Source organism: Salmo salar, chromosome 10 (genome assembly GCF_965601325.2).
Source record: "Salmo salar chromosome 10, fSalSal1, whole genome shotgun sequence".
NCBI classification, from domain to species: domain Eukaryota; kingdom Metazoa; phylum Chordata; class Actinopteri; order Salmoniformes; family Salmonidae; genus Salmo; species Salmo salar.
This window is the reverse complement of record NC_138300.1, coordinates 122,770,001-122,839,691: the sequence shown is the minus strand read 5'-3', so window position 1 is coordinate 122,839,691 and position 69,691 is coordinate 122,770,001. Positions and strand designations below refer to the sequence as shown.

Genomic DNA, 69,691 nt, shown 5'->3' with positions numbered 1-69,691 from the left:
AATTTGAATGGACAGAGATACTGTGATGAGATCCTGAGGTCCATTGTCATGCCATTCATCTGCTGCCATCACCTTATGTTTCAGCATGATAATGTAGTTTACATTTCTCAAGGATTTGTACACAATTTCTGGAAGCTGAAAATGTCCCAGTTCTTCCATGGCCTGCATACTCACCAGACATGTCACCCGTTGAGCATGTTTGGGATGCTCTGGATTGACGTGTAGGACAGCGTGTTCCAGTTCCTGCCAATATCCAGAAACTTTGCACAGCCATTAAAGAAGAGTGGGACGACATTCCACAGGTCACAATCAACAGCCTTTAAATATAACCTTTATTTAACTAGTTAAGAACAAAAACAGTGGGTTAACTGCCTTGATCAGGGGAAGAACGACAGATTTTTACCTTGTCAGCTCGGAGATTTGATCCAGCAACCTTTCGGTCCAGCAACCTTACTGGCCCAACGCTCTAAAGGAGATGTGTCGAGCTGCAAGAGGCAAATGGTGGTCACACCAGATACTGACTGGTTTTCTGATCCACGCCCTTATTTTTATTTTTTTAAGGTATCTGTGACCAACAGATGCATATCTGTATTCCCAGTCATGTGAAATCCATAGATTTAGGGCCTAATGAATATATTTCAATTGACTGATTTCCTTATATGACATGTAACTCAGTAAAATCGTTGAAAATGTTGCACGCTGCGTTTATATATTTTTGTTCAGTGTATATGAAATGTTGGCCTAGATAAAATGCATCATTAAGGTTGCTTGTGAGCTTCAACTGTCAGTAAAGGAAAGTTTCAATATGGTCTTAAACACCCTGTCATAATGAGAGTGGAGTGTGCAGTGTAATTATATATTGATTAGAGAGATTGATTAGATTGATTTAATCATATCTGCCCCATTTCAGTCAAAGTTCAAGACCAATGGTCAGGATAACGCTAACGTCCGATAATCTCTTTAGTATTCATTCATTTACAAATATGCTCTGTTTCATTTAAAGGTTTCGTAATGCAGATGAAATCAGTACAGGCCATCTGTTATTGGTTATTGAATCAGAACCTCAACATCTCCCCTTTACTTGATGTTTTAATGCTGTGTAGAAACAGTTAAAGGGGTATTTTTTTTTTTTTTTCATATTCAAAAAGGAGTACCTGCCCTCTCCACCACCCTGTACGTGTGTGTGTTGTTAGACTACATCTGTTATCATGATCCTCATTTGTAGAGTACCTGCCCTCTCCACCAGCCTGTACAGTCCCTGGTAAAATCATATAGACCTAAAGGTGCTGTAACTCACACAGGCCCAATACTGAGCTGCTGTTTATATATCTGTTTATAGTATTGTATCATTCATTCCCTGTTCAAATCTGGCCACTTATGGCAGTGTTGGGGGTAAAACACTCTGAAAATATAGTTTACTACGTTACCCATTACCTCACACCAGAAGAATTTAAGCTACACTAAAGCTACCCTTAAGAAAAATATAGTTTACTTAACTAAAGTTACTTTGATAAAGTAGTTTACTAAATCCAAACTACTTTGTGAAAAAGTATCATATCTCAATCTGAAATGTCATAGAATACAAAATGCAAGAACAGATCTGGAGTCAGATGTTAACAGAATGTGTAATTTGTGAAAAAGTATCATATCTCAATCTGAAATGTCATAGAATACAAATTGCAAGAACAGATCTGGAGTCAGATGTTAACAGAATGTGTAATTTAGCCTATTAGAGAAAGGGAATGGAAAGGAGGATACCTAGTTAGTTGTCCAACTGAATGTATTCAGCTGAAATGTGTCTAACGCATTTAAACCCCTCTAAATCAGAGAGATGCGGGGGGGCTGCCATAATCTACATCCGCGTAGTTAGCTACACCGCTACATGGTAAAACAGTATAGTTCCAGTAGTTAGCTACACCGCTACATGGTAAAACAGTATAGTTCCAGTAGTTAGCTACACCGCTACATGGTAAAACAGTAGTGTGTAGTTCCAGTAGTTAGCTACACCGCTACATGGTAAAACAGTAGAGTGTAGTTCCAGTAGTTAGCTACACCGCTACATGGTAAAACAGTATAGTTCCAGTAGTTAGCTACAATGCTACATGGTAAAACAGTAGAGTGTAGTTCCAGTAGTTAGCTACACTACTACATGGTAAAACAGTATAGTTCCAGTAGTTAGCTACACCGCTACATGGTAAAACAGTAGTGTGTAGTTCCAGTAGTTAGTTACACCGCTACATGGTAAAACAGTAGCGTGTAGTTCCAGTAGTTAGTTACACCGCTACATGGTAAAACAGTGGTGTGTAGTTCCAGTAGTTAGCTACACCGCTACATGGTAAAACAGTATAGTTCCAGTAGTTAGCTACACCGCTACATGGTAAAACATTATAGTTCCAGTAGTTAGCTACACCGCTACATGGTAAAACAGTAGTGTGTAGTTCCAGTAGTTAGCTACACCGCTACATGGTAAAACAGTGGTGTGTAGTTCCAGTAGTTAGCTACACCGCTACATGGTAAAACAGTAGAGTGTAGTTCCAGTAGTTAGCTACACTGCTATATGGTAAAACAGTAGTGTGTAGTTCCAGTAGTTAGTTACACCGCTACATGGTAAAACAGTAGCGTGTAGTTCCAGTAGTTAGCTACACTGCTACATGGTAAAACAGTAGAGTGTAGTTCCAGTAGTTAGCTACACTGCTACATGGTAAAACAGTATAGTTCCAGTAGTTAGCTACACCGCTACATGGTAAAACAGTAGTGTGTAGATCCAGTAGTTAGCTACACCGCTACATGGTAAAACAGTAGTGTGTAGTTCCAGTAGTTAGTTACACCGCTACATGGTAAAACAGTAGAGTGTAGTTAAAGGAGTTAGCTACACCGCTACATGGTAAAACAGTAGTGTGTAGTTCCAGTAGTTAGCTACACCGCTACATGGTAAAACAGTAGTGTGTAGATCCAGTAGTTAGCTACACCGCTACATGGTAAAACAGTAGTGTGTAGTTACAGTAGTTAGCTACACCGCTACATGGTAAAACAGTAGTGTGTAGTTCCAGTAGTTAGCTACACCGCTACATGGTAAAAAAAATGTTTATTAACTACTGAAAACACGACCTAGATTTGAATTCAGTTCAACTACCACCAAGCTACATCAAAACATAGTTTAATTACTAGTTGAACTTTATGTAGTTCACTACTCCCCATCACTGCTAAATGGCTGTCGTAGGGTTTAGACCAAAACGCAGCGGGAAAATGTATACTCATCTTCTTTTATTTACGGACAAAGAAGGAAAACCAAAACACGTATACAAAAAACCACGCCGACAAGGAACAAGGCCGGCACAAAGCTATACACAGCAACAATCTCCCACAAAATCCCATGACAAAACACACTCCTAAATATAGGACCTTCAATCAGAGGCAACGATAGACAGCTGCCTCCAATTGAAGGCACCGATCCCCATTACCAAAACATAGAAATACAAACGCCTAGACAGAACATAGAAATAAACTAACATAGAACAACAACCAAAACCCTGGACTAATAAATGAAATACCCCTCTACATACATAACCACCCCGAACCATATAAACCAAATACCCCCTCTACATGAACACATACACAAACACACCCTGAACCACATAAAACAAATACCCCCTGCCACGTCCTGACCAAACTACAAGAACAAATAACCCCTTTACTGGTCAGGACGTGACAATGGCACTGTGTGGAATTCATATAGAATTGACCAATATCGAGAGCAAGGAGAGATGAGTGTGCAACTTTTTTCTTCATGTGTATAGTTTATTTTCCTTTAGTCAGCATCTCAGCTAAGGGCGTGTGTTCTATATTGCTCTATGTCATCGATTGGAATACATACTGCTTGAACAACACTGTCACTGTGTGGAGGCACAGCACAGTGACAAGGCTCCTAACTCTCCTCACTCTCAGGGTCAAGAGTCTCTCAGGGGTCAGGCTGGGCGAGGTCACAGTTACCCCAGGAACCATCCAATGGGCTGACTTGACCCTTGACCTCTCCCCCTTTTTAGGCGTAGGTGCTTGAGGTTGACCCCCAGCTCTGCCATATTGTCAACGCAAAAGAACATTCGGATAAAACATCTACAGTGCGTTCGGAAAGTACTCAGACCCCTTGATATTTTCCACATTTTGTTACGTTACAGCCTTATTCTAAAATTGATTAAATAATTTTTCCCCAGACAGAAGACATTCCTCAGTAAAAGGCACATGACAGCCCGCTTGGAGTCTCAGACCATGAGAAACAAGATTCTCTGGTCTGATGAAACCAAGATTGAACTATTTGACCTGAATGCCAAGCGTCACGTCTGGAGGAAACCTGGCACCATCCCTACGGTGAAGCATAGTGGTGGCAGCATCATGCTGTGGGGATGTTTTTCAGCGGCAGGGACTGGGAGACTGTTCAGGATCAAGGGAAAGATGGAAGGAGCAAAGTACAGAGAGATCCTTGATGAAAATCTGCTCCAGAGAGCTCAGGACCTCAGACTGGGGCGAAGGTTCACCTTCCAACAGGACAACGACCCTAAGCACACAGACAAGACAATGCAGGAGTGGCTTCGGGACAAGTCTCTGAATGTCCTTTAGTGGCCCAGCCAGAGCCCGGACTTGAACCCAACCGAACATCTCTGGAGACCTGAAAATAGCTGTGCAGCGACGCTCCCCATCCAACCTGACAGAGCATGAGAGGATCTGCAGAGAAGAATGGGAGAAACTCCCCAAATACAGATGTGCCAAGCTTGTAGCATCATACCCAAGAAGACTCAAGGCTGTAATCACTGCCAAAGGTGCTTCAACAAAGTACTGAGTAAAAGGTTTGAATACTTAAGTAAATGTGATAATTCATTTTTTTTTTTTTTTTTATAAATTTGCCCAAATTTCTAAAAATGTGTTTTTACTTTGTCATTATGGGGTAGTGTGTGTAGATTGATGAGGGGGGGGGGGAAACGATTTAATCAATTTCAAAATAAGTCTGTAACGTAACAAAATGTGGAAAACGCCAAGGGGTCTGAATACTTTACAAATACATTGTATAAAGAAAGTGGGAGAAATGTTTAAAACTTCGGATAAAACTCATTACAAAAAATATAAGGTATTTCTGTTAAGTTTCAGTTCATCATAGTGGACACATAGAACCTTCTCAGTAGGCGATCATCAATAGTGTTATCACTTGAGGCCGGTATTTCATCAGTACTATAACTATGCGTTTGAAATAGAATACAGTGGATCTGTGTACTTCAACGTTGTCACGCCCTGACCTAAGAGAGCTGTTTTTTTTTCTCTGTTTAGTTAGGTCAGAGTGTGATAGGTGGGAGGGCATTCTATGTTTTGTGTTTCTATGTTTTGGCCGGGTATGGTTTCCAATCAGAGGCAGCTGTCTATCGTTGTCTCTGATTGGAGGCCATACTTAGGCAGCCATTTTCCCACTTGGTTTTCGTGGGTATTTGTTTTCTGTTTCGTTTGTGTAACCTGACAGGACTGTTGGCTGTCGTTTTTTTTTGTTTATTTGTCTTAAGTGTTCGATTCCCATTAAAATACAATATGAGCACTCAACACGCTGTGCCTTGGTCCCCTCTATACGACGCCCGTTACAAACGTTGCCATTTTAAAAAATGAAGCAAACACGATGAAGAGCAACATTCTATAAAAAAAGTTTATTGGCTTTTAAAACCACTTTAAAAATTCTCAGCAGTGAGCACTTTCCATTGAAAAAGAAACATTAAACGCTTTTGTTTTGCCATATTAACAAGCTACTGTACATATGACACAGTACACCAGACAACAACAGAGGGAGGGAGCTTCTTCTACTTGTAGGAATGAACTGGATAGATAAGAGTCAAACTGAGTTGGTATTGGCTCAGGGTCAGTCGGAACTCACAACGAGTCACTGCTAGATGGAACCTTAGAATCATAACAATTCATTCTAATTCTAGAGTTGGAACTCGTGTACTTCATTCAAAGATTCAATTCAAATATCAGTGCCTTATCGTATAATGCCAAAAATCAATACATTTTTGTTAACAACTTCTTTCTTTACAAATGCAAAATTTAAAAAAAAAGTATGCAAAAATAACAGTCAGTCATTAATGAAACACAGAGAATTATCTTAACTTATATTAAGTAAACAGCCCACAATGTAAAGTAATGTAACTTACTTTAATTAAGTTAACTACAGTAGCATTGCCAGTCAGGTACACAGAACCTGCCCAACTTTACTGTAATTAACTACAGTAGCACTGCCAGTCAGGTACACAGAACCTGCCCAACTTTACTGTAATTAACTACAGTAGCACTGCCAGTCAGGTACACAGAACCTGCCCAACTTACTGTAATTAACTACAGTAGCACTGCCAGTCAGGTACACAGAACCTGCCCAACTTTACTGTAATTAACTACAGTAGCACTGCCAGTCAGGTACACAGAACCTGCCCAACTTTACTGTAATTAACTACAGTAGCACTGCCAGTCAGGTACACAGAACCTGCCCAACTTTACTGTAATTAACTACAGTAGCACTGCCAGTCAGGTACACAGAACCTGCCCAACTTTACTGTAATTAACTACAGTAGCACTGCCAGTCAGGTACACAGAACCTGCCCAACTTTACTGTAATTAACTACAGTAGCACTGCCAGTCAGGTACACAGAACCTGTCCAACTTTACTGTAATTAACTACAGTAGCACTGCCAGTCAGGTACACAGAACCTGCCCAACTTTACTGTAATTAACTACAGTAGCACTGCCAGTCAGGTACACAGAACCTGCCCAACTTTACTGTAATTAACTACAGTAGCACTGCCAGTCAGGTACACAGAAGCCGCCCTTACCATAACAGACAGTGGTTACCTTACTGAACGTGCGTCCGAAATGGCACCCTATTCCCTGTATAGTGCACTACTACTGATCTGGTCTGGTCAAAAGTAGTGCACTATAGAGAGAACAGGGTGCCATTTCAGTAAGCACTTAAGAATACGAAGTAGTAAAATGATCAACACATGTACGCCTACGCATTACAGTCATTCATCAGCATAACGAAGCATGTCGGTTTTTAAAAGGGTTTTAAGGACATTGAGGACATTTTCCCTCAAAACTTAGATGATATTCTCGTGGATGAGAATGATTAAATCTCACTGAGATTATTATTATTATTATTAATGCACATATTTGCTACAAGACAATTTTATAGTAGAGTCATTTTTTTACATGACAATTCTTAAAATGTTTACTTTCTTTCTTACCTTAGATCATGAAAAATATTTTTGTGTATTTTCTGTTTTTGTTGTTGTTGTTGCTACGGGCCTTCGTTCGTCATTCCATCGTTACATTTGTCCATTATAAGGTTTATGTGACAAAGCTATGTTTCATATCATAAACATGTAGTGAAATAAAAGAGAACCTACAAAGTTTGTCTGTTGAAAACAGGGAACCTCATCGACATCTTTCCTCACAGACATGTCTTTCCTTTCCTCATAGACATGTCTTTCCTTTCCTCATAGACATCTTTCCTCATAGACATGTCTTTCCTTTCCTCACAGACATGTCTTTCCTTTCCTCATTGACATGTCTTTCCTTTCCTCATAGACATGTCTTTCCTTTCCTCATAGACATGTCTTTCCTTTCCTCATAGACATGTCTTTCCTTTCCTCACAGACATGTCTTTCCTTTCCTCACAGACATGTCTTTCCTTTCCTCATAGACATGTCTTTCCTTTCCTCACAGACATGTCTTTCCTTTCCTCACAGACATGTCTTTCCTTTCCTCATAGACATGTCTTTCCTTTCCTCATAGACGTCTTTCCTTTCCTCATAGACATGTCTTTCCTTTCCTCATAGACATGTCTTTCCTTTCCTCATAGACATCTTTCCTTTCCTCATAGACATGTCTTTCCTTTCCTCATTGACATGTCTTTCCTTTCCTCATAGACATGTCTTTCCTTTCCTCATAGACGTCTTTCCTTTCCTCATAGACATGTCTTTCCTTTCCTCATTGACATGTCTTTCCTTTCCTCATAGACATGTCTTTCCTTTCCTCATAGACGTCTTTCCTTTCCTCATAGACATGTCTTTCCTTTCCTCACAGACATGTCTTTCCTTTCCTCACAGACATGTCTTTCCTTTCCTCATAGACATGTCTTTCCTTTCCTCATTGACATGTCTTTCCTTTCCTCATAGACATGTCTTTCCTTTCCTCATAGACGTCTTTCCTTTCCTCATAGACATGTCTTTCCTTTCCTCACAGACATGTCTTTCCTTTCCTCATAGACATGTCTTTCCTTTCCTCACAGACATGTCTTTCCTTTCCTCATAGACATGTCTTTCCTTTCCTCATAGACGTCTTTCCTTTCCTCATAGACATGTCTTTCCTTTCCTCATAGACGTGTCTTTCCTTTCCTCATAGACATCTTTCCTTTCCTCATAGACATGTCTTTCCTTTCCTCATTGACATGTCTTTCCTTTCCTCATAGACATGTCTTTCCTTTCCTCATAGACGTCTTTCCTTTCCTCATAGACATGTCTTTCCTTTCCTCATAGACATGTCTTTCCTTTCCTCATAGACATCTTTCCTTTCCTCATAGACATGTCTTTCCTTTCCTCACTGACATGTCTTTCCTTTCCTCACAGACATGTCTTTCCTTTCCTCATAGACATGTCTTTCCTTTCCTCATAGACATGTCTTTCCTTTCCTCATTGACATGTCTTTCCTTTCCTCACTGACATGTCTTTCCTTTCCTCATAGACATGTCTTTCCTTTCCTCACAGACATGTCTTTCCTTTCCTCATTGACATGTCTTTCCTTTCCTCATAGACATGTTTCCTCATTGACATGTCTTTCCTTTCCTCACAGACATGTCTTTCCTTTCCTCATTGACATGTCTTTCCTTTCCTCACAGACATGTCTTTCCTTTCCTCATTGACATGTCTTTCCTTTCCTCATAGACATGTTTCCTCACTGACATGTCTTTCCTTTCCTCATAGACATGTCTTTCCTTTCCTCACTGACATGTCTTTCCTTTCCTCATAGACATGTCTTTCCTTTCCTCACAGACATGTCTTTCCTTTCCTCATTGACATGTCTTTCCTTTCCTCATAGACATGTTTCCTCATTGACATGTCTTTCCTTTCCTCACAGACATGTCTTTCCTTTCCTCATTGACATGTCTTTCCTTTCCTCATTGACATGTCTTTCCAGTGTTTCCGCTTAAAAAAGGTTCTGAGCACAACGCCTATAGAATCGGATGACATCACAGAAATGTCTGCAACCGGGCAAATATTTCATGCCACCACTCTTCTGTTTCGTTCTTGTCAATAAAACCAATGCGATTGTTCTCTTTCAAAGCACACATCAGAGACCTATTATTATAATTATTATAATTAATTATTATAAAAATAAAAAAATCAAGTACACAGCAGCAAACCAAAGACCAAACGGACAGAATTACTTTTACAAATACATCGATGAGCCAGAAATTCCAACACACAACAGCTTGCCCATTATCTTCACAATTATAGATCTGTTTTTTTTAGAGCTTTCAAATTTTTTTTTCTCTCTCTCTCTCTCTCAAATGGAACATAGATTTTATTAACTAGAAATGATGGACATAATATAGTAGTGGTGCCCTTTTTCATCGTGATAAAACGCATTTCTATGTATCTATTTTATTTACAAATGAATGTGAAGCTTTAGTTTGATTAGGACTCTTTTTTTACAACAATAGCCAAAATTCAAGCAAATCATCCTACTGTTATAAATTGCATTCGGGAAAGTTTTCAGAAAACCTTGACTTTCTTTTTACATTTTGTTTTACGTTACAGATTTATTCAAAAATGTATTAAATTGTTTTTTTCCATCCCCCTCATCAATCTACACACAATACCCCATAATGACAAAGCAAAAACAAGTTTTTTGTTGTTGAAATGTTTGCTAATTTATACAAAATTAAAAAACTGAAATATCACATTTACATAAGTATTCAGACCCTTTACTCAGTACTTTGTTGAAGCACCTTTGGCAGCGATCACAGCCTCGAGTCTTCTTGGGTATGACGCTACAAGCTTAGCACACCTGTATTTGGGGATTTTCTCCCATTGTTCTCTGCAGAGTCTCTCAAGCTCTGTCAGGTTGGATGGGGAGCGTTGCTGCACAGCTATTTTCAGGTCTCTCCAGAGATGTTCGATCGGGTTCAAGTCCGGGCTCTGGATGGGTCACTCAAGGACATTGAGACTTGTCCCGAAGCCACTCCTGCGTTGTGTTGGAAGGTGAACCTTTTCCCCAGTCTGAGGTCTTGAGCGCTCTGGAGAAGGTTTCACCAATGATCTCTCTATACTTTTCTCCGTTCATCTTTCCCTCAATCCTGAATAGTCTCCCGGTTGTTGAGCAACTTCGAGGGTCTGAATACTTAGGTAAATACTTGCAAAAACATTTTTAAACCTGTTTTCGCGTTGCCATTATGTGGTATTGTGATGTCATTATGGGGCATTGTGATGTCATTATGGGGTATTGTGATGTCATTATGGAGTATTGTGATGACATTGTAATGTCATTATGGGGTATTGTGATGTCATTATGGAGTATTGTGATGTCATTATGGAGTATTGTGTGTAGATTGCTGTGGATGTGTTTTAAAAAAAAAATCAATTTTAGAATAAGGCTGTAATGTAACAAAATGTGGAAAAAGTAAAGAGGTCTGAATACATTCCGAAGGCACTGTAACTGGCTGGCTAGCAGTGAATGTTTCAACAACATGCTCTCTGGCCAAGCGTTGCCTAAGCAACAACAAGGACCTCAGCCATTTACATACTTTACATAGATTTTTTTTGCAGCTTTTCGTCTTTTACACGTGTGCGTCCCAAATGGCATTCTATAATCAGTGGTTCTCAACTGCGGTCCTCCAGTATCCCCGCCATTACATCTTTTTATTGTGGCCCCCGGACAAGCACACCTGATTCTACTTGTCAACTAATCATCAAGCCACTTGACAAGTAGAATTAGGTGATTTTTGTCCTGGGCTACAATAACAGTGTGTTGATGTTGGGAGTGCTGGAGGACCGGAGTTGGGTCACACTGGGCTATATAGTGCACTACTTTAGACCAGAGCCCTATAGAACCCTATTCCCTATATATAGTGCACTACTTTAGACCAGAGCGCTATAGAACCCTATTCCCTATATAGTGCACTACTTTAGACCAGAGCCCTATAGAACCCTATTCCCTATATAGTGCACTACTTTAGACCAGAGCCCTATAGAACCCTATTCCCTATATAGTGCACTACTTTAGACCAGAGCCCTATAGAACCCTATTCCCTATATAGTGCACTACTTTAGACCAGAGCCCTATAGAACCCTATTCCCTATATAGTGCACTACTTTAGACCAGAGCCCTATAGAACCCTATTCCCTATATAGTGTACTACTTTAGACCAGGGCCCTATAGAACCCTATTCCCTATATAGTGTACTACTTTAGACCAGAGCCCTATAGAACCCTATTCCCTATATAGTGTACTACTTTAGACCAGAGCCCTATAGAACCCTATTCCCTATATAGTGTACTACTTTAGACCAGAGCCCTATAGAACCCTATTCCCTATATAGTGCACTACTTTAGACCAGAGCCCTATAGAACCCTATTCCCTATATAGTGCACTACTTTAGACCAGAGCCCTATGGAACCCCCCACTATAAAGGGAATGGAGTGCCAATTGGGACGTAGACCCCAGTTATGTTTGTTTTCTCTTCACTGATAACATGGATGGTTTTAAATCCCATGTATAACAACGTCTTATACAACCTCATATAACTTCTTCTAACGTAAAAATTATGTTCATTTAAACAACAGCTCTTCTTTGGTATGGAAATAAGGCTGGATCTCCAGAAAGACAATAACCAAACCTCGTAACTACATCATCAAAATCAGAAAACCAAATCTTACAGCTACGGTATCTATGCAGCCTCTGTGTTGCCTTCATATTTAACCATCACCATACCATTTATATAGGATGCATCTCAGATGGTACCCTGTTCCCTATACAGAGCTCTATGGGCCCTGGTCTAAAGTAGTGCACTATAGAGGGAATAGGGTTCTATAGGGCTCTGGTCTAAAGTAGTGCACTATAGAGGGAATAGGGTTCTATAGGGCTCTGGTCTAAAGTAGTGCACTATAGAGGGAATAGGGTTCTATAGGGCCCTGGTCTAAAGTAGTGCACTATATAGGGAATAGGGTTCTATAGGGCTCTGGTCTAAAGTAGTGCACTATATATAGGGAATAGGGTTCTATAGGGCCCTGGTCTAAAGTAGTGCACTATAGAGGGAATAGGGTTCTATAGGGCCCTGGTCTAAAGTAGTGCACTATATGGGAATAGGGTTCTATAGGGCCCTGGTCTAAAGTAGTGCACTATATATAGGGAATAGGGTTCTATAGGGCTCTGGTCAAAAGTAGTACACTATATATAGGGAATAGGGTTCTATAGGGCTCTGGTCTAAAGTAGTGCACTATATATAGGGAATAGGGTTCTATAGGGCTCTGGTCTAAAGTAGTGCACTATATATAGGGAATAGGGTTCTATAGGGCTCTGGTCTAAAGTAGTGCACTATATATAGGGAATAGGGTTCTATAGGGCCCTGGTCTAAAGTAGTGCACTATAGAGGGAATAGGGTTCTATAGGGCTCTGGTCTAAAGTAGTGCACTATATATAGGGAATAGGGTTCTATAGGGCTCTGGTCTAAAGTAGTGCACTATATATCGGGAATAGGGTTCTATAGGGCTCTGGTCAAAAGTAGCGCACTACATAGGGAATAGGGTTCCATTTAGGACACAGTTGTAAAATATTTTGTTCAACCCTGGGAGTTACCCTCTGGCCACTGAAACGTATGCCTGTGTCAACATTATTCTCCATCTACAGCTGATGATAAGGGCACACAGCATGTGCTTTGTTTTTATACAGTATCGATGCCTCAAGTGACACTGCAAATAAAAAGAGAATCATAAGAAAAAGTATTGAAAACATTATCAGAGTTTAATCAGCTGCCTTGATATGAATGGTGAAGCTCTGGATGGTTCTGGAATAATAGAATCGGTTCTAGAATTATAGAATCGGTTCTAGATTCTATGTACTACTGAATAGTATTATATACAGTCTGTCTGTAGAGATGGCGTAATAAGGCAGCCATGTTTGTTGTTGCTTCCCTTCCTAGGAGTGTCATATTGGTTCTTCACCAGATAAGACTACCAGTACTAGCGAATCCAGCTCATCTTCCTCATCTTCAAAATTCCTCTCATCTCTTCCTAATTGAACAGTACAAGTAGTATAAATAGATTTTGACATTTAAACTGTTCAGATATGAACCAGTATGCCATTGATTTGGTATCAATATGATGCATGATAGAGATGTCTTAAATTCAGCACCTGGTAGCTTCTGGATGCTACCCGTTTAGTATTCGGACATGGTAGGCAAATTTACTGCTAAAATGTCATGTGCATGTTATTAAGTTGCCTTCTAATGTTGTATTTTTCTGTTTGGATTCACTTTTGAAACACACTAAAACAGGATACTACATCCTACAGCAAACATGTGTGATTGTGTGATTGTGCGATTTTGTGATTGTGTGATTTTGTGATTGTGTGATTTTGTGATTTTGTGATTGTGTGATTTTGTGATTGTGTAATTGTGTGATTTTGTGATTGTGTAATTGTGTGATTGTGTAATTGTGTGATTGTGTGATTGTGTAATTGTGTGATTGTGTGATTGTGTAATTGTGTGATTGTGTGATTGTGTGATTGTGCGATTGTGTGATTGTGTAATTGTGTGATTGTGTAATTGTGTGATTGTGTGATTGTGTGATTTTGTGATTGTGCGATTGTGTGATTTTGTGCCAGATGTCCTATTTGTTAGATGATTTCTGAATAAAACTATTGCATTATTGAATGAGTACACACAACATAGGAAGATATGTTTTAACTGTATGGTGTTCATTATACTGTACCTTGGGAAATCTACCCCATTATAACAAGTCTGCCACTGAAATGGACCCCTACTGCATATAGTGCAGAACTCTTAATCAGAGCACTAGGGTGGCATTCAGACACAGTCCACGTCTCACAGTCCACGTCTCAGAGTCCACGTCTCACAGTCCACGTCTCAGAGTCCACGTCTCACAGTCCGCGTCTCAGAGTCCACGTCTCACAGTCCGCGTCTCAGAGTCCACGTCTCACAGTCCACGTCTCACAGTCCACGTCTCAGAGTCCACGTCTCACTGACCTCGTCTCACAGTCCGCGTCTCACAGTCCGCGTCTCAGAGTCCACGTCTCAGAGTCCACGTCTCACTGACCTCGTCTCACAGTCCGCGTCTCACAGTCCGCGTCTCAGAGTCCACGTCTCAGAGACCACGTCTCACAGTCCACGTCTCACAGTCCGCGTCTCACAGTCCGCGTCTCACAGTCCACGTCTCAGAGACCACGTCTCACAGTCCACGTCTCACAGTCCACGTCTCAGAGTCCACGTCTCACAGTCCACGTCTCACAGTCCACGTCTCAGAGACCACGTCTCACAGTCCACGTCTCACGTCTCACAGTCCGCGTCTCACAGTCCACGTCTCACAGTCCACGTCTCAGAGACCACGTCTCACAGTCCGCGTCTCACAGACCGCGTCTCACAGTCCGCGTCTCACAGTCCGCGTCTCACAGTCCGCGTCTCACGTCCACGTCTCAGAGACGTCTCACAGTCCACGTCTCACTGTCCACGTCTCAGAGACCACGTCTCACAGTCCACGTCTCAGAGTCCACGTCTCACAGTCCACGTCTCACAGTCCACGTCTCAGAGACCACGTCTCACTGACCTCGTCTCACTGACCTCGTCTCACAGTCCACGTCTCACAGTCCACGTCTCACAGTCCACGTCTCACAGACCACGTCTCACTGACCTCGTCTCACAGTCCGCGTCTCACAGTCCGCGTCTCAGAGTCCACGTCTCAGAGACCACGTCTCACAGTCCACGTCTCACAGTCCACGTCTCACAGTCCACGTCTCAGAGACCGCGTCTCACAGTCCGCGTCTCACTGACCTCGTCTCACTGACCTCGTCTCACAGTCCGCGTCTCACAGTCCGCGTCTCACAGTCCGCGTCTTCACTCACTTGAAATGTACTCATTGATGATTTCATAGGAAGGTGAAATGAAGTGGTAATGTATTGTGATTCAGATATCTTAACAATAAAAGTGATATAAAAACAAGAAAAATTAGGAGAGATTTCCAGGCCGGCACTTTTCACTGGACAAACGGCCGAGTGGTCCAGAAGTTTTTTTCTCTCCTGACAAAACAATACAAAAACAAAAAACATAAAAATACATTTTTTTTTTTTTAAGCCAGTCTGTATCTGAATTGACACCCTAGTCCCTATATTGTACACCGCTTCTGACTAGGGCCAATAGACAAAGACCCATAGTGAACTATATTAGGGAATAAGCTTCCATTCGTTCACACACAATAGCAACATTAGCCCAACATCTCTACGGTAGTAGGCTGGTCTTTGCTCTCCAGCCAGTCGAACGAGGAGTTCACAGTATCACTACATATCTGCTGAAACAGAGGATCGTTCTTCAGCTCTTCCAGTGTGGCGTCTTCGTACTGTTCTTGCTGCTGATTGGACGGATCGAACAGCAGGTTGGCGTCCAACGTGTTCAGGTCTGCGATGCTACTGGAGAGGTCGGAGGTCAGCCCGATGTCGTTGGTGAAGTCGGACGCCACAGCGGCGTCGAGTTCCGAGGCCACCTGACCAACCAGCTGAGAGCTAGGGTTGAGGCCTTCAGCGTGGACGTTGAGACCGTCGTCACCTAACAGGTCTTTAACAGTGTTGTTGAAGTCTAGCTGTTGTTGCGCATCGTCTTCTTCATCCTGTTGTTGCTGCTGCTGGGTGGTGATGGGCTGGAGGAGTTGGAACCCGGCCTGGGCCTGGGGACTCTGGAGCTGGGCCTGGGGACTCTGGAGCTGGGCCTGGGGAATCTGGAGCTGGGCCTGGGGACTCTGGAGCTGGGCCTGGGGAATCTGGAGCTGGGCCTGGGGAATCTGGAGCTGGGCCTGGGGAATCTGGAGCTGGGCCTGGGGAATCTGGAGCTGGGGGTGGGGACTCTGGAGCTGGGCCTGGGGACTCTGGAGCTGGGGGTGGGGACTCTGGAGCTGGGGGTGGGGACTCTGGAGCTGGGCCTGGGGACTCTGGAGCTGGGGGTGGGGACTCTGGAGCTGGGGACTCTGGAGCTGGGCCTGGGGACTCTGGAGCTGGGCATGGGGACTCTGGAGCTGGGCCTGGGGACTCTGGAGCTGGGCCTGGGGACTCTGGAGCTGGGCATGGGGACTCTGGAGCTGGGCCTGGGGAATCTGGAGCTGGGCATGGGGACTCTGGAGCTGGGCCTGGGGAATCTGGAGCTGGGCCTGGGGAATCTGGAGCTGGGCCTGGGGACTCTGGAGCTGGGGGTGGGGACTCTGGAGCTGGGGACTCTGGAGCTGGGCCTGGGGACTCTGGAGCTGGGGGTGGGGACTCTGGAGCTGGGGGTGGGGACTCTGGAGCTGGGCATGGGGACTCTGGAGCTGGGGACTCTGGAGCTGGGCCTGGGGAATCTGGAGCTGGGGACTCTGGAGCTGGGCATGGGGACTCTGGAGCTGGGCCTGGGGACTCTGGAGCTGGGGGTGGGGACTCTGGAGCTGGGCCTGGGGACTCTGGAGCTGGGGGTGGGGACTCTGGAGCTGGGCCTGGGGACTCTGGGCCTGGGGACTCTGGAGCTGGGGGTGGGGACTCTGGAGCTGGGCATGGGGACTCTGGAGCTGGGGACTCTGGAGCTGGGCATGGGGACTCTGGAGCTGGGGCCTCTGGAGCTGGGCCTGGGGAATCTGGAGCTGGGGATTCTGGAGCTGGGGGTGGGGACTCTGGAACTGGGTGTTGGGACCCTGGAGCTGGGGGTGGGGACTCTGGAGCTGGGCCTGGGGAATCTGGAGCTGGGGTCTCTGGAGCTGGGTGTGGGGACTCTGGAGCTGGGGTTGGGGACTCTGGAGCTGGGTGTGGGGACTCTGGAGCTGGGTGTGGGGACTCTGGAGCTGGGTGTGGGGACTCTGGAGCTGGGTATGGGGACTCTGGAGCTGGGTGTGGGGACTCTGGAGCTGGGGACTCTGGAGCTGGGGATGGGGACTCTGGAGCTGGGGGTGGGGACTCTGGAGCTGGGATCTCTGGAGCTGGGCCCTCTGGAGCTGGGCCTGGGGAATGTGGAGCTGGGGACTCTGGAGCTGGGGTCTCTGGAGCTGGGGTCTCTGGAGCTGGGGACTCTGGAGCTGGGGAATCTGGAGCTGGGCACTCTGGAGCTGGGGACTCTGGAGCTGGGGGTGGGGACTCTGGAGCTGGGGACTCTGGAGCTGGGCACTCTGGAGCTGGGGACTCTGGAGCTGGGGACTCTGGAGCTGGGCACTCTGGAGCTGGGCACTCTGGAGCTGGGGACTCTGGAGCTGGGGGTGGGGACTCTGGAGCTGGGGACTCTGGAGCTGGGCACTCTGGAGCTGGGCCCTCTGGAGCTGGGCCTGGGGAATGTGGAGCTGGGGATGGGGACTCTGGAGCAGCCTAGCCTGGGTTTGTAGTAGCTGGGGATGGAGCTGTCCTGAGGCCTCCTGAAGCTCCTGGATCTGCTGTAGCTCCAGGTCCACATCCTCACCACCAGGGCCTGATTGTGATTGGTTGAAGCTCATCTCCCCCCCGCCTCCTCCGGTACTGGTGAGGTAGCCCCCGTGCTGCTGGAGCTCGAAAGAGGCAGGGCTGGAGCTGACAGCCTGCAGCTGAGACTGATGGGCGTTCCCTCCTCTTCCTCCTCCATCTCCTCCAGCGGTGAAGCCCCCAGGGGCAGTCTGACTCTGAGACTGGGTCTCCAGCATCTGGGTGAGGTTCATGCGGGCGGTATAGTTGGAAGGGAGGTTGTTGATGCCCAGGCCCCTCACAGTGTCGTTCACGTCAGAGTCCATCTTACTCAAGAGGACATTGGTGATCTTAGTGGCATTACTCTGGTTCTGTCCCTGGATGCCTTGCATCTCCACAACGCTCTGCATCATGATGTTTAAGGGCACCGATTGGCTGCGCTGGGCCACGCTGTGGAGGTTGCCGCCCACCGATTGGCTGTTGGACAGGATGCTGAGTATTTCCTGTGAGGTCATGGGGGAACTAAACTGCGAGACAACCAATCGAGTGGTAGTGCCGGTGCTTGTGTCGGTACCGCTGAAGTTCATCTGACGCACGGCGGGGCTGACGCTACGGCAACGGAACGTCCCGCCCCCTGATGACAGGGCTCCACCCTTGCCGTCAAGAGGGGCGGGCACAGCGAAGCTCTCGTCCTGTTTGGTTGCCGTGTTGGTGGGTGTGGTCGATACGCTGGTCAACTGCTGTTGCACCGGAGAGATGGGGGCGAGATGTCCAAAATGGCTGCCGTCCTGATGTCTGGACTGGACCCGGAAAGACTGGCCACTTTGACCCGGGACAGCGAAGGCGTGAGGCTTACGGAAGTGATCGTCCACTAGATCCTGGTAACTAGGCAGGAGTCCACCAAGGCTGTGGTTACAGATGGATAACCCAGACCCTGGCCCTGCTCCGACTCCTCCAATAGCTTCAGTACCACTACTGTTGTAACGGTTGTTGATCCACTCCAGTTTAGCCTTATCTGGGTGAGTGGCCATGGGTCTCTGCATGGGCTTGATGGGACTGGAGGAGACAGACACCACGGAGGCATCATGGTAACCCCCTGCCATGCTGGAGTTGATAGGTGTGAAGGCAAACGGGTTCCTGCACTCCACCGGGCTGGGCGGGATGCCGCTAGAACAGTTAGACAGAGAGCTTATAGGGGTGTGTCGGCCTCCTAGAGGAACCTCCACGGGCGTGATAGGGGCCATGCTGTGATGGCAGTAGGGGCTCTCTCTGGTCAGCCTGTGCCCGCCGAGAGTCATCTCCGTGGGGGTAGGGGTTGGAGTCAGGGTGGGGGTTGGGGTGGGGGTCTGGATGGGGGTAATACTGCTATGGGCAGACTGGTAGAAAGAAGAGCTATCCCCCTGGTGGTGAGTGTTGAGGATGGGCCCCTGGGGGCCCCCAGGCTGGCCCTGGAGAGAGATATTATCCACACAGCTACTGAACAGCGGCTGGAGGCCCTTCAGCTTCATCTGTTCTTCCATCTGAACCAGTTCCTCTACTATGCTGTCCTGGGTCATATCATCATCGTTAAAGGAGAAGTAGTCCATGGTGGAGCCGTGCTGGGAGGATGAGGAGGCAAAGTCCAGCATCTCCTGATGAAGACCAGATAACTGATCAGAGGAGTCTGAGGTCTGGGACATGACGTTGGAGAGTTGGTGTTGGTCGGTGGAATCCAGGGCCTGATGCTCGGTGTGGTCTGCTGCTATCTAGAATAGAATGAAATAGAACAGAACTTTATTGACAATCAGAGGAGGAGGGACAATGTTTTATTGGTTATCACCCTACAAGGATGATTTCAAAAACATCAAATGTCATTTTAATAAGTAATGTGTCCGGTCAATTGTTATAATATTGTGGAATGACGCTTTAACCTGTCTGGGATAGGGGGCAGTATTTGCACGGCCGGATAAAAAACGTACCCGATTTAAACTGGTTACTACTCTTGCCCAGAAACGTGAATATGCATATAATTAGTAGATTTGGATATAAAACACTCTAAAGTTTCTAAAACTGTTTGAATGGTGTCTGTGAGTATAACAGAACTCATATGGCAGGCCAAAACCTGAGAAGATTCCATACAGGAAGTGCCCTGTCTGACAATTTCTTGTCCTTCTGTTGCATCTCTATTGAAAATACAGCATCTGTGCTGTAATGTGACACTTTCTAAGGCTTCCATTGGCTCTCTAAAGCAGCCAGAAAGTGGAATGGGGTGTCTGCTGTCTCTGGGCAAAGAACAGCAGCAGAATTTGTAAGTGGTCAGCCTGGGGACAGTGAGACTGAGATGCGCGTTCACGAGACTTCTCAATTTTTTTCTTTCAGCCTTTGAATGAATACAACGTTGCCCGGTTGGAATATTATCGCTATTTTACGAAAAAAAAAATAGCATAAAAATGGATTTTAAACAGCGTTTGACATGCTTCTAAGTACAGTAATGGAATATTTAGATTTTTTTTGTCACGAAATGCGCTCGCGCGTCACCCTTCGGATAGTGACCTGAACGCACAAACAAAACGGAGCTATTTGAACATAACTATGGATTATTTGGAACCAAAACAAAATTTTTGTTGAAGTAGAAGTCCTGGGAGTGCATTCTGACGAAGAACAGCAAAGGTAAGCCAATTTTTCTAATAGTAATTCTGAGTTTAGTGAGCCCCAAACTTGGTGGGTGTCAAAATAGCTAGCCATGATGGCCGAGCTATGTACTCAGAATATTGCAAAATGTGCTTTCGCCGAAAAGCTATTTTAAAATCTGACACCGCGATTGCATAAAGGAGTTCTGTATCTATAAAATAATTGTTATGTATTTTGTGAACGTTAATCATGAGTAATTTAGTAAATTCACCGTAAGTTTTCGGTGGGTATGCTAGTTCTGAACATCACATGCTAATGTAAAAAGCTGTTTTTTGATATAAATATGAACTTGATTGAACAAAACATGCATGTATTGTATAACATAATGTCCTAGGAGTGTCATCTGATGAAGATCATCAAAGGTTAGTGCTGCATTTAGCTGTGGTTTTGGTTTTTGTGACATATATACTTGCTTTGAAAATGGCTGTGTGATTATTTTTGGCAGGGTACTCTCCTGACATAATCTAATGTTTTGCTTTCGCTGTAAAGCCTTTTTGAAATCGGACAATGTGGTTAGATTAACGAGAGTCTTGTCTTTAAAATGGTGTAAAATAGTAATATGTTTGAGAAATTTAAGTTATAGCATTTCTGAGGTATTTGTATTTCGCGCCACACGATTCCACTGGCTGTGGGAGGTTAAAAAACTTTTGTAAACTCCACAAATGAAAAATAGTTAGCCTGATATACTGTACTAAAGACTGACACATAGTGGGTCATAATAAACACTCACAGTCTGAATGAAGGTCTGTTTCTGCTGCTCCACCAGATGTCCTGCGGCTGACTCTTCCAACACTGTGCAATTCATGTTCCCCATCGCAGAGACAGAGGCCTCAGAGTGTTGCTGTGCTCCTACTGGCATCGCAGAGACAGAGGCCTCAGAGTGTTGCTGTGCTCCTACTGGCATCGCAGAGACAGAGTGTTGCTGTGCTCCTACTGGCATCACAGAGACAGAGTGTTGCTGTGCTCCTACTGGCATCGCAGAGACAGAGGCCTCAGAGTGTTGCTGTGCTCCTACTGGCATCACAGAGACAGAGTGTTGCTGTGCTCCTACTGGCATCGCAGAGACAGAGGCCTCAGAGTGTTGCTGTGCTCCTACTGGCATCACAGAGACAGAGTGTTGCTGTGCTCCTACTGGCATCGCAGAGACAGAGTGTTGCTGTGCTCCTACTGGCATCGCAGAGACAGAGTGTTGCTGTGCTCCTACTGGCATCGCAGAGACAGAGTGTTGCTGTGCTCCTACTGGCATCGCAGAGACAGAGTGTTGCTGTGCTCCTACTGGCATCACAGAAACAGAGGCCTCAGAGTGTTGCTGTGCTCCTACTGGCATCGCAGAGACAGAGGCCTCAGAGTGTTGCTGTGCTCCTACTGGTCCTGCTGTGATCTGCTGTAGTAAGGCCTGTTGCTGCTGCTCAGTCACTGTGGTGGTGGTCGTACCAGGGGCTTCAGTGCTGCTGGTGTGACTGCTGACAGTGCTGAGACTTAGAGTTAGAGAGGACTGGTCTTCACGTTTCACTAGCAGCAACGAGGAGGACTGGGGCTTCACGTCGACAGTCTGAGAGGAGGAGGAGGAGATCTCCGTGTTCGTGACGGGCAAGTCTGACAGCGCCAGGATCTGCGTGGGCACTAGGCGTTGTTTCACCGTCACTCGACATGGGGCGCTCTCTGGTCGGGCGGGGGTGCCTTGTCTGGCTGGGACCCTCTTGACGGCGGCGGTAATCCCTGGTTTGGGGTCAAAGGTCACACCTAAAGGTTGCTGGGAGATGAAGACACGTTTCACAGGGATCACGTGGGAGGAATCCAGACCAGGGCCGGTTCGCTTCCGGGGACTCTTAGAACCTGACGCACAGGAGGAGGAGTCTATAGAAGACAATAGGGTAACAGCCGATAAGCCATTGGACGAGGAGGACTTTCCGCTGACGTTAGGAGCGTTCTGATTGGCCGAGGGCACAACAGTCAGATAAAAAGGACTTTCTTGGTGACAGGTGGATGCGGTGCTGCTGTTGTTATTGCTGTCCTGCTTGGCCTCTACCCTAATAGTCGCTGCATTGGTGGCAGAGGTGGGAGGGGAACTAGAAGAAGGGTAGCTTTTGGTCCTGGCGGTCACTCTTTCAGGTCCTGGTGAGCATATGACCAGGAGCGAGGGTTCGCTGGACGCTCGGTACTTAGTGGCCCTCTCTGGACCCTTGGACCCACCGGGGGACTTCTGTATGGTGCTCCGTTTATCTGAGTTAGAGCCCGGGTTATTGTCAGTGATGATGGCCTCAGGAGCCACTGTGGGAGTAGGGTTGGAGGCTGGGGCGCCAGGTCGTCCTGCAGGACACTGTGGGGTAGCTGGGGCTGGGGGACCTCCCTGGCTCTGTCCCTGTTGCTGGACCTCCTCTAGGGCAGCGATGGTGGTAAAAGTGGTGGTGGTTCCCACCCCGGCCGAGGCTGAAGCTGGCCTGAGGACCATACTGTTACTGCTGGTACTGATAGTGTTGCTAGGGGCCAGAGAGATGGCGGTCATCTTGACCACGTTGACGTGGGAACTGAGCTGGGGCTGGATCACGTGGTGGGTCTTCATGGGGCTGTTGGTGATGAGCAGGGTGGGGGGCGAACGCAAGGTGATGGCCGCCGTGGCAGAGGGCTTGGGGAGAATCTGGGGGTACCTGTGGCGTCAGGAGATGGAAATAGATTACTGACACAAACAAAGACAACTGAACTTTATAGGGCTGCTTTCTTGGACTTAAAAGCATGCTCAATGGAGAATGTTCATTGAATTAGCTTTTTAGCTACAAGGGCTATGACGGTAGGGATGCTACTGTATCTAGAACCTTAAAGGGTTCTTCGGCTGTCCACATAGAATAACCCTTTGAAGAACCCTTTTTGGTTGCAGATAGAACCCTTTTGGGTTCCATGTAGAACCCTTTTGGTTCCAGTTAGAACCTCCAGTTAGAACCCTTTTGGTTCCAGTTAGAACCCTTTCGGTTCCAGTTAGAACCCTTTTGGGTTCCATGTAGAACCCTTTCCACAGAGGGTTGTAAGAATATTTTGAAGATAAATATACAACGCAGAGGATGAGAGGTCAATAGAGTACTAACGATCATTGGAAATATATATTTTTTTTATGTAATAGGGGATTAATGATCAATGGGTCAGAGACATGGGAGGAATTTCAGTCTGGGACTCATAGCTACATTGGCACGTTCTCATTGGTCCAAATTGTTTATACATTGAGAAAGAAATAGGATACTTGTTATTTGGCCATTGGCCCAGTTTTATTGCAAGGAATTCTAATTGGTCAACCACAGGCTAGGGTTGGGTTATAAAACTACATGCTGTCACTTTGTTCACTGGAGAGAATCACTGAAGAGAATCACTGAAGAGAATCACTGAAGAGAATCACTGAAGAGAATCACTGAGAGAGAATCACTGAGGAGAGAATCACTGAGAGAGAATCACTGAGGAAAGAATCACTGAGGCGAGAATCACTGAGGAGAGAATCACTGAGAGAAAATCACTGAGGAGAGAATCACTGAGAGAGAATCACTGAGAGAGAATCACTGAAGAGAATCACTGAAGAGAATCACTGAAGAGAATCACTGAGGCGAGAATCACTGAGGAGAGAATCACTGAGGAGAGAATCACTGAGAGAGAATCACTGAAGAGAATCACTGAAGAGAATCACTGAGGAGAGAATCACTGAGGAGAGAATCACTGAATAGAATCACTGAGGCGAGAATCACTGAGGAGAGAATCACTGAATAGAATCACTGAGAGAGAATCACTGAAGAGAATCACTGAGAGAAAATCACTGAGAGAAAATCACTGAGAGAAAATCACTGAGAGAGAATCACTGAAGAGAATCACTGAGGAGAGAATCACTGAAGAGAATCACTGAAGAGAATCACTGAAGAGAATCACTGAGGCGAGAATCACTGAGGAGAGAATCACTGAAGAGAATCACTGAGGAGAGAATCACTGAAGAGAATCACTGAAGAGAATCACTGAGGAGAGAATCACTGAGGAGAGAATCACTGAGGAGAGAATTACTGAAGAGAATCACTGAGGAGAGAATTACTGAAGAGAATCACTGAGGAGAGAATCACTGAAGAGAATCACTGAGGAGAGAATCACTGAAGATAATCACTGAAGAGAATCACTGAAGAGAATCACTGAGGAGAGAATCACTGAGGAGAGAATCACTGGAGAGAATCACTGAGGAGAGAATCACTGAAGAGAATCACTGAAGAGAATCACTGAGGAGAGAATCACTGAAGAGAGAATCACTGAGGAGAGAATCACTGAGGACAGGTGAGAATCAACATCTATACCTCTTAGCAGAACATCCATGATTTGTCCTCTTTGTATAATTTTATTTGGGGGTCTATGTTATTGAAGAGTAACATCAACTGCTAACAGGGTTGGTTCTACATGGAAACCAAAAGGGTTCTACCAGGAACAAAAAAAGGGTTCTCATATGGGGACAGCTGAGGAACCCTTTTGGAACTCTTTTTACTAAGAGTGTAGCGGTGCGCTTAATCTGTGTCCGGAAAACCAGCCCATAGTGTATTTAAAGTATTCTATAGAAATAAAATAATTATTATGATAAATGGTGATGATGATGATTCTCATTATTACCTGTGCCTAGCCAGGCGGTCTCCCACGGGGCTGGCTGAGATGTTCTGGGGCGTTTTAGGTGACTGTCTGTGGGTCAGAGACTGGGTGTGGGTGACCACCTGGAAGTTGACCGTTGGCATTACCTTCCCCTCGGCGGACCCCACCGGACTAGGGGATGTCATCAGCTGCCTGCTCCTCTGGACCTGCCGGGAGACACACACAGTGGGAACATGTTAGACAACGGCCGCTTGTAATGCCAAAGGTAAGGGGGTTCGATTCCCGAGGCCACACATACGTAAAATGTATTCAGTGTGACTGTAAGTCGCTTTGGAAAAAAGCATCTGTTAAAAGGTCTATATTATTACTGGTGAAGAAGGAAGTAACACTCCTCAGGCATAGAATATGGGCCAAAGGTCATGTAGATCTGGGCCCAAGGTCATGTAGATCTGGGCCCAAGGTCATGTAGATCTGGGCCGAAGGTCATGTAGATCTGGGCACAAGGTAGATCTGGGCCCACGGTCATGTAGATCTGGGCACAAGGTGATGTAGATCTGGGCACAAGGTAGATCTGGGCCGAAGGTCATGTAGATCTGGGCCCAAGGTCATGTAGAACCACAGTCACGTGTGGCTCAGTTGGTAGAGCATGGTGTTTGCAACGCCAGGGTTGTGGGTTCTATTCCCATGGGGCACCAGTATGATTTTTTTTTTTTTTAAACAATTATGAAATCTATGCATTCACTACTGTAAGTCGCTCTGGATAAGAGCGTCTGCTAAATGACTAAAATGTAAAAAATCTGGGCCACTATTCAGAAAACCTCTCAGAGTAGGAGCGCAGGTCTAGGATCAGTTTAGAGTTTTATATCATAATAAATAAGAGGACAGATCCTAGACCAGCACTCTTAGACGCTTGATACATACTGCCCCGGTCTCAGAGGAGGAATGCAGATCTAGGATCAGTTTAGCCTTTAATATCATAATAAATAAGAGGACAGATCCTAGACCAGCACTCTTAGACGCTTGATACATACTGCCCCGGGTCTCAGAGTAGGAGTGCAGGTCTAGGATCAGTTTAGCCTTTTATAGCATAATAAATAAGAGGACAGATCCTAGACCAGCACTCTTAGACGCTTGATACATACTGCCCCGGGTCTCAGAGTAGGAGTGCAGGTCTAGGATCAGTTTAGCCTTTTATATCATAATAAATAAGAGGACAGATCCTAGACCAGCACTCTTAGACGCTTGATATATACTGCCCCGGTCTCAGAGGAGGAATGCAGGTCTAGGATCAGTTTAGCCTGGAGCCCTTTACACCCTTACAAGGGTTGAAAATGGCAGATACATACCGCACAGGACAATAAGTTGCCCCCATCTCTCCCGCTAATTGAGCAATTTTTGCAACTTTTTTGTTGTCTAAATGAGGGAAATGCTGTAAATTAAAGAGGACTCAATGTTTTTTGAAAGATGAGACGTTGAGGATTATAATAAATATCGCTTTGATGTCAATCAAGCAGAGCCAAACACCCGTGAGTCCAAATGTGCACTTCACAATTCCCATATCATAAAACTCATGTCATAGACAGTGTCAACGTTTATGATCACTATGTACAGTTACAAGATGACATGTCGTCACATCCTGCAGGGCTCGACATTAACGCTTGTCTGCTTGCCCGGGGCAAGTATAACATTTATTAAGTTGTCCGGAACGGACATGTACATTTTTTTTTTATCTAGACAAAACAAATCATAATATCAAACAATAAGAATATTTTGATCAGAATTGGATCAATGTCCTACGTGTGTTGCACGCTGTCCTCCTAATCTCTGCAGAGCGAGTATAATTATTGTAGGTCTCCATTGATCTGTTTTTTAATCATGCAGTCGAGAGATGCGTTTTTTTGTCAAAGCACATTTGTTGACATTCATTGTTAGTTAGTGAGTAATTTACCCAGTTATAACTCATTTTAGGTCAGCAATGAAAATCCTGTAAAAGTCATGCTGTGTGCATCACCTGCGTGTGCTAGTGGGCCGTTGCCAGAGGAAAGAGAGACAGAGAGAGAGAGACACACATTGTAAAACAATGATATATACAACAGACTAACTACAGAACCAATTCAAAACATAGTGTAGTTGGGCTGGTTAACTATTTAGCTATGTTGTCATGTCCCATGTCCTAAAATAACTTTCCAACGGCACACGTGTAGAACGGCAAATGGCCGACACAAATTTGATACGGGCGGGCAGTTAATGAAACCAATGCTGTGTACTCCGGTTGTACAATCGTCTCTCAAGCGCTCAGAATTGAGTGTTGAGAAATAATTCTGACACCGTTGGAAAGCTACAATCTCCTCTATTCAATGTCATTCTGACAAAGTAAAAAAAAATATTGTTAGAATATCCTAATTGACAAGTGGCTCGCGTCACTGGGCAGCTCCCGAAGCTGCCGTAAGGTCTTGACGATGCATAGAAAAACCAGCTAGATGTATATTATCCATGTCCTTGTTCAGCTACGACTCTGAGAAACATATTACAGTTTTTCAGGTTCCGTTGATAGGATAGTCTCAAACGGAGCTTGTCCAGTTTATTCTCCAGTGATTGTACGTTCGCCAATAGAAAGGAGGGTAGAGGCGGATTATTTCTTCACTGACGTAGCTTCATCAGGGTACTCGCACACGTTGGCCTCTCTGACGCCGCCTTTTCTCTTCCGAGTCTCTGGGATTAGGGCCCGGTCTAGTCTCTGGGATTAGGGCCCGGTCTAGTCTCTGTGATTAGGGCCCGGTCTAGTCTCTGGGATTAGGGCCCGGTCTAGTCTCTGGGATTAGGGCCCGGTCTAGTCTCTGGGATTAGGGCCCGGTCTAGTCTCTGGGATTAGGGCCCGGTCTAGTCTCTGGGATTAGGGCCCGGTCTAGTCTCTGGGATTAGGGCCCGGTCTAGTCTCTGGGATTAGGGCCTGGTCTAGTCTCTGGGATTAGGGCCCGGTCTAGTCTCTGGGATTAGGGCCTGGTCTAGTCTCTGGGATTAGGGCCCGGTCTAGTCTCTGGGATTAGGGCCCGGTCTAGTCTTTGGGATTAGGGCCCGGTCTAGTCTCTGGGATTAGGGCCCGGTCTAGTCTCTGGGATTAGGGCCTGGTCTAGTCTCTGGGATTAGTGCCTGGTCTAGTCTTTGGGATTAGGGCCCGGTCTAGTCTCTGGGATTAGGGCCCGGTCTAGTCTTTGGGATTAGGGCCCGGTCTAGTCTCTGGGATTAGGGCCCGGTCTAGTCTCTGGGATTAGGGCTTGTCCCGGGGTGAGCAGTATTTCCTGCTCCGCCGACTCCTTGAAGTAGAAATCTTCATCCAAATCGGTGTTAGTGATCGTTGTTCTGATTTAGGAAACGATGTCGTTAAACATTATGTACAAAAGAAAAGGTTACGGTCAGTATGAAAAAACACACCAAATAGCAGAATTGTTCAGGAGCTATCCATCGCAGAGCCATTCTTGACATTCAATAAATTGTTGCCTTATCTTTCCTTTTAATACTGAGCAAGTCATCTAAAACCATTATCAATCTTGTCTGATCTGTGTGTGTGTGTGTATCTGTGCATACATATGTTATCCCATCGTACCGTGATGGGGCTGGGGACGGCTGCCACCACAATACCAATGGTAGGTTGTGGTGAAAGCAGAGCAGGACTTCCACAGGGGATAGCTGGCCCTGGGGTGCTGGCCTCGGTCCTCCTGGCCTGGTTCTGTCCCTGTCCCTGGGCCTCTCCAGGCAGGGGGGATTGGAGCTTCTGCTCCTGCTGTTTCTTATGGATCTTCCTCTGGAGCTGCTGCTTGGCGTCCACTGAGGGAGAGGCCAGCGTCTTCACCTGCGGCTGGAAGGACGAGGCCTCGGACGTGGGCACGAATGCAGAGGTTGGCGTGGGAGTCTTCAGACCTGGTGAGACATACAGATGAGAAAAGAGATTTGTCAACACGCCTGAGAAATGGTTTTAAAAGTCGTTGAACCAACTACAGCTTGATACATGAGCAAGACTCCCAAGACTCCCATCAACAGCCCTAAACCGATCCCTGTTACCTGTGGGTGCCCGCTTAGCGTTGCCATGGACTCGGTCCCAATGTAGTGACCGATGAGTGACTATTGACTGTTGAGCCCCCTGTTGATTGTGGCCATCAACACCGGCCAATACCGTCTCTACCACCATCCCTATTAGTCAGGCCTACCTGTAGCTTCCATACCACCATCCCCATTAGTCAGGCCTACCTGTAGCTTCCATACCACCATCCCCATTAGCCATGCCTACCTGTAGCTTCCATACCACCATCCCCATTAGTCAGGCCTACCTGTAGCTTCCATACCACCATCACCATTAGTCAGGCCTACCTGTAGCTTCCATACCACCATCCCCATTAGTCAGGCCTACCTGTAGCTTCCATACCACCATCCCCATTAGTCAGGCCTACCTGTAGCTTCCATACCACCATCCCCATTAGTCAGGCCTACCTGTAGCTTCCATACCACCATCCCCATTAGTCAGGCCTACCTGTAGCTTCCATACCACCATCCCTATTAGTCAGGCCTACCTGTAGCTTCCATACCACCATCCCCATTAGTCAGGCCTACCTGTAGCTTCCATACCACCATCCCCATTAGTCAGGCCTACCTGTAGCTTCCATACCACCATCCCTATTAGTCAGGCCTACCTGTAGCTTCCATACCACCATCCCCATTAGTCAGGCCTACCTGTAGCTTCCATACCACCATCCCCATTAGCCATGCCTACCTGTAGCTTCCATACCACCATCCCTATTAGTCAGGCCTACCTGTAGCTTCCATACCACCATCCCCATTAGTCAGGCCTACCTGTAGCTTCCATACCACCATCCCTATTAGTCAGGCCTACCTGTAGCTTCCATACCACCATCCCCATTAGTCAGGCCTACCTGTAGCTTCCATACCACCATCCCCATTAGTCAGGCCTACCTGTAGCTTCCATACCACCATCCCCATTAGTCAGGCCTACCTGTAGCTTCCATACCACCATCCCCATTAGTCAGGCCTACCTGTAGCTTCCATACCACCATCCCCATTAGTCAGGCCTACCTGTAGCTTCCATACCACCATCCCCATTAGTCAGGCCTACCTGTAGCTTCCATACCACCATCCCTATTAGTCAGGCCTACCTGTAGCTTCCATACCACCATCCCCATTAGTCAGGCCTACCTGTAGCTTCCATACCACCATCACCATTAGTCAGGCCTACCTGTAGCTTCCATACCACCATCCCCATTAGTCAGGCCTACCTGTAGCTTCCATACCACCATCCCCATTAGTCAGGCCTACCTGTAGCTTCCATACCACCATCCCCATTAGTCAGGCCTACCTGTAGCTTCCATACCACCATCCCCATTAGTCAGGCCTACCTGTAGCTTCCATACCACCATCCCCATTAGTCAGGCCTACCTGTAGCTTCCATACCACCATCCCTATTAGTCAGGCCTACCTGTAGCTTCCATACCACCATCCCCATTAGTCAGGCCTACCTGTAGCTTCCATACCACCATCCCCATTAGTCAGGCCTACCTGTGGGAGCCCCAGTCATGACGGTGAGGGCAGCCATAGACTTGGTTCCTATGTAATGACTGTTGAGCAGGAAGCGAGCCAGATCCTCCACGGCATCAAATTGTCTGCTGAGGACCTTCTGAGCCCACTCACACACCAAGCCACAGGCTGCTGAGCGCATCTCATCCTCTGCACTGGGAGACTGGCCCGACGACGGCTCCATCGGCTCACACTGGAGAGAAGAGGGTAAAGTAGGGGAAGAGTTCAGATATGATCTCCTGTCTGGAGTTTGGGGAAGAGGTCATTGAGATATGATATCCTGTCTGGAGTTTAGGGAAGAGGTCATTCAGATATGATATCCTGTCTGGAGTTTAGGGAAGAGGTCATTCAGATATGATATCCTGTCTGGAGTTTGGGTGGATTTACTAGGAATGAGGTCAATTCCATTTAAATTTAGATCTAAACTGAAATTCAAATTTTCCTAAACTTGCTTCTCAATGAGATTTGGAATTGGATTATCAGTTTACTTCCTGAGTTAAAATGGAACTGACCCCAACCCTGATGAAATGGAACTGACCCCAACCCTGATGAAATGGAACTGACCCCAACCCTGATGAAATGGAACTGACCCCAACCCTGATGAAATGGAACTGACCCCAACCCTGATGAAATGGAACTGACCCCAACCCTGATGAAATGGAACTGACCCCAACCCTGATGAAATGGAACTGACCTCAACCCTGATGAAATGGAACTGACCCCAACCCTGATGAAATGGAACTGACCCCAACCCTGATGAAATGGAACTGACCCCAACCCTGATGAAATGGAACTCACCCCAACCCTGATGAAATGGAACTCACCCCAACCCTGATGAAATGGAACTGACCCCAACCCTGATGAAATGGAACTCACCCCAACCCTGATGAAATGGAACTGACCCCAACCCTGATGAAATGGAACTGACCCCAACCCTGATGAAATGGAACTGACCCCAACCCTGATGAAATGGAACTGACCCCAACCCTGATGAAATGGAACTGACCCCAACCCTGATGAAATGGAACTCACCCCAACCCTAAAATCTATATGTACTTGCTCTGAAATGATTATGGCCACTTCCTGGCTAAAAAAGCCATCATGTAAACTTACCCCGTCGCCTGATTTTTGTAAGTCCAGGTTGGGCAGGGAAGGCATGTGAACAAAAGCTTTCTTCCTCAGTCCACTATAACAGTATTTAGATTTGCCTCTCATGCCCAGGCGGCGAGCCTTCATGTTGGGAAAGACATGCTTCATGATCTTTCCAAAGTCTGCAGCACTCAGTGGGTGGTAGGCAAGACTGTCACAGTAGCTCCTGGAACACATTCACAATATGACAGACATGACTCGTATTAATACAATATGACAGACGTGACTCGTATTAATACAATATGACAGAAACGACTTGTATTAATACAATATGATAGACATGACTTGTATTAATACAATATGACAGAAATGACTTGTATTAATACAATATGATAGACATGACTTGTATTAATACAATATGATAGAAATGACTTGTATTAATACAATATGATAGACATGACTTGTATTAATACAATATGATAGAAATGACTTGTATTAATACAATATGATAGACATGACTTGTATTAATACAATATGATAGAAATTACTTGTATTAATACAATATGATAGAAATGACTTGTATTAATACAATATGATAGACATGACTTGTATTAATACAATATGATAGAAATGACTTGTATTAATACAATATGATAGAAATGACATGTATTAATACAATATGACAGACGTGACTTGTATTAATACAATATGATAGACATGACTTGTATTAATACAATATGATTGTCACGTCCTGACCAGTATAAGGGGTTATTTGTTATTGTAGTTTGGTCAGGACGTGGCAGAGGGTGTGTTTGTTTTGTGTTGTCGGGGTTTTTGTGTTGTGTTCTATGTTTTGTAATTTCTATGTTCTATTTTCTAGTTTTTCTATTTCTATGTCTAGTTTATTGTTTTGACCTTCAAATTGGAGGCAGCTGTTCCTCGTTGTCTCTAATTGAAGGTCCTATTTAGTAGGGGTGTTTTTCTATGGGTTTTGTAGGTAGTTGTTTCCTGTTTTGTGTTCGTGCACCTGACGGGACTGTTTAGTGTCGTTTGTTGTTTTTGTATTACGTTTTCCTTCTTTAATAAAATAAGAAGATGAGTTTACACGTTCCCGCTGCGTTTTGGTCCAATCCCTACGACGCCCGTGACAATGATAGACATGACTTGTACTAAAACCAATACAATCTGTCCATGTTGAGTCGTTCCTAACCGCTGTGCTTCTGCCCCTGCATTGCTTACTCTCTGGGGTTTTAGGCTGGGTAACTGCTGATGTGAAAAGGGGCTTTATAAAATACATTTGATTGACAGAAAGAAACACACTAAAGTTAGATGATTCTCTAGTCGAGAATATAAGATAAAACAAATATAATAAATGTAAACATGGCAAATAAACGTCAAACTTTTTAATTAGAAATTGGATGATTTTTCTTATCGACAATTTTGACACAAGGCACATTCATCAATCCATTTCTTCAACGGGACAAACCACTACTAATACACTCAAGGGCCGCTGTCCCAGACACAGTTTAAACCTAGTCTAGGAAGCACTTTCGATGGAGATTCTGTACTGAGAACCCAGGTAAGGTTACAAAATTCCAGTACTTTCCCTCAAAAATTACCCAAGTTTTCCAGAAATCCCGGTTAGAGGATTTAAGATTTCTTCTTTATTCCCTTTTGATTCCTGGAATCTTCTAACCAGGATTTCTGGAAAACCTTTTGCAAACCCCCTATTTACAGGTCACACTCACTTGTATTCGTCGTACACCTCTTGCTTTGGCAGTGATGTCTCAGGATGCTCCTCTAGGTGATTCCGGATCCAGTTGAAAGCGTACATCTGCTGTGTTCGACTGGACGACATGCCACTCTGGTCACTGAAACGGTTAAAGTTACGGCGACACAAAACAGGTTAGTGGTGAAACAACCTCGAATCTTATACGTTCTTGTGATGCGTTTTGATCTTGAAAAGACGAGGAAGTGTGTAAAGAAAAACGGTCTCCGGTTTTGTTTGGATTTCTTTCAGGGAATAGCGTGTGTGTGTGTGTGTGTGTGTGTGTGTGTGTGTGTGTGTGTGTGTGTGTGTATATGTGTGTGTGTCTGTGTCTGTGTGTGTGTGTGTGTATGTGTGTGTGTCTGTGTGTGTGTGTGTGTGTGTGTCTGTGTGTGTGTGTGTGTGTAATGTAGTAAGTACCATAGTCCAGGAGTGGAGGCTCTCTGGTTCTCAGTCCTAGTGATGTTGCAGTGTTGAAGAGTTGAGGTAATGGACAAATAGATAAAAGATGGCGAAACAAATTAAATACACAGAAAGCTGGATATGAAAGCAAATCAATCATTATACTAGTATCGCTTCATAATCGTACAAATAAACACTATATGAGCAGCCATAAGCATAAAAAATCACAATACAGAGACTGCAGTGTTGAATATTGATGCAAAGGAATTGTAGAGACAGTTTATTTTTTTCAAATGCGCTGAAATATTAGTCGAATGAATGCATCCTGCTTGTAGAGCCCTGCACGGCATTCATTTAAAGCCCCCCGCCTACCCATGCCTGTGAAGTTCAGGCCCTACTTGTAACGCCCTGGCCACAGAGAGGGGTTTTTTGTTCTTTATTTTGGTTAGGCCAGGGTGTTACATTGGGTGGGCGTTCTATGTTCTTTTTCTATGTTTTTGTATTGCTTTGTTTTGGGCCGTGTGTGGCTCCCAATCAGGCACAGCTGAAGTTCGTTGTGGTTGATTGGGAGTCTGTGAGTAACCATAGCAACAGCTCCGCTTGGGCTCTGCTCTGCTCAATGAAGAGACACCAGAAAGCAGTTAACTAATTTTCATTAGTCTAAACTCTGACAAAAAGAATCTCTTCTGTCTTGTATTTGACGAAGGTTGAAGCGTTTCTGACACCATGTTAATGAATCTCAGTCAGATATGACTGTACTGCAGCAGCAGAGGACGAGCGAATGGCTCAGCTTCAAACTGTTACTGATCAATTTAGTTTTAAACGAGCCCTGCCGGTACCCTAGTTATTGATGAACAAAATAGGCCCTATCCGACCCTAACCGGATGTATAATGTCGTGGCCCGTCGGGCTCGGCTCGGGTAGCAGAGCTCTACCTGTTTGTGATCAAAAAACAGCTGGGTAAAAACATAGCAGGAAACCCCCAAAAATAAAATGGCCATAACAATTGGTAACTTCGTGCTCCACAACCAGAAATATAGGATACAAAGTGCAATGAGAGAATACACTGCCTTCAGAAAGTACTTTTTCCACATTTTGTTGTGTTACAGCCTGAATTTAAAATGGATTACATTTTGATTTATTTTGTCACTGGTCTACACAATAATGTCAACGTGGAATTATGTTTATTATTTTTTTTTAATTGTTTTTTTTTTACAAATGAATTAAAAATAAAAAGCTGGAATGTCTTGAGTCAATAAGTATTCAACCCATTTCTTATGGCCTAAAAAGGTTCTGGAGTAAAACATTTGCTTAACAAAAGTCACATAATAAGTTGCATGGACTGTCACTCTGTGTGCAATACTAATGTTTAACATGACACCCCACACATACAATTATCTGTAAGGTCCCTCAGTGAATTTTAAAACACAGATTAAACCACAAAGACTAAGGAGATTTTCCAATGCCTCGCAAAGAAGGCCACCTATTGGTAGATGGGTCAACAACAACAAAAAACGTATATTGAATATCTCTTTGAGCATGGCGAAGTTATGAATTACACTTTGGATGGTGTATCAATACACCCAGTCACTACAAAGAAACAGGCGTCCTTCCTAACTCAGTTGCCGGAGAGGAAGGAAACTGCTCAGGGATTTCACCATTGAGACCAATGGGGGACTTTCTGTGATAGAAGAAAACTGAGGATGGATCAACAACATTGTAGTTCCTCCACAATACCAACCTAATTGACAGAGTGAAAATAAGGAAGCCTGTACAAAATATAAATATTCCAAAACGTGCATCCTGTTTGCAACGAGGCACTAAAGTAATACTGCAAAGAATGTGGCAAAGCAATTTACTTTTTGTCTTGAATACAAAGTGTTATGTTTGGGGTAAATCCAGTACAACACATTACTGAGTACCACTCTCCATATTTTCAACCATAGTGGTGGCTGCATCATGTTATGGGTATGCTTGTAATTGTTAAGGACTGGGGAGTTTTTCAGGATAAAAAAGAAACAGAATGGAGCTAAGCACAGGCAAAATCCTATAGGAAACCCTGGTTTACTCTGCTTTCCAACAGACACTGGGAGATGAATTCACCTTTCAGCAGAACAATAACCTGAAACACAAGGCCAAATCTACACTGGAGTTGCTTACCAAGAAGACAGTGAATGTTCCTGAGTGGCCGAGTTACAGTTTTGACTTAAATCTGCTTGAAAATATATGACAAGACTTGTCTAGCAATGATCAAAAAACAATTTGACAGAGCTTGAAGAATTTTCAAAAGAATAATTGGCAAATGTTGCATCATCCAGGAGTGGAAAGCTCTTACCCAGAAAGACTTGCAGCTGTAATCACTGCCAAAGGTGATTCTAACATGTATTGACTCCGGAGGTTGAATACTTATTTGCTCAAGATATATTAGTGTTTTATTATTCATGTTTAAAAAAAATATATATATATTTTTTTACAAATGTTAGAAATGTTCTGCCACTTTGACGTTACAGAGTATTTTGTGTAGCTCGTTAACAAAATATGGCAATGAAATCAATTTGAATCTCACTTTGTAAAACAACAGCATTTGTAAAAAGGCAAAGGGGAGTGAATACTTTCTGAAAGTATATATATATATATGCATATATATGTAGGTATATTATAAAATATAGGCTACAAAGTGCAATGAGATACAGCTAAATGGTCCGGTATGGCTCAGTTGGTAGAGCAAGGCCCTTGCGATGCCTGGACTGTGCAAAACATTTAGTCTCTTTGGGATAAAAGCATCTGCTACATGACATTTATATATATATATATATATATATATATATATATATATATATTTATTATTGTTAATAAATGACAGAAAAAGGAGAAACAAGAAGGTACCTTTTATCATTGCTGGGACCAGAAGGCAACTTCAAGTAGAGGTAGAGTTTTTCGATGTCTGTAAACTTCTCAACGTCTTGCTGTAAAATGAGAGGTAGTAGAGAGGGGAAACAAAACATTTAGTACAAACATACTATATTGCTGTGACCATGGGAACCAACCTGCTTCACTGTTGCCAGTTACTACCTACTTTAGTGGAATGTACTGCTTGTAGTTACATGTAACTGCCAAAATAAAGGAAACCCCCCCCCCCCCTAACATAAAGTGTCTTAACAGGGCGTCGGGGCCACTACGAGCCAGAACAGCTTCAATGCAGCTTGGCCGAGATTCTATAAGTGTCTGGAACTCTATTGGAGGGATGAGACACCAGTCTTCCAGGAGAATTTCCCATCATTTAGTGTTTTGTTGATGATGGTTGAAAACGCCGTCTCAGGCGCCAGGCAGGTAGCCTAGCGGTTAGAGTGGAGGGGCGGCAGGTAGCCTAGCGGTTAGAGTGAAGGGACGGTAGGTAGCCTAGTGGTTAGAGTGTAGGGGCGGCAGGTAGCCTAGTGGTTAGAGTGGAGGGGAGGCAGGTAGCCTAGTGGTTAGAGTGGAGGGATGGCAGGTAGCCTAGTGGTTAGAGTGGAGGGATGGCAGGTAGCCTAGTGGTTAGAGTGGAGGGGCGGCAGGTAGTCTAGTGGTTAGAGTGGAGGGAGGCAGGTAGCCTAGTGGTTAGAGTGGAGGGGCGGCAGGTAGCCTAGTGGTTAGAGTGGAGGGAGGCAGGTAGCCTAGTGGTTAGAGTGGAGGGGCGGCAGGTAGTCTAGTGGTTAGAGTGGAGGGGGGCAGGTAGTCTAGTGGTTAGAGTGGAGGGGGGCAGGTAGCCTAGTGGTTAGAGCGGAGGGGCGGTAGGTAGCCTAGTGGTTAGAGTGGAGGGGCGGCAGGTAGTCTAGTGGTTAGAGTGGAGGGGCGGCAGGTAGCCTAGTGGTTAGAGTGGAGGGGCTGCAGGTAGCCTAGCGGTTAGAGTGGAGGGACGGCAGGTAGCCTAGTGGTTAGAGTGGAGGGGCGGCAGGTAGCCTAGCGGTTAGAGTGGAGGGGAGGGGCGGCAGGTAGTCTAGAGGTTAGAGTGGAGGGGAGGGGCGGCAGGTAGCCTAGTGGTTAGAGTGGAGGGGAGGCAGGTAGCCTAGTGGTTAGAGTGGAGGGACGGCAGGTAGCCTAGCGGTTAGAGTGGAGGGGAGGGGCGGCAGGTAGTCTAGAGGTTAGAGTGGAGGGGAGGGGCGGCAGGTAGCCTAGTGGTTAGAGTGGAGGGGAGGCAGGTAGCCTAGTGGTTAGAGTGGAGGGACGGCAGGTAGCCTAGCGGTTAGAGTGGAGGGGAGGGGCGGCAGGTAGTCTAGTGGTTAGAGTGGAGGGGAGGGGTGGCAGGTAGCCTAGTGGTTAGAGTGGAGGGGAGGCAGGTAGCCTAGTGGTTAGAGTGGAGGGGAGGCAGGTAGCCTAGTGGTTAGAGTTGAGGGGAGGCAGGTAGCCTAGTGGTTAGAGTGGAGGGGAGGCAGGTAGCCTAGTGGTTAGAGTGGAGGGGAGGCAGGTAGCCTAGTGGTTAGAGTGGAGGGGCGGCAGGTAGCCTAGCGGTTAGAGTGGAGGGGAGGCAGGTAGCCTAGTGGTTAGAGTGGAGGGACGGCAGGTAGCCTAGCGGTTAGAGTGGAGGGGCGGCAGGTAGTCTAGTGGTTAGAGTGGAGGGGCGGCAGGTAGCCTAGTGGTTAGAGTGGAGGGGCGGCAGGTAGCCTAGCGGTTAGAGTGGAGGGACGGCAGGTAGCCTAGTGGTTAGAGTGGAGGGGCGGCAAGTAGCCTAGCGGTTAGAGTGGAGGGGAGGGGCGGCAGGTAGTCTAGAGGTTAGAGTGGAGGGGAGGGGCGGCAGGTAGCCTAGTGGTTAGAGTGGAGGGGAGGCAGGTAGCCTAGTGGTTAGAGTGGAGGGGCGGCAGGTAGCCTAGTGGTTAGAGTGGAGGGGCGGTAGGTAGTCTAGCGGTTAGAGTGGAGGGGCGGCAGGTAGCCTAGCGGTTAGAGTGGAGGGGCGGCAGGTAGCCTAGCGGTTAGAGTGGAGGGGCGGCAGGTAGCCTAGCGGTTAGAGTGGAGGGGCGGCAGGTAGCCTAGCGGTTAGAGTGGAGGGGCAGCAGGTAGCCTAGCGGTTAGAGTGGAGGGGAGGCAGGTAGCCTAGTGGTTAGAGTGGAGGGGCGGCAGGTAGCCTAGCGGTTAGAGTAGAGGGGAGGCAGGTAGCCTAGTGGTTAGAGTGGAGGGGAGAGTGGAGGGGAGGGGCGGCAGGTAGTCTAGTGGTTAGAGTGGAGGGGAGGGGCGGCAGGTAGCCTAGTGGTTAGAGTGGAGGGGAGGCAGGTAGCCTAGTGGTTAGAGTGGAGGGGAGGGGCGGCAGGTAGTCTAGTGGTTAGAGTGGAGGGGAGGCAGGTAGCCTAGTGGTTAGAGTGCAGGGGGGGCAGGTAGCCTAGTGGTTAGAGTGGAGGGGCGGCAGGTAGCCTAGTGGTTAGAGTGGAGGGGCGGCAGGTAGCCTAGTGGTTAGAGTGGAGGGGAGGCAGGTAGTCTAGTGGTTAGAGTGGAGGGGCGGCAGGTAGCCTAGTGGTTAGAGTGGAGGGGCGGCAGGTAGCCTAGTGGTTAGAGTGGAGGGGCGGCAAGTAGCCTAGCGGTTAGAGTGGAGGGGTGGCAGGTAGCCTAGCGGTTAGAGTGGAGGGGCGGCAGGTAGCCTAGCGGTTAGAGTGGAGGGGCGGCAGGTAGCCTAGCGGTTAGAGTGGAGGGGAGGCAGGTAGTCTAGTGGTTAGAGTGGAGGGGCGGCAGGTAGCCTAGTGGTTAGAGTGGAGGGGAGAGTGGAGGGGAGGGGCGGCAGGTAGTCTAGTGGTTAGAGTGGAGGGGCGGCAGGTAGCCTAGTGGTTAGAGTGGAGGGGAGGCAGGTAGCCTAGTGGTTAGAGTGGAGGGACGGCAGGTAGCGTAGCGGTTAGAGTGGAGTGGAGGGGCGGCAGGTAGTCTAGTGGTTAGAGTGGAGGGGAGGGGCGGCAGGTAGCCTAGTGGTTAGAGTGGAGGGGAGGCAGGTAGCCTAGTGGTTAGAGTGGAGGGGAGGCAGGTAGCCTAGTGGTTAGAGTGGAGGGGAGGCAGGTAGCCTAGTGGTTAGAGTGGAGGGGAGGCAGGTAGCCTAGTGGTTAGAGTGGAGGGGCGGCAGGTAGCCTAGTGGTTAGAGTGGAGGGGAGGCAGGTAGCCTAGTGGTTAGAGTGGAGGGACGGCAGGTAGCCTAGTGGTTAGAGTGGAGGGGAGGCAGGTAGCCATGTGGTTAGAGTGGAGGGGCGGCAGGTAGCCTAGCGGTTAGAGTGGAGGGGAGGCAGGTAGCCTAGTAGTTAGAGTGGAGGGGCGGCAGGTAGCCTAGTGGTTAGAGTGGAGGAGAGGCAGGTAGTCTAGTGGTTAGAGTGGAGGGGAGGCAGGTAGCCTAGCGGTTAGAGTGGAGGGGAGGCAGGTAGCCTAGCGGTTAGAGTGGAGGGGCGGCAGGTAGTCTAGTGGTTAGAGTGGAGGGGCGGCAGGTAGTCTAGTGGTTAGAGTGGAGGGGAGGCAGGTAGCCTAGTGGTTAGAGTGGAGGGGCGGCAGGAAGCCTAGTGGTTAGAGTGGAGGGGCGGCAGGTAGCCTAGTGGTTAGAGTGGAGGGGAGGCAGGTAGCCTAGTGGTTAGAGTGGAGGGGCGGCAGGTAGCCTAGTGGTTAGAGTGGAGGGGTGGCAGGTAGCCTAGTGGTTAGAGTGGAGGGGAGGCAGGTAGCCTAGTGGTTAGAGTGGAGGGGCGGCAGGTAGCCTAGTGGTTAGAGTGGAGGGGAGGCAGGTAGCCTAGTGGTTAGAGTGGAGGGGCGGCAGGAAGCCTAGTGGTTAGAGTGGAGGGGCGGCAGGTAGCCTAGTGGTTAGAGTGGAGGGGAGGCAGGTAGCCTAGTGGTTAGAGTGGAGGGGCGGCAGGTAGCCTAGTGGTTAGAGTGGAGGGGTGGCAGGTAGCCTAGTGGTTAGAGTGGAGGGGAGGCAGGTAGCCTAGTGGTTAGAGTGGAGGGGCGGCAGGTAGCCTAGTGGTTAGAGTGGAGGGGAGGCAGGTAGCGTAGTGGTTAGAGTGGAGGGGCGGCAGGTAGCCTAGTGGTTAGAGTGGAGTGGCGGCAGGTAGCCTAGCGGTTAGAGTGGAGGGGAGGCAGGTAGCCTAGTGTTTAGAGTGGAGGGGCGGCAGGTAGCTTAGTGGTTAGAGTGGAGGGGAGGCAGGTAGACTAGTGGTTAGAGTGGAGGGGCGGCAGGTAGCCTAGTGGTTAGAGTGGAGGGGCGGCAGGTAGCCTAGTGGTTAGAGTGGAGGGGCGGCAGGTAGCCTAGCGGTTAGAGTGGAGGGGTGGCAGGTAGCCTAGCGGTTAGAGTCTAGGGGAGGCAGGTAGCCTAGCGGTTAGAGCGGAGGGGAGGCAGGTAGCCTAGCGGTTAGAGTGGAGGGGCGGCAGGTAGCCTAGTGGTTAGAGTGGAGGGGAGGCAGGTAGCGTAGTGGTTAGAGTGGAGGGGCGGCAGGTAGCCTAGTGGTTAGAGTGGAGTGGCGGCAGGTAGCCTAGCGGTTAGAGTGGAGGGGAGGCATGTAGCCTAGTGTTTAGAGTGGAGGGGCGGCAGGTAGCCTAGTGGTTAGAGTGGAGGGGCGGCAGGTAGCCTAGTGGTTAGAGTGGAGGGGAGGCAGGTAGCCTAGTGGTTAGAGTGGAGGGGAGGCAGGTAGACTAGTGGTTAGAGTGGAGGGGCGGCAGGTAGCCTAGTGGTTAGAGTGGAGGGGCGGCAGGTAGCCTAGTGGTTAGAGTGGAGGGGTGGCAGGTAGCCTAGCGGTTAGAGTGGAGGGGTGGCAGGTAGCCTAGCGGTTAGAGTCTAGGGGAGGCAGGTAGCCTAGTGGTTAGAGCGGAGGGGAGGCAGGTAGCCTAGCGGTTAGAGTGGAGGGGCGGCAGGTAGCCTAGCGGTTAGAGTGGAGGGGCGGCAGGTAGCCTAGCGGTTAGAGTGGAGGGGCGGCAGGTAGTCTAGTGGTTAGAGTGGAGGGGAGGCAGGTAGCCTAGTGGTTAGAGTGGAGGGGCGGCAGGTAGCCTAGTGGTTAGAGTGGAGGGGAGGCAGGTAGCCTGGTGGTTAGAGTGGAGGGGAGGCAGGTAGCCTAGTGGTTAGAGTGGAGGGGCGGCAGGTAGTCTAGTGGTTAGAGTTGAGGGGAGGCAGGTAGCCTAGTGGTTAGAGTGGAGGGGAGGCAGGTAGCCTAGTGGTTAGAGTGGAGGGGAGGCAGGTAGCCTAGTTGTTAGAGTGGAGGGGCGGCAGGTAGCCTAGTGGTTAGAGTGGAGGGGCGGCAGGTAGCCTAGTGGTTAGAGTGGAGGGGCGGCAGGTAGCCTAGCGGTTAGAGTGGAGGGGTGGCAGGTAGCCTAGCGGTTAGAGTCTAGGGGAGGCAGGTAGCCTAGCGGTTAGAGCGGAGGGGAGGCAGGTAGCCTAGCGGTTAGAGTGGACGGGCGGCAGGTAGCCTAGTGGTTAGAGTGGAGGGGAGGCAGGTAGCGTAGTGGTTAGAGTGGAGGGGCGGCAGGTAGCCTAGTGGTTAGAGTGGAGTGGCGGCAGGTAGCCTAGCGGTTAGAGTGGAGGGGAGGCAGGTAGCCTAGTGTTTAGAGTGGAGGGGCGGCAGGTAGCCTAGTGGTTAGAGTGGAGGGGCGGCAGGTAGCCTAGTGGTTAGAGTGGAGGGGCGGCAGGTAGTCTAGTGGTTAGAGTGGAGGGGAGGCAGGTAGCCTAGTGGTTAGAGTGGAGGGGCGGCAGGTAGCCTAGTGGTTAGAGTGGAGGGGAGGCAGGTAGCCTGGTGGTTAGAGTGGAGGGGAGGCAGGTAGCCTAGTGGTTAGAGTGGAGGGGCGGCAGGTAGCCTAGTGGTTAGAGTGGAGGGGAGGCAGGTAGCCTGGTGGTTAGAGTGGAGGGGAGGCAGGTAGCCTAGTGGTTAGAGTGGAGGGGCGGCAGGTAGTCTAGTGGTTAGAGTGGAGGGGAGGCAGGTAGCCTAGTGGTTAGAGTGGAGGGGAGGCAGGTAGCCTAGTTGTTAGAGTGGAGGGGCGGCAGGTAGCCTAGTGGTTAGAGTGGAGGGGCGGCAGGTAGCCTAGTGGTTAGAGTGGAGGGACGGCAGGTAGCCTAGTGGTTAGAGTGTAGGGGAGGCAGGTAGTCTAGCGGTTAGAGTGGAGGGAAGGCAGGTAGCCTAGTGGTTAGAGTGGAGGGGCGGCAGGTAGCCTAGTGGTTAGAGTGGAGGGGCGGCAGGTAGCCTAGTGGTTAGAGTGGGGGGAGGCAGGTAGTCTAGTGGTTAGAGTGGAGGGGCGGCAGGTAGCCTAGTGGTTAGAGTGGAGGGGCGGCAGGTAGCCTAGTGGTTAGAGTGGAGGGGCGGCAGGTAGCCTAGTGGTTAGAGTGGAGGGGCGGCAGGTAGCCTACTGGTTAGAGTGGAGGGGCGGCAGGTAGCCTAGCGGTTAGCGTGGAGGGGAGGCAGGTAGCCTAGTGGTTAGAGTGGAGGGGCGGCAGGTAGCCTAGTGGTTAGAGTGGAGGGGCGGCAGGTAGCCTAGTGGTTAGAGTGGAGGGGCGGCAGGTAGTCTAGCGGTTAGAGTGGAGGGGAGGCAGGTAGCCTAGCGGTTAGAGTGGAGGGGCGGCAGGTAGCCTAGCGGTTAGAGTGGAGGGGCGGCAGGTAGTCTAGCGGTTAGAGTGGAGGGGCGGCAGGTAGCCTAGCGGTTAGAGTGGAGGGGAGGCAGGTAGCCTAGTGGTTAGAGTGGAGGGGAGGCAGGTAGCCTAGTGGTTAGAGTGGAGGGGCGGCAGGTAGTCTAGTGGTTAGAGTGGAGGGGAGGCAGGTAGCCTAGTGGTTAGAGTGGAGGGGAGGCAGGTAGACTAGTGGTTAGAGTGGAGGGGCGGCAGGTAGCCTAGCGGTTAGAGTCTAGGGGAGGCAGGTAGCCTAGCGGTTAGAGCGGAGGGGAGGCAGGTAGCCTAGCGGTTAGAGTGGAGGGGCGGCAGGTAGCCTAGTGGTTAGAGTGGAGGGGAGGCAGGTAGCGTAGTGGTTAGAGTGGAGGGGCGGCAGGTAGCCTAGTGGTTAGAGTGGAGTGGCGGCAGGTAGCCTAGCGGTTAGAGTGGAGGGGAGGCAGGTAGCCTAGTGTTTAGAGTGGAGGGGCGGCAGGTAGCCTAGTGGTTAGAGTGGAGGGGTGGCAGGTAGCCTAGTGGTTAGAGTGGAGGGGAGGCAGGTAGCCTAGTGGTTAGAGTGGAGGGGAGGCAGGTAGACTAGTGGTTAGAGTGGAGGGGAGGCAGGTAGCCTAGTGGTTAGAGTGGAGGGGCGGCAGGTAGCCTAGTGGGTAGAGTGGAGGGGTGGCAGGTAGCCTAGCGGTTAGAGTGGAGGGGTGGCAGGTAGCCTAGCGGTTAGAGTCTAGGGGAGGCAGGTAGCCTAGTGGTTAGAGCGGAGGGGAGGCAGGTAGCCTAGCGGTTAGAGTGGAGGGGCGGCAGGTAGCCTAGCGGTTAGAGTGGAGGGGCGGCAGGTAGCCTAGTGGTTAGAGTGGAGGGGAGGCAGGTAGCGTAGTGGTTAGAGTGGAGGGGCGGCAGGTAGCCTAGTGGTTAGAGTGGAGTGGCGGCAGGTAGCCTAGTGGTTAGAGTGGAGGGGAGGCAGGTAGCCTAGTGGTTAGAGTGGAGGGGAGGCAGGTAGCCTAGTTGTTAGAGTGGAGGGGCGGCAGGTAGCCTAGTGGTTAGAGTGGAGGGGCGGCAGGTAGCCTAGTGGTTAGAGTGGAGGGGTGGCAGGTAGCCTAGCGGTTAGAGTGGAGGGGCGGCAGGTAGTCTAGTGGTTAGAGTGGAGGGGAGGCAGGTAGCCTAGTGGTTAGAGTGGAGGGGCGGCAGGTAGCCTAGTGGTTAGAGTGGAGGGGAGGCAGGTAGCCTGGTGGTTAGAGTGGAGGGGAGGCAGGTAGCCTAGTGGTTAGAGTGGAGGGGCGGCAGGTAGTCTAGTGGTTAGAGTGGAGGGGAGGCAGGTAGCCTAGTGGTTAGAGTGGAGGGGAGGCAGGTAGCCTAGTGGTTAGAGTGGAGGGGAGGCAGGTAGCCTAGTTGTTAGAGTGGAGGGGCGGCAGGTAGCCTAGTGGTTAGAGTGGAGGGGCGGCAGGTAGCCTAGTGGTTAGAGTGGAGGGGCGGCAGGTAGCCTAGCGGTTAGAGTGGAGGGGTGGCAGGTAGCCTAGCGGTTAGAGTCTAGGGGAGGCAGGTAGCCTAGCGGTTAGAGCGGAGGGGAGGCAGGTAGCCTAGCGGTTAGAGTGGAGGGGCGGCAGGTAGCCTAGTGGTTAGAGTGGAGGGGAGGCAGGTAGCGTAGTGGTTAGAGTGGAGGGGCGGCAGGTAGCCTAGTGGTTAGAGTGGAGTGGCGGCAGGTAGCCTAGCGGTTAGAGTGGAGGGGAGGCAGGTAGCCTAGTGTTTAGAGTGGAGGGGCGGCAGGTAGCCTAGTGGTTAGAGTGGAGGGGTGGCAGGTAGCCTAGTGGTTAGAGTGGAGGGGAGGCAGGTAGCCTAGTGGTTAGAGTGGAGGGGAGGCAGGTAGACTAGTGGTTAGAGTGGAGGGGCGGCAGGTAGCCTAGTGGTTAGAGTGGAGGGGCGGCAGGTAGCCTAGTGGTTAGAGTGGAGGGGTGGCAGGTAGCCTAGCGGTTAGAGTGGAGGGGTGGCAGGTAGCCTAGCGGTTAGAGTCTAGGGGAGGCAGGTAGCCTAGTGGTTAGAGCGGAGGGGAGGCAGGTAGCCTAGCGGTTAGAGTGGAGGGGCGGCAGGTAGCCTAGCGGTTAGAGTGGAGGGGCGGCAGGTAGCCTAGCGGTTAGAGTGGAGGGGCGGCAGGTAGTCTAGCGGTTAGAGTGGAGGGGAGGCAGGTAGCCTAGCGGTTAGAGTGGAGGGGCGGCAGGTAGCCTAGCGGTTAGAGTGGAGGGGCGGCAGGTAGTCTAGCGGTTAGAGTGGAGGGGCGGCAGGTAGCCTAGCGGTTAGAGTGGAGGGGAGGCAGGTAGCCTAGTGGTTAGAGTGGAGGGGAGGCAGGTAGCCTAGTGGTTAGAGTGGAGGGGCGGCAGGTAGTCTAGTGGTTAGAGTGGAGGGGAGGCAGGTAGCCTAGTGGTTAGAGTGGAGGGGCGGCAGGTAGCCTAGTGGTTAGAGTGGAGGGGAGGCAGGTAGCCTGGTGGTTAGAGTGGAGGGGAGGCAGGTAGCCTAGTGGTTAGAGTGGAGGGGCGGCAGGTAGTCTAGTGGTTAGAGTGGAGGGGAGGCAGGTAGCCTAGTGGTTAGAGTGGAGGGGAGGCAGGTAGCCTAGTTGTTAGAGTGGAGGGGCGGCAGGTAGCCTAGTGGTTAGAGTGGAGGGGCGGCAGGTAGCCTAGTGGTTAGAGTGGAGGGACGGCAGGTAGCCTAGTGGTTAGAGTGTAGGGGAGGCAGGTAGTCTAGCGGTTAGAGTGGAGGGGAGGCAGGTAGCCTAGTGGTTAGAGTGGAGGGGCGGCAGGTAGCCTAGTGGTTAGAGTGGAGGGGAGGCAGGTAGCCTAGTGGTTAGAGTGGGGGGAGGCAGGTAGTCTAGTGGTTAGAGTGGAGGGGCGGCAGGTAGTCTAGTGGTTAGAGTGGAGGGGCGGCAGGTAGCCTAGTGGTTAGAGTGGAGGGGCGGCAGGTAACCTAGTGGTTAGAGTGGAGGGGCGGCAGGTAGCCTAGTGGTTAGAGTGGAGGGGCGGCAGGTAGCCTACTGGTTAGAGTGGAGGGGCGGCAGGTAGCCTAGCGGTTAGCGTGGAGGGGAGGCAGGTAGCCTAGTGGTTAGAGTGGAGGGACGGCAGGTAGCCTGGGTGGTTAGAGTGGAGGGGCGGCAGGTAGCCTAGTGGTTAGAGTGGAGGGGCGGCAGGTAGCCTAGCGGTTAGAGTGGAGGGGCGGCAGGTAGCCTAGCGGTTAGAGTGGAGGGGCGGCAGGTAGCCTAGTGGTTAGAGTGGAGGGGCGGCAGGTAGTCTAGCGGTTAGAGTGGAGGGGAGGCAGGTAGCCTAGTGGTTAGAGTGGAGGGGCGGCAGGTAGCCTAGTGGTTAGAGTGGAGGGACGGCAGGTAGCCTAGTGGTTAGAGTGTAGGGGAGGCAGGTAGTCTAGCGGTTAGAGTGGAGGGAAGGCAGGTAGCCTAGTGGTTAGAGTGGAGGGGCGGCAGGTAGCCTAGTGGTTAGAGTGGAGGGGCGGCAGGTAGCCTAGTGGTTAGAGTGGGGGGAGGCAGGTAGTCTAGTGGTTAGAGTGGAGGGGCGGCAGGTAGCCTAGTGGTTAGAGTGGAGGGGCGGCAGGTAGCCTAGTGGTTAGAGTGGAGGGGCGGCAGGTAGCCTAGTGGTTAGAGTGGAGGGGCGGCAGGTAGCCTACTGGTTAGAGTGGAGGGGCGGCAGGTAGCCTAGCGGTTAGCGTGGAGGGGAGGCAGGTAGCCTAGTGGTTAGAGTGGAGGGGCGGCAGGTAGCCTAGTGGTTAGAGTGGAGGGGCGGCAGGTAGCCTAGTGGTTAGAGTGGAGGGGCGGCAGGTAGTCTAGCGGTTAGAGTGGAGGGGAGGCAGGTAGCCTAGCGGTTAGAGTGGAGGGGCGGCAGGTAGCCTAGCGGTTAGAGTGGAGGGGCGGCAGGTAGTCTAGCGGTTAGAGTGGAGGGGCGGCAGGTACCCTAGCGGTTAGAGTGGAGGGGAGGCAGGTAGCCTAGTGGTTAGAGTGGAGGGGAGGCAGGTAGCCTAGTGGTTAGAGTGGAGGGGCGGCAGGTAGTCTAGTGGTTAGAGTGGAGGGGAGGCAGGTAGCCTAGTGGTTAGAGTGGAGGGGAGGCAGGTAGACTAGTGGTTAGAGTGGAGGGGCGGCAGGTAGCCTAGTGGTTAGAGTGGAGGGGCGGCAGGTAGCCTAGTGGTTAGAGTGGAGGGGTGGCAGGTAGCCTAGCGGTTAGAGTGGAGGGGTGGCAGGTAGCCTAGCGGTTAGAGTCTAGGGGAGGCAGGTAGCCTAGTGGTTAGAGCGGAGGGGAGGCAGGTAGCCTAGCGGTTAGAGTGGAGGGGCGGCAGGTAGCCTAGCGGTTAGAGTGGAGGGGCGGCAGGTAGCCTAGCGGTTAGAGTGGAGGGGCGGCAGGTAGTCTAGCGGTTAGAGTGGAGGGGAGGCAGGTAGCCTAGTGGTTAGAGTGGAGGGGTGGCAGGTAGCCTAGTGGTTAGAGTGGAGGGGAGGCAGGTAGCCTAGTGGTTAGAGTGGAGGGGAGGCAGGTAGCCTAGTTGTTAGAGTGGAGGGGCGGCAGGTAGCCTAGTGGTTAGAGTGGAGGGGCGGCAGGTAGCCTAGTGGTTAGAGTGGAGGGGCGGCAGGTAGCCTAGCGGTTAGAGTGGAGGGGTGGCAGGTAGCCTAGCGGTTAGAGTCTAGGGGAGGCAGGTAGCCTAGCGGTTAGAGCGGAGGGGAGGCAGGTAGCCTAGCGGTTAGAGTGGAGGGGCGGCAGGTAGCCTAGTGGTTAGAGTGGAGGGGAGGCAGGTAGCGTAGTGGTTAGAGTGGAGGGGCGGCAGGTAGCCTAGTGGTTAGAGAGGAGTGGCGGCAGGTAGCCTAGCGGTTAGAGTGGAGGGGAGGCAGGTAGCCTAGTGTTTAGAGTGGAGGGGCGGCAGGTAGCCTAGTGGTTAGAGTGGAGGGGTGGCAGGTAGCCTAGTGGTTAGAGTGGAGGGGAGGCAGGTAGCCTAGTGGTTAGAGTGGAGGGGAGGCAGGTAGACTAGTGGTTAGAGTGGAGGGGCGGCAGGTAGCCTAGTGGTTAGAGTGGAGGGGCGGCAGGTAGCCTAGTGGTTAGAGTGGAGGGGTGGCAGGTAGCCTAGCGGTTAGAGTGGAGGGGTGGCAGGTAGCCTAGCGGTTAGAGTCTAGGGGAGGCAGGTAGCCTAGTGGTTAGAGCGGAGGGGAGGCAGGTAGCCTAGCGGTTAGAGTGGAGGGGCGGCAGGTAGCCTAGCGGTTAGAGTGGAGGGGCGGCAGGTAGCCTAGCGGTTAGAGTGGAGGGACGGCAGGTAGTCTAGCGGTTAGAGTGGAGGGGAGGCAGGTAGCCTAGCGGTTAGAGTGGAGGGGCGGCAGGTAGCCTAGCGGTTAGAGTGGAGGGGCGGCAGGTAGTCTAGCGGTTAGAGTGGAGGGGCGGCAGGTAGCCTAGCGGTTAGAGTGGAGGGGAGGCAGGTAGCCTAGTGGTTAGAGTGGAGGGGAGGCAGGTAGCCTAGTGGTTAGAGTGGAGGGGCGGCAGGTAGTCTAGTGGTTAGAGTGGAGGGGAGGCAGGTAGCCTAGTGGTTAGAGTGGAGGGGCGGCAGGTAGCCTAGTGGTTAGAGTGGAGGGGAGGCAGGTAGCCTGGTGGTTAGAGTGGAGGGGTGGCAGGTAGCCTAGTGGTTAGAGTGGAGGGGAGGCAGGTAGCCTAGTGGTTAGAGTGGAGGGGAGGCAGGTAGACTAGTGGTTAGAGTGGAGGGGAGGCAGGTAGCCTAGTGGTTAGAGTGGAGGGGCGGCAGGTAGCCTAGTGGGTAGAGTGGAGGGGTGGCAGGTAGCCTAGCGGTTAGAGTGGAGGGGTGGCAGGTAGCCTAGCGGTTAGAGTCTAGGGGAGGCAGGTAGCCTAGTGGTTAGAGCGGAGGGGAGGCAGGTAGCCTAGCGGTTAGAGTGGAGGGGCGGCAGGTAGCCTAGCGGTTAGAGTGGAGGGGCGGCAGGTAGCCTAGTGGTTAGAGTGGAGGGGAGGCAGGTAGCGTAGTGGTTAGAGTGGAGGGGCGGCAGGTAGCCTAGTGGTTAGAGTGGAGTGGCGGCAGGTAGCCTAGTGGTTAGAGTGGAGGGGAGGCAGGTAGCCTAGTGGTTAGAGTGGAGGGGAGGCAGGTAGCCTAGTTGTTAGAGTGGAGGGGCGGCAGGTAGCCTAGTGGTTAGAGTGGAGGGGCGGCAGGTAGCCTAGTGGTTAGAGTGGAGGGGTGGCAGGTAGCCTAGCGGTTAGAGTGGAGGGGCGGCAGGTAGTCTAGTGGTTAGAGTGGAGGGGAGGCAGGTAGCCTAGTGGTTAGAGTGGAGGGGCGGCAGGTAGCCTAGTGGTTAGAGTGGAGGGGAGGCAGGTAGCCTGGTGGTTAGAGTGGAGGGGAGGCAGGTAGCCTAGTGGTTAGAGTGGAGGGGCGGCAGGTAGTCTAGTGGTTAGAGTGGAGGGGAGGCAGGTAGCCTAGTGGTTAGAGTGGAGGGGAGGCAGGTAGCCTAGTGGTTAGAGTGGAGGGGAGGCAGGTAGCCTAGTTGTTAGAGTGGAGGGGCGGCAGGTAGCCTAGTGGTTAGAGTGGAGGGGCGGCAGGTAGCCTAGTGGTTAGAGTGGAGGGGCGGCAGGTAGCCTAGCGGTTAGAGTGGAGGGGTGGCAGGTAGCCTAGCGGTTAGAGTCTAGGGGAGGCAGGTAGCCTAGCGGTTAGAGCGGAGGGGAGGCAGGTAGCCTAGCGGTTAGAGTGGAGGGGCGGCAGGTAGCCTAGTGGTTAGAGTGGAGGGGAGGCAGGTAGCGTAGTGGTTAGAGTGGAGGGGCGGCAGGTAGCCTAGTGGTTAGAGTGGAGTGGCGGCAGGTAGCCTAGCGGTTAGAGTGGAGGGGAGGCAGGTAGCCTAGTGTTTAGAGTGGAGGGGCGGCAGGTAGCCTAGTGGTTAGAGTGGAGGGGTGGCAGGTAGCCTAGTGGTTAGAGTGGAGGGGAGGCAGGTAGCCTAGTGGTTAGAGTGGAGGGGAGGCAGGTAGACTAGTGGTTAGAGTGGAGGGGCGGCAGGTAGCCTAGTGGTTAGAGTGGAGGGGTGGCAGGTAGCCTAGTGGTTAGAGTGGAGGGGAGGCAGGTAATCTAGTGGTTAGAGTGGAGGGGAGGCAGGTAGCCTAGTGGTTAGAGTGGAGGGGCGGCAGGTAGCCTAGTGGTTAGAGTGTAGGGGCGGCAGGTAGCCTAGTGGTTAGAGTGGAGGGGAGGCAGGTAGCCTAGTGGTTAGAGTGGAGGGGAGGCAGGTAATCTAGTGGTTAGAGTGGAGGGGAGGCAGGTAGCCTAGTGGTTAGAGTGGAGGGGCGGCAGGTAGCCTAGTGGTTAGAGTGGAGGGGCGGCAGGTAGCCTAGTGGTTAGAGTGGAGGGGCGGCAGGTAGCCTAGTGGTTAGAGTGGAGGGGCGGCAGGTAGCCTAGTGGTTAGAGTGGAGGGGTGGCAGGTAGCCTAGTGGTTAGAGTGGAGGGGAGGCAGGTAGCCTAGTGGTTAGAGTGGAGGGGAGGCAGGTAGCCTAGTGGTTAGAGTGGAGGGGCGGCAGGTGGTTAGAGTGTAGGGGCGGCAGGTAGCATAGTGGTTAGAGTGGAGGGGCGGCAGGTAGCCTAGTGGTTATAGTGGAGGGGAGGCAGGTAGCCTAGTGGTTAGAGTGGAGGGGCGGCAGGTAGCCTAGTGGTTAGAGTGGAGGGGCGGCAGGTAGCCTAGTGGTTAGAGTGGAGGGGCGGCAGGTAGCCTAGTGGTTAGAGTGGAGGGGCGGCAGGTAGCCTAGTGGTTAGAGTGGAGGGGCGGCAGGTAGCCTAGTGGTTAGAGTGGAGGGGAGGCAGGTAGCCTAGTGGTTAGAGTGGAGGGGAGGCAGGTAGCCTAGCTGTTAGAGTGGAGGGGCGGCAGGTAGTCTAGGGGTTAGAGTGGAGGGGCGGCAGACAGCCTAGTGGTTAGAGTGGAGGGGCGGCAGGTAGTCTAGTGGTTAGAGTGGAGGGGCGGCAGGTAGCCTAGCGGTTAGAGTGGAGGGGAGGCAGGTAGCCTAGTGGTTAGAGTGGAGGGGAGGCAGGTAGCCTAGTGGTTAGAGTGGAGAGGCGGCAGGTAGTCTAGTGGTTAGAGTGGAGGGGAGGCAGGTAGTCTAGTGGTTAGAGTGGAGGGGCGGCAGGTAGCCTAGTGGTTAGAGTGGAGGGGCGGCAGGTAGCCTAGTGGTTAGAGTGGAGGGGTGGCAGGTAGCCTAGTGGTTAGAGTGGAGGGGAGGCAGGTAGCGTAGTGGTTAGAGTGGAGGGGAGGCAGGTAGCCTAGTGGTTAGAGTGGAGGGGTGGCAGGTAGCCTAGTGGTTAGAGTGGAGGGGAGGCAGGTAGCCTAGTGGTTAGAGTGGAGGGGCAGCAGGTAGCCTAGTGGTTAGAGTGGAGGGGAGGCAGGTAGCCTAGCGGTTAGAGTGGAGGCAGGTAGCCTAGCGGTTAGAGTGGAGGCAGGTAGCCTAGCGGTTAGAGTGGAGGGGCGGCAGGTAGTCTAGTGGTTAGAGTGGAGGGGCGGCAGACAGCCTAGTGGTTAGAGTGGAGGGGTGGCAGGTAGCCTAGTGGTTAGAGTGGAGGGGCGGCAGGTAGCCTAGTGGTTAGAGTGAAGGGGTGGCAGGTAGCCTAGTGGTTAGAGTGGAGGGGAGGCAGGTAGCCTAGTGGTTAGAGTGGAGGGGTGGCAGGTAGCCTAGTGGTTAGACTGGAGGGGGGCAGGTAGCCTAGTGGTTAGAGTGGAGGGGGGGCAGGTAGCCTAGTGGTTAGAGTGGAGGGGCGGCAGGTAGCCTAGTGGTTAGAGTGGAGGGGAGGCAGGTAGCCTAGTGGTTAGAGTGGAGGGGCGGCAGGTAGCCTAGTGGTTAGAGTGGAGGGGCGGCAGGTAGCCTAGTGGTTAGAGTGGAGGGGCGGCAGGTAGCCTAGTGGTTAGAGTGGAGGGGCGGCAGGTAGCCTAGTGGTTAGAGTGGAGGGGAGGCAGGTAGCCTAGTGGTTAGAGTGGAGGGGAGGCAGGTAATCTAGTGGTTAGAGTGGAGGGGAGGCAGGTAGCCTAGTGGTTAGAGTGGAGGGGCGGCAGGTAGCCTAGTGGTTAGAGTGGAGGGGCGGCAGGTAGCCTAGTGGTTAGAGTGGAGGGGCGGCAGGTAGCCTAGTGGTTAGAGTGGAGGGGCGGCAGGTAGCCTAGTGGTTAGAGTGGAGGGGTGGCAGGTAGCCTAGTGGTTAGAGTGGAGGGGAGGCAGGTAGCCTAGTGGTTAGAGTGGAGGGGAGGCAGGTAGCCTAGTGGTTAGAGTGGAGGGGCGGCAGGTGGTTAGAGTGTAGGGGCGGCAGGTAGCATAGTGGTTAGAGTGGAGGGGCGGCAGGTAGCCTAGTGGTTATAGTGGAGGGGAGGCAGGTAGCCTAGTGGTTAGAGTGGAGGGGCGGCAGGTAGCCTAGTGGTTAGAGTGGAGGGGCGGCAGGTAGCCTAGTGGTTAGAGTGGAGGGGCGGCAGGTAGCCTAGTGGTTAGAGTGGAGGGGCGGCAGGTAGCCTAGTGGTTAGAGTGGAGGGGAGGCAGGTAGCCTAGTGGTTAGAGTGGAGGGGAGGCAGGTAGCCTAGTGGTTAGAGTGGAGGGGAGGCAGGTAGCCTAGCTGTTAGAGTGGAGGGGCGGCAGGTAGTCTAGTGGTTAGAGTGGAGGGGCGGCAGACAGCCTAGTGGTTAGAGTGGAGGGGCGGCAGGTAGTCTAGTGGTTAGAGTGGAGGGGCGGCAGGTAGCCTAGCGGTTAGAGTGGAGGGGAGGCAGGTAGCCTAGTGGTTAGAGTGGAGGGGAGGCAGGTAGCCTAGTGGTTAGAGTGGAGAGGCGGCAGGTAGTCTAGGGGTTAGAGTGGAGGGGAGGCAGGTACTCTAGTGGTTAGAGTGGAGGGGCGGCAGGTAGCCTAGTGGTTAGAGTGGAGGGGCGGCAGGTAGCCTAGTGGTTAGAGTGGAGGGGTGGCAGGTAGCCTAGTGGTTAGAGTGGAGGGGCGGCAGGTAGCCTAGTGGTTAGAGTGGAGGGGAGGCAGGTAGCCTAGCGGTTAGAGTGGAGGCAGGTAGCCTAGCGGTTAGAGTGGAGGGGCGGCAGGTAGTCTAGTGGTTAGAGTGGAGGGGCGGCAGACAGCCTAGTGGTTAGAGTGGAGGGGCGGCAGGTAGCCTAGTGGTTAGAGTGGAGGGGTGGCAGGTAGCCTAGTGGTTAGAGTGGAGGGGCGGCAGGTAGCCTAGTGGTTAGAGTGAAGGGGTGGCAGGTAGCCTAGTGGTTAGAGTGGAGGGGAGGCAGGTAGCCTAGTGGTTAGAGTGGAGGGGTGGCAGGTAGCCTAGTGGTTAGACTGGAGGGGGGCAGGTAGCCTAGTGGTTAGAGTGGAGGGGGGGCAGGTAGCCTAGTGGTTAGAGTGGAGGGGCGGCAGGTAGCCTAGTGGTTAGAGGGGAGGGGAGGCAGGTAGCCTAGCGGTTAGAGTGGAGGGGCGGCAGGTAGCCTAGTGGTTAGAGTGGAGGGGCGGCAGGTAGCCTACTGGTTAGAGTGGAGGGGAGGCAGGTAGCCTAGTGGTTAGAGTGGAGGGGAGGCAGGTAGCCTAGTGGTTAGAGTGGAGGGGTGGCAGGTAGCCTAGTGGTTAGACTGGAGGGGGGCAGGTAGCCTAGTGGTTAGAGTGGAGGGGGGGCAGGTAGCCTAGTGGTTAGAGTGGAGGGGCGGCAGGTAGCCTAGTGGTTAGAGTGGAGGGGAGGCAGGTAGCCTAGTGGTTAGAGTGGAGGGGCGGCAGGTAGCCTAGTGGTTAGAGTGGAGGGGCGGCAGGTAGCCTAGTGGTTAGAGTGGAGGGGCGGCAGGTAGCCTAGTGGTTAGAGTGGAGGGGCGGCAGGTAGCCTAGTGGTTAGAGTGGAGGGGAGGCAGGTAGCCTAGTGGTTAGAGTGGAGGGGAGGCAGGTAATCTAGTGGTTAGAGTGGAGGGGAGGCAGGTAGCCTAGTGGTTAGAGTGGAGGGGCGGCAGGTAGCCTAGTGGTTAGAGTGGAGGGGCGGCAGGTAGCCTAGTGGTTAGAGTGGAGGGGCGGCAGGTAGCCTAGTGGTTAGAGTGGAGGGGCGGCAGGTAGCCTAGTGGTTAGAGTGGAGGGGTGGCAGGTAGCCTAGTGGTTAGAGTGGAGGGGAGGCAGGTAGCCTAGTGGTTAGAGTGGAGGGGAGGCAGGTAGCCTAGTGGTTAGAGTGGAGGGGAGGCAGGTAGCCTAGTGGTTAGAGTGGAGGGGCGGCAGGTGGTTAGAGTGTAGGGGCGGCAGGTAGCATAGTGGTTAGAGTGGAGGGGCGGCAGGTAGCCTAGTGGTTATAGTGGAGGGGAGGCAGGTAGCCTAGTGGTTAGAGTGGAGGGGCGGCAGGTAGCCTAGTGGTTAGAGTGGAGGGGCGGCAGGTAGCCTAGTGGTTAGAGTGGAGGGGCGGCAGGTAGCCTAGTGGTTAGAGTGGAGGGGCGGCAGGTAGCCTAGTGGTTAGAGTGGAGGGGAGGCAGGTAGCCTAGTGGTTAGAGTGGAGGGGAGGCAGGTAGCCTAGTGGTTAGAGTGGAGGGGAGGCAGGTAGCCTAGCTGTTAGAGTGGAGGGGCGGCAGGTAGTCTAGTGGTTAGAGTGGAGGGGCGGCAGACAGCCTAGTGGTTAGAGTGGAGGGGCGGCAGGTAGTCTAGTGGTTAGAGTGGAGGGGCGGCAGGTAGCCTAGCGGTTAGAGTGGAGGGGAGGCAGGTAGCCTAGTGGTTAGAGTGGAGGGGAGGCAGGTAGCCTAGTGGTTAGAGTGGAGAGGCGGCAGGTAGTCTAGGGGTTAGAGTGGAGGGGAGGCAGGTACTCTAGTGGTTAGAGTGGAGGGGCGGCAGGTAGCCTAGTGGTTAGAGTGGAGGGGCGGCAGGTAGCCTAGTGGTTAGAGTGGAGGGGTGGCAGGTAGCCTAGTGGTTAGAGTGGAGGGGCGGCAGGTAGCCTAGTGGTTAGAGTGGAGGGGAGGCAGGTAGCCTAGCGGTTAGAGTGGAGGCAGGTAGCCTAGCGGTTAGAGTGGAGGGGCGGCAGGTAGTCTAGTGGTTAGAGTGGAGGGGCGGCAGACAGCCTAGTGGTTAGAGTGGAGGGGCGGCAGGTAGCCTAGTGGTTAGAGTGGAGGGGTGGCAGGTAGCCTAGTGGTTAGAGTGGGGGGGCGGCAGGTAGCCTAGTGGTTAGAGTGGAGGGGCGGCAGGTAGCCTAGTGGTTAGAGTGGAGGGGCGGCAGGTAGCCTAGTGGTTAGAGTGGAGGGGCGGCAGGTAGCCTAGTGGTTAGAGTGGAGGGGCGGCAGGTAGCCTAGTAGTTAGAGTGGAGGGGAGGCAGGTAGCCTAGTGGTTAGAGTGGAGGGGAGGCAGGTAGCCTAGCTGTTAGAGTGGAGGGGAGGCAGGTAGTCTAGTGGTTAGAGTGGAGGGGCGGCAGACAGCCTAGTGGTTAGAGTGGAGGGGCGGCAGGTAGTCTAGTGGTTAGAGTGGAGGGGCGGCAGGTAGCCTAGCGGTTAGAGTGGAGGGGAGGCAGGTAGCCTAGTGGTTAGAGTGGAGGGGAGGCAGGTAGCCTAGTGGTTAGAGTGGAGAGGCGGCAGGTAGTCTAGTGGTTAGAGTGGAGGGGAGGCAGGTAGTCTAGTGGTTAGAGTGGATGGGCGGCAGGTAGCCTAGTGGTTAGAGTGGAGGGGCGGCAGGTAGCCTAGTGGTTAGAGTGGAGGGGTGGCAGGTAGCCTAGTGGTTAGAGTGGAGGGGCAGCAGGTAGCCTAGTGGTTAGAGTGGAGGGGAGGCAGGTAGCCTAGCGGTTAGAGTGGAGGCAGGTAGCCTAGCGGTTAGAGTGGAGGGGCGGCAGGTAGTCTAGTGGTTAGAGTGGAGGGGCGGCAGACAGCCTAGTGGTTAGAGTGGAGGGGCGGCAGGTAGCCTAGTGGTTAGAGTGGAGGGGTGGCAGGTAGCCTAGTGGTTAGAGTGGAGGGGCGGCAGGTAGCCTAGTGGTTAGAGTGAAGGGGTGGCAGGTAGCCTAGTGGTTAGAGTGGAGGGGAGGCAGGTAGCCTAGTGGTTAGAGTGGAGGGGTGGCAGGTAGCCTAGTGGTTAGACTGGAGGGGGGCAGGTAGCCTAGTGGTTAGAGTGGAGGGGGGGCAGGTAGCCTAGTGGTTAGAGTGGAGGGGCGGCAGGTAGCCTAGTGGTTAGAGTGGAGGGGAGGCAGGTAGCCTAGTGGTTAGAGTGGAGGGGCGGCAGGTAGCCTAGTGGTTAGAGTGGAGGGGCGGCAGGTAGCCTAGTGGTTAGAGTGGAGGGGCGGCAGGTAGCCTAGTGGTTAGAGTGGAGGGGCGGCAGGTAGCCTAGTGGTTAGAGTGGAGGGGAGGCAGGTAGCCTAGTGGTTAGAGTGGAGGGGAGGCAGGTAATCTAGTGGTTAGAGTGGAGGGGAGGCAGGTAGCCTAGTGGTTAGAGTGGAGGGGCGGCAGGTAGCCTAGTGGTTAGAGTGGAGGGGCGGCAGGTAGCCTAGTGGTTAGAGTGGAGGGGCGGCAGGTAGCCTAGTGGTTAGAGTGGAGGGGCGGCAGGTAGCCTAGTGGTTAGAGTGGAGGGGTGGCAGGTAGCCTAGTGGTTAGAGTGGAGGGGAGGCAGGTAGCCTAGTGGTTAGAGTGGAGGGGAGGCAGGTAGCCTAGTGGTTAGAGTGGAGGGGCGGCAGGTGGTTAGAGTGTAGGGGCGGCAGGTAGCATAGTGGTTAGAGTGGAGGGGCGGCAGGTAGCCTAGTGGTTATAGTGGAGGGGAGGCAGGTAGCCTAGTGGTTAGAGTGGAGGGGCGGCAGGTAGCCTAGTGGTTAGAGTGGAGGGGCGGCAGGTAGCCTAGTGGTTAGAGTGGAGGGGCGGCAGGTAGCCTAGTGGTTAGAGTGGAGGGGCGGCAGGTAGCCTAGTGGTTAGAGTGGAGGGGAGGCAGGTAGCCTAGTGGTTAGAGTGGAGGGGAGGCAGGTAGCCTAGTGGTTAGAGTGGAGGGGAGGCAGGTAGCCTAGCTGTTAGAGTGGAGGGGCGGCAGGTAGTCTAGTGGTTAGAGTGGAGGGGCGGCAGACAGCCTAGTGGTTAGAGTGGAGGGGCGGCAGGTAGTCTAGTGGTTAGAGTGGAGGGGCGGCAGGTAGCCTAGCGGTTAGAGTGGAGGGGAGGCAGGTAGCCTAGTGGTTAGAGTGGAGGGGAGGCAGGTAGCCTAGTGGTTAGAGTGGAGAGGCGGCAGGTAGTCTAGGGGTTAGAGTGGAGGGGAGGCAGGTACTCTAGTGGTTAGAGTGGAGGGGCGGCAGGTAGCCTAGTGGTTAGAGTGGAGGGGCGGCAGGTAGCCTAGTGGTTAGAGTGGAGGGGTGGCAGGTAGCCTAGTGGTTAGAGTGGAGGGGCGGCAGGTAGCCTAGTGGTTAGAGTGGAGGGGAGGCAGGTAGCCTAGCGGTTAGAGTGGAGGCAGGTAGCCTAGCGGTTAGAGTGGAGGGGCGGCAGGTAGTCTAGTGGTTAGAGTGGAGGGGCGGCAGACAGCCTAGTGGTTAGAGTGGAGGGGCGGCAGGTAGCCTAGTGGTTAGAGTGGAGGGGTGGCAGGTAGCCTAGTGGTTAGAGTGGAGGGGCGGCAGGTAGCCTAGTGGTTAGAGTGAAGGGGTGGCAGGTAGCCTAGTGGTTAGAGTGGAGGGGAGGCAGGTAGCCTAGTGGTTAGAGTGGAGGGGTGGCAGGTAGCCTAGTGGTTAGACTGGAGGGGGGCAGGTAGCCTAGTGGTTAGAGTGGAGGGGGGGCAGGTAGCCTAGTGGTTAGAGTGGAGGGGCGGCAGGTAGCCTAGTGGTTAGAGGGGAGGGGAGGCAGGTAGCCTAGCGGTTAGAGTGGAGGGGCGGCAGGTAGCCTAGTGGTTAGAGTGGAGGGGCGGCAGGTAGCCTACTGGTTAGAGTGGAGGGGAGGCAGGTAGCCTAGTGGTTAGAGTGGAGGGGAGGCAGGTAGCCTAGTGGTTAGAGTGGAGGGGTGGCAGGTAGCCTAGTGGTTAGACTGGAGGGGGGCAGGTAGCCTAGTGGTTAGAGTGGAGGGGGGGCAGGTAGCCTAGTGGTTAGAGTGGAGGGGCGGCAGGTAGCCTAGTGGTTAGAGTGGAGGGGAGGCAGGTAGCCTAGTGGTTAGAGTGGAGGGGCGGCAGGTAGCCTAGTGGTTAGAGTGGAGGGGCGGCAGGTAGCCTAGTGGTTAGAGTGGAGGGGCGGCAGGTAGCCTAGTGGTTAGAGTGGAGGGGCGGCAGGTAGCCTAGTGGTTAGAGTGGAGGGGAGGCAGGTAGCCTAGTGGTTAGAGTGGAGGGGAGGCAGGTAATCTAGTGGTTAGAGTGGAGGGGAGGCAGGTAGCCTAGTGGTTAGAGTGGAGGGGCGGCAGGTAGCCTAGTGGTTAGAGTGGAGGGGCGGCAGGTAGCCTAGTGGTTAGAGTGGAGGGGCGGCAGGTAGCCTAGTGGTTAGAGTGGAGGGGCGGCAGGTAGCCTAGTGGTTAGAGTGGAGGGGTGGCAGGTAGCCTAGTGGTTAGAGTGGAGGGGAGGCAGGTAGCCTAGTGGTTAGAGTGGAGGGGAGGCAGGTAGCCTAGTGGTTAGAGTGGAGGGGCGGCAGGTGGTTAGAGTGTAGGGGCGGCAGGTAGCATAGTGGTTAGAGTGGAGGGGCGGCAGGTAGCCTAGTGGTTATAGTGGAGGGGAGGCAGGTAGCCTAGTGGTTAGAGTGGAGGGGCGGCAGGTAGCCTAGTGGTTAGAGTGGAGGGGCGGCAGGTAGCCTAGTGGTTAGAGTGGAGGGGCGGCAGGTAGCCTAGTGGTTAGAGTGGAGGGGCGGCAGGTAGCCTAGTGGTTAGAGTGGAGGGGAGGCAGGTAGCCTAGTGGTTAGAGTGGAGGGGAGGCAGGTAGCCTAGTGGTTAGAGTGGAGGGGAGGCAGGTAGCCTAGCTGTTAGAGTGGAGGGGCGGCAGGTAGTCTAGTGGTTAGAGTGGAGGGGCGGCAGACAGCCTAGTGGTTAGAGTGGAGGGGCGGCAGGTAGTCTAGTGGTTAGAGTGGAGGGGCGGCAGGTAGCCTAGCGGTTAGAGTGGAGGGGAGGCAGGTAGCCTAGTGGTTAGAGTGGAGGGGAGGCAGGTAGCCTAGTGGTTAGAGTGGAGAGGCGGCAGGTAGTCTAGGGGTTAGAGTGGAGGGGAGGCAGGTACTCTAGTGGTTAGAGTGGAGGGGCGGCAGGTAGCCTAGTGGTTAGAGTGGAGGGGCGGCAGGTAGCCTAGTGGTTAGAGTGGAGGGGTGGCAGGTAGCCTAGTGGTTAGAGTGGAGGGGCGGCAGGTAGCCTAGTGGTTAGAGTGGAGGGGAGGCAGGTAGCCTAGCGGTTAGAGTGGAGGCAGGTAGCCTAGCGGTTAGAGTGGAGGGGCGGCAGGTAGTCTAGTGGTTAGAGTGGAGGGGCGGCAGACAGCCTAGTGGTTAGAGTGGAGGGGCGGCAGGTAGCCTAGTGGTTAGAGTGGAGGGGTGGCAGGTAGCCTAGTGGTTAGAGTGGAGGGGCGGCAGGTAGCCTAGTGGTTAGAGTGAAGGGGTGGCAGGTAGCCTAGTGGTTAGAGTGGAGGGGAGGCAGGTAGCCTAGTGGTTAGAGTGGAGGGGTGGCAGGTAGCCTAGTGGTTAGACTGGAGGGGGGCAGGTAGCCTAGTGGTTAGAGTGGAGGGGGGGCAGGTAGCCTAGTGGTTAGAGTGGAGGGGCGGCAGGTAGCCTAGTGGTTAGAGGGGAGGGGAGGCAGGTAGCCTAGCGGTTAGAGTGGAGGGGCGGCAGGTAGCCTAGTGGTTAGAGTGGAGGGGCGGCAGGTAGCCTACTGGTTAGAGTGGAGGGGAGGCAGGTAGCCTAGTGGTTAGAGTGGAGGGGAGGCAGGTAGCCTAGTGGTTAGAGTGGAGGGGCGGCAGGTAGCCTAGTGGTTAGAGTGGAGGGGCGGCAGGTAGCCTAGTGGTTAGAGTGGAGGGGCGGCAGGTAGCCTAGTGGTTAGAGTGGAGGGGCGGCAGGTAGCCTAGTGGTTAGAGTGGAGGGGCGGCAGGTAGCCTAGTGGTTAGAGTGGAGGGGAGGCAGGTAGCCTAGTGGTTAGAGTGGAGGGGAGGCAGGTAGCCTAGTGGTTAGAGTGGAGGGGCGGCAGGTAGCCTAGTGGTTAGAGTGGAGGGGAGGCAGGTAGTCTAGCGGTTAGAGTGTAGAGGCGGCAGGTAGCCTAGCGGTTAGAGTGTAGGGGCGGCAGGTAGCCTAGTGGTTAGAGTGTAGGGGTGGCAGGTAGCCTAGTGGTTAGAGTGGAGGGGAGGCAGGTAGCCTAGTGGTTAGAGTGCAGGGACAGCAGGTAGCCTAGTGGTTAGAGTGGAGGGGCGGCAGGTAGCCTAGTGGTTAGAGTGGAGGGGCGGCAGGTAGCCTAGTGGTTAGAGTGGAGGGGTGGCAGGTAGCCTAGTGGTTAGAGTGGAGGGGCGGCAGGTAGCCTAGTGGTTAGAGTGAAGGGGTGGCAGGTAGCCTAGTGGTTAGAGTGGAGGGGAGGCAGGTAGCGTAGTGGTTAGAGTGGAGGGGTGGCAGGTAGCCTAGTGGTTAGACTGGAGGGGGGGCAGGTAGCCTAGTGGTTAGAGTGGAGGGGGGGCAGGTAGCCTAGTGGTTAGAGTGGAGGGGCGGCAGGTAGCCTAGTGGTTAGAGTGGAGGGGCGGCAGGTAGCCTAGTGGTTAGAGTGGAGGGGCGGCAGGTAGCCTAGTGGTTAGAGTGGAGGGGAGGCAGGTAGCCTACTGGTTAGAGTGGAGGGGCGGCAGGTAGCCTAGCGGTTAGAGTGGAGGGCTAGTAACCAAAAGGTTGCCTGATCAAATCCCTGAGCTGACAAGGTAAAAATCTGTTTTTCTGCCCCCTGAACAAGGCAGTTTAACCCACTTTTCCCCGGTAGGCCGTCATTGTAAATAATAATTTGTTCTTAACTGACTTGCCCTAGTTAAATAGAAGGTTAAACGTCCTTCCTGAATTGGAATTTAAACGGAACTGACCCCAAACCTCGATAGGTTATAAGCCTTATGACATTATGAAGGCTCATAACTACATGCTTATAACCCGCATTATACCTGCATCATTTAAATCAAGTGTTACTGAAACACAGTTGTTCTAGCAGTTTCTGGTATTTCTATGCCATATTCTTCAAAAACACACAAGGAAATTGAAATGATCACTAAATTGGTGCATTCTGGTAGATGTGCACCTTTAAACTAGTCTAAACTCTTGTTTTTCACTCTGCGTCTAAGACATAAACTGATATCTATCTATGACAATCACAACTACTCACCAATATGTTGTCCACTTTTGGCTGGACAGATTTGCTACAATGAGAAAGAGAGAAAAATAGAGAGAGAGAGAGAGAGAGAGAAGGGGGGAGAGAGAGAAGGGGAGAGAGAGAGAGAAGGGAGGGGGGAGAGAGAGAAGGGGGGAATAGAGAGAGAGAGAGAGAGAGAGAGAGAGAGAGAGAGAGAGAGAGAGAGAGAGAGAGAGAAGGGGAGAGAGAGAGAAGGGGGGGAATAGAGAGAGAGAAAGGGAGGGAGACAGTGGAAAAACGCAGTAGCATAACAAACATGTTCTCAGGTCAGTACAAGCCCTCAATTCCACACAACAGCCTGTTGCGTTTACATCATAGCAATAGAATCTAGAAAGGGACCCAGAGGCCCTATGGCCTACACCCTATTCACTTGTGATAGGATAAGATTTGATAGGATGTGATAGGATATGATGTGATAGGATGTGATAGGATAGGATATGATGTAATAGGATGTGATAGGATAAGATGTGATAGGATATGATAGGATGTGATAGGATGTAATAGGATGTGATAGGATATGATGTAATAGGATATGATAGGATAAGATGTGATAGGATAAGATGTGATAGGATATGATGTGATAGGATGTGATAGGATATGATGTAATTGGATGTGATAGGATAAGATGTAATAGGATATGATAGGATGTGATAGGATGTGATAGGATATGATGTAATAGGATGTGATAGGATATGATGTAATAGGATGTGACAGGATAGGATATGATAGGATATGACAAGATATGATAGGATATGATGTAATAGGATGTGATAGGATATGATGTAATAGGATGTGACAGGATAGGATATGATGTAATAGGATGTGATAGGATAGGATATGATGTAATAGGATGTGATAGGATAGGATATGATGTAATATGATGTGACAGGATAGGATATGATAGGATATGATAGGCCTAAGCAACGTGGTGGATATCCCACCTAGCCAAGGTAGTTTTATTGATAAGACAGGTCTCATCAACAAGAATACAGAACAGTCCATGTTGTGCCCAAACACTGGATTCAATGGCATTATGGGTAATTTATGTCATGGACATATATAGCTGGCTAATCATACTGCAGCTTTATGACTATCATTGGGCCTCTCTTGGCTATGCATGCATACATGTAGCTAATTAGCTATTACACACACATTACATTATCAATGTTAGCTAGCTAGTTGTCATGTTGTAGCTAGCAAGCTACAGAGTGTGTGTGTGTGTGTGTACAGCCAGCTATTTCACTGTCTGGAAAATTGGCTAGCTATCTAGGCTAACTAGCAGCAATCATTTACACAACCAGCCCCAACAGCCTAGCATGGAGAGATGACCAATATTAGCTAGTTAGCTAGCTAACAAACTAAACGACATGAATATTCTACTATTAGCTAACGTCAGTTAAATACACATCATTTTAGTTAGCTATTAGCTAGCTACATATTGATTAGCTAACGATTCCAATAGCTAAATGAGAGTGAACTCCTGGTCTGTCATCATTTTGTACCTGTGCAGCAGCGTGGCTAATTTATAAGCGAGTGAAGTGTGTGTGTGTGTAGTGTGTGTGTGTGTGCATTGACCATTGAATGCATTGCATTCATGCAATTGTCTTACCAAATTGAATTCTTAATTTTGTAGTGCAACGCATTGGCCTCCGGGCCCTGGAGTCCTGGTACTAGCGGTGGAAGAAGACAGCCCAATACCGAATGTGACTTCAGCTGACCAGATTGTTGTTCATCTTCATCAGCCATCACGACGATATTCTCATTAAGGGTGGGAGGTGGTGGTGGTGGTGGAGGGGTTTATTAACAAGTAGGTCTACTTCTATATGCCTTGATTTAACGCTGCATCCCTGGCTGTGTTGCTGCTGTGCATGACACCGGAGCGGAGGACCGACCCACCGTTTGATGATGAGGAGCGTATCATCTCTGAATAATCATCCAGCCTCTTTTATAGCTAGGTTCACCTACTGGATCGACGATACACCATGTCGGTTAACACTATGATTTCACTGCTACTTCAAATGTATAAAAGCAAACAAAACGGCATGCGGGAATAATAAATGTAAAATAAAAAAGAGATTATTTTGCAGAGAGACTGACCACTGCCGCAAACAGCGAGGCTCTACAGGCGCAGGCGCAGTAACTGACGGAATGAAACTGACAATATAATTCCGTCCAGATACAGCATCAATGTTTCATCTATTAAATTGATAATAAACAGTATAGTAACTGTATAATGACCGTTGTAATAACATTATAAATAGCAGTATAACATTATAATAAGAGTATTTGAACAAAGTTTTTACCAGTGGTGGAAAAAGTCCACAATTTTCATTTTTGAACCAGATTTACAAGTTTTTTCTCTAAAACATGTAGTTAATTTAATCTGATTGTCATAAGGTTCCATGACTTTGTCCACACAGGGCATCTGAACACACAACATACATTTCGATGATTTTCATTACATTTTGGGTGTTTTATTTAACTTTTGTACACCTGTGGTGTTTCCCGACCGGTCGTTAGAAATGAATGGGTGAGACTACGACTAGTGTATAAAATTGAGTTCAGGCACATGCCCATTCATCAGATGGACACACTTCCTCTCCCAGACCCCCACATTCATGTGTGTGTGTGTGTGTGTGTGTGTGTGTGTGTGTGTGTGTGTGTGTGTGTGTGTGTGTGTGTGTGTGTGTGTGTGTGTGTGTGTGTGTGTGTGCTCAAACACACATGCATGTGCGGGTCTGGGAGAGGAAGTGTGTCCATCTTGGCTTCCTGTCCCCAATACAATCTTTCCCCCACAGGAACCACGCCTGTTGGCATTCTCACAAACAATCGCAACATTGTTTCAATAATATATAAAGCTTTATCTTGCTCACAATTCATTCTGTGGCGGCACAATGACCAAACGATATACTGTATGTGAGGCTCTTGATCAGGTCGCCTAGTGGTTAGAGTGTTCAAATCTGAAAACTGAAAGGTTGCAAGATCGAATCCCCGAGTTGACAAGGTAAAAATCTGTCGTTCTGCCCCCTGAACAAGGAAGTTAACCCACTGTTCCTAGACCGTCATTGTTAATAATATTTTGTTCTTAACTGACTTGCCTAGTTAAATTTAAAAAAAAATAATATCTTTCATCATGACACTGGTGAGGAGGAGAGAGTCATTGTTAAACAAAGTAGTCTGTGATAAATAGCACAATATGTGTCACGTCCTGACCAGCAGAGGGAGTAGTGGTTCAGTATTTTGGTTAGGACGTGACAGAGGGATGTTTTGTATGGTGGTGGTTTTTGTGTGTGTTGTGAGGGGTGTTTGATTTATGTGTTCCTGGGTGTTGGATGTATGTTCTAGGTTGAATGTTCTAGGTTGTATTGCTGCATTTGTGTCTAGTTAGGTTTGTTTTTCTATGTATAGTTAATTGGGGTTGGACTCCCAATTGAAGGCAGGTGTGTTGAGTTGCCTTTGATTGGGAGTCCTATATAATAGGGTGTGTTTGTCTTTGTGTTTTGTGGGTAGTTGTTTTTGCACTGCGTTTTGTTAGCCTGCAAAAGTGTTCCTGTCGTGTTTCTGTATTTTTCGTGTTCACGTATTTAATAAATAGTATGTTGAGCACGCAACCCGCTGCGCCTTGGTCCATTCCTGACGACACCTGTGACAATATGTTTCATCTGAGTATTTGTTATAGTCAAAAATAATACATACATTATGCTTTTTTTACTCAAAAACGAGTTGTATGAGCTCAGGTCAATGAGGCCTACAGGTCATAAAGAGCAAATAGAAGTTCAAAACTTGTAATGTTCACAAGAACTTAAATTGATAAAAAGATCTAACACAACATTAGGTGATAATATATGTATTATTATGGATTTATAATCAGCTATAATGGGGTGGTCATTTTGGACCAGGAACACAGAATTAATTAACATGAAACGAACACAACAGGAAGGTTAATAGAAAATGACTCAAGTAAAAGTGAAAGTCACCCAGTACAATCATACTTCAGTAAAAAAAGTATTTGGTTTTAAATATATTTAAGTATCAAAAGTAAAAGTATAAATCATTTCAAATTCCTTATATTAAGGAGTTCAAGGCACAGGTGGAGACAGGTGGAGAGAACCAGGGAGTTGGTGTTGAAAGCCGAAAAAGATAAGCTACTGCTAGCCCAGGAACTGTGTGTGAGAACAGATAAATTGGAAGAACACTTATAACAAATAATGCGAACAAACTCTTGACCAAGTCCGTATTCTAAAGGAACTACTCGGTTTTACCAAAACTAAATAAGATGAAGTCCACAAGATGGCACCATTTTCTTGTTTTTTCTTTATTTAAGAACTTAATTTCCAAACAAAGCATTTTTGTTCAGTGAGTCCGCCAGATCAGATGCAGTAGGGATGACCAGGGATTTTCTCTTTAAGTGCGTGAATCTGACTATTTTCCTGTCCTGCTAAGCATTCAAAATGTAACAAGTACTTTTTTGGTGTAAAGTAAAATGTATCGAGTAAAAAGTACATTATTTTCTTTAGGAATGTGGTGGAGTAAAAGTTGTCAAAAATATAAATAGTAAAGTAAAGTACAAATACACCCAAAAAACTACTTAAGTAGTACTTTAAAGTATTTTTTTTCTTTACACCACTGGTCTTTACTTAACCCAAGCTAAAGTGAAACCAACAATTATTTCCGGTAGTTCTGAAATGTTTTGCGAACAGAATTAGGACTACCGTAATGTTACGGGAGTTATATTGTAATCGATTCAATTCAGTACACATGACGGTACATACCAACAAAAAATATATATGTTTTATTCACCCTGAAATACAAGTATTACTAACTTCACTGTCAATAAATGTAGCTCGGTAGGCTGAGCTAATTACATATTTTACTTGTCCAATATTGCCATCTATTTGTCAACTTCGGTATTGCAGTTTCTTCGTTTATTGTCATTATTACAGTAGGCCAGTAGGGGGCACTATTCCTTCAAATTAGGCCCTAGTGCCCCAAGGGCTGTGATTGTAGACGTTGACGTTGCTCTGTGTAGGATGACTCTGTTGGTCACATAGCACTTGTTTCAAGAGTAAGGGGTGTTAACCCGGTGTCGTGGCTAAATTCCTCAACTGATCCTCATTACAACCATGACCACCTAAGACCTAATCCTCCAATTGGCTCATTCGTCGCCTCTCATCTCCCCTATCCGCCAGGTTGTTCATGTAAATGAGAATTATCCTGTGTTTTCAGTCAACCGTTGGTAGAATAAAACTTACGTTGATTTATATGAAATCTCCCAAAATGTTTTTTTTTTTTTGTTTGTTTTCTCACTCTCTTTCTGATTCCCTGTTCCTTCATGGGTATTCTCTATGTGTATTGACTTCCCTGTCAATCTCCTGTCACTTCTCATCTGAGTCCAGCAGAGAGGACAGAATGTCACCTGACCGTTTGTTTGTCCATTTGTCCTTCGGGTTATTTAGGTTATTTCATTTGTAATGTTCCAGAATCATCTTCCTCGGGGAAATCTGCATGTTTCCCTTCATGCACGGCACCTCTGACAATCCCATTGTCACGTCCTGACCAGCAGATGGAGCTGTTGTTGTAGTTTTGGGGTCAGGACGTGGCAGTCTTGTGTGTGTGATTGTTCTGTGTTTTGCCTTGTGCCTTACCAGACTGTTTTTGTTGATCGTTCGTGTTTTGTTATTTTGTACGTTCATTTTGAAGATAATTAAAAATCAAGATGAGCATTCACGTACCTGCTGCGCCTTGGTCCATTTCTACAGAAGACAGCCGTTACAGAACTACCCACCACCAAAGGACCAAGCAGCAGAAGAGGAGGAAGCCACAGGAGAAGAAAATGGAAGAATGGACCTGGCAGGACGAAAGAAAATTCTGGGCGGACAAGTTAAGGGAGCTAAGGGAACCCGAGAGGCAGCCCCAAGATTTTTTTTGGGGGGGGCACACGGGTAGTTTGGCCAGGCCAGGGAAGAGCCGTAAGCCAGCTACTCGTGACTACAGGGAGGTGCGTACGAGGTGGAGGGCGTCATGTTACGCTGAGGTGCGCACCATCTCGCCTATACGGACGCACAGCCCACTTCGCCCAGTACCAGCGCCCCGCAGGTGCCAGGGCAAGGGGAGCATCGAGCCGGAAGGGGTGATGCCAACCCTGCACTCAAGACCGCCAGTGCGCCCTTTCGGTCCGGTGTTTCCCGCTAGACACACTAGCATGGAGGTGCGTGTCTCCAGGCTGGTACGTCCAATACCTGCCCCACGCATCAGGAGTCAACAGTCGTCATCAGAGCTGCCCGCCAGTCAACAGTCACCAGAGCTGCCTGCCAGTCAACAGTCACCAGAGTTGCCCGCCAGTCAACAGTCGTCAGAGCTGCCCGCCAGTCAACAGTCGTCGGAGCTGCCCGCCAGTCAACAGTCGTCGGAGCTGCCCGCCAGTCAACAGTCGTCGGAGCTGCCCGCCAGTCAACAGTCGTCGGAGCTGCCCGCCAGTCAACAGTCGTCGGAGCTGCCCGCCAGTCAACAGTCGTCGGAGCTGCCCGCCAGTCAACAGTCGCCGGAGTGGCCGGACTGCGCTGAACTGCCGGAGTGGCCGGACTGCGCTGAACTGCCGGAGTGGCCGGACTGCGCTGAACTGCCGGAGTGGCCGGACTGCCCTGAACTGCCGGAGTGGCCGGACTGCCCTGAACTGCCGGAGTGGCCGGACTGCCCTGAACTGCCGGAGTGGCCGGACTGCCCTGAACTGCCGGAGTGGCCGGACTGCCCTGAACTGCCGGAGTGGCCGGACTGCCCTGAACTGCCGGAGTGGCCGGACTGCCCTGAACTGCCGGAGTGGCCGGACTGCCCTGTTCTGCCGGAGTGGCCGGACTGCCCTGTTCTGCCGGAGTGGCCGGACTGCCCTGTTCTGCCAGAGTGGCCAGACTGCCCGGTTCTGCCAGAGGTGCCCGCCTGCCCTGATCTGCCAGGGTGCCCGGCCTGTCAGGATCAGCCCGAGTGGTCCTCCTGCCCTCCGGTCCAGCCCGAGTGGTCCTCCTGCCCTCCGGTCCAGCCCGAGTGGTCCTCCTGCCCTCCGGTCCAGCCCGAGTGGTCCTCCTGCCCTCCGGTCCAGCCCGAGTGGTCCTCCTGCCCTCCGGCCCAGCCCGAGTGGTCCTCCTGCCTTCCGGCCCAGCCCGAGTGGCCCGCATGCCTTCCGGCCCAGCCCGAGTGGCCCGCATGCCTTCCGGCCCAGCCCGAGTGGCCCGCATGCCTTCCGGCCCAGCCCGAGTGGCCCGCATGCCTTCCGGCCCAGCCCGAGTGGCCCGCATGCCTTCCGGCCCAGCCCGAGGGGCCGTCCTGCTCTCCGGCCCAGCCCGAGGGGCCCTCCTGCTCCCCGGCCCAGCCCGAGGGGCCCTCCTGCTCCCCGGCCCAGCCCGAGGGGCCCTCCTGCCCCCCGGCCCAGCCCGAGGGGTCCTCCTGTCCCCCGGCCCAGCCCGAGGGGCCCTCCTGTCCCCCGGCCCGGCCCGAGGGGCCCTCCTGTCCTCCGGCCCGGCTCGAGGGGTCCGTCTGCCTGGCGCAGCTATCGGCTCCACCGAAGTGGGCGACGCCGAGGGTGGAGCAGGGTCCACGTCCTGCACCGGAGCCACCTCCAGGATAGGTGGGTTGGGGAGGGAGGGTGTAGCACAGTGCCGTCGTTGACGGCAGCCACCCTCCCTTCCCTCCCTTATTGTTTAGGGGTTATTGTTTATGGGTTTTGTTGGGGATTTTGTTTGTTGGTGTTTTTTCGTTGTTAGGTGCATTCCGGGGTCTGCACCTTGAGGGGGGGGTACTGTCACGTCCTGACCAGCAGATGGAGCTGTTGTTGTAGTTTTGGGGTCAGGACGTGGCAGTCTTGTGTGTGTGATTGTTCTGTGTTTTGCCTTGTGCCTTACCAGACTGTTTTTGTTGATCGTTCGTGTTTTGTTATTTTGTACGTTCATTTTGAAGATAATTAAAAATCAAGATGAGCATTCACGTACCTGCTGCGTTTTGGTCCACATTTTCTGATGACGATTTCGCATTATCGTCAGAAGACGAAGACAACTGTGACACCCATAACAAACATCACATCTCTGAAAGACAAAATAAACTATTTATGAATAGTGTAC

The 69,691-nt window shown here is 50.5% G+C and overlaps 1 protein-coding gene across 1 annotated transcript; it reads right to left on the bottom strand.

Annotated features, from left to right (window-relative positions):
* Window positions 1–13,020: 13,020 nt before the first annotated feature.
* On the bottom strand, window positions 13,021–63,722 carry LOC106561777 (DNA-binding protein RFX7). Its single transcript, XM_082957461.1, has 11 exons — window positions 63,193–63,722; window positions 61,557–61,590; window positions 36,685–36,764; window positions 33,818–33,853; window positions 33,378–33,500; window positions 31,654–31,855; window positions 30,523–30,733; window positions 28,562–28,875; window positions 24,982–25,163; window positions 21,092–23,009; window positions 13,021–19,436 (listed from the first exon to the last, which is right to left on the bottom strand). Exons 1-11 carry the CDS (start codon window positions 63,327–63,329, stop codon window positions 15,516–15,518), a joined length of 7,158 nt encoding a protein of 2,385 aa, XP_082813587.1. The 5' UTR covers window positions 63,330–63,722; the 3' UTR covers window positions 13,021–15,515.
* Between the last annotated feature and the right edge of the window lie 5,969 nt (window positions 63,723–69,691).

Coding starts and splice junctions, on each gene's coding strand:
- LOC106561777 (XM_082957461.1), bottom strand. CDS start 63,329: ATGGCTGATGAAGATGAACAACAATCTGGTCAGCTGAAGTCACATTCG. Junction 61,591..63,192: donor AAAATTAAGAATTCAATTTG/GTAAGACAATTG, acceptor TTCTCATTGTAG/CAAATCTGTCCAGCCAAAAG. Junction 28,876..30,522: donor CATGACTGGGGCTCCCACAG/GTAGGCCTGACT, acceptor ATGTCTCACCAG/GTCTGAAGACTCCCACGCCA.